General features: G+C 34.0%; 1 protein-coding gene across 1 annotated transcript; it reads left to right on the top strand.

Moving 5' to 3' along the window:
- The first annotated feature begins 5,818 nt into the window (after nt 1-5,818).
- On the top strand, nt 5,819-58,883 carry LOC118201706 (alcohol dehydrogenase class-3 chain L-like). The gene is made up of 11 exons (XM_085820172.1): nt 5,819-5,925; nt 12,763-12,796; nt 17,036-17,137; nt 20,768-20,909; nt 29,509-29,597; nt 30,664-30,786; nt 35,220-35,436; nt 39,310-39,437; nt 54,375-54,510; nt 57,229-57,367; nt 58,635-58,883. The coding sequence occupies exons 2-11, from the start codon at nt 12,779-12,781 to the stop codon at nt 58,669-58,671; spliced, it is 1,131 nt and encodes a 376-aa protein (XP_085676298.1). The 5' UTR covers nt 5,819-5,925; nt 12,763-12,778; the 3' UTR covers nt 58,672-58,883.
- The last annotated feature ends 7,666 nt before the right edge of the window (nt 58,884-66,549 follow it).

Below are 66,549 nucleotides of genomic sequence, written 5' to 3'. Positions count from 1 at the left end.
GTTTATGGTAGTAGCAATTTAATCTTTTCTCAAAGCAACATTCCTCTTCACTAAGTTTCATGTCATTAACTTTGCTTTCAACTACGCATATCTTACTTACCTTTCTCATTTATTTTCTAACTCATCGACATCTATATGCACTTTACTTCTGTAATAAAACTCTCTTTTTCTATTGCTTTTCCAAAAAAAGTTTGATAAAAGTGCTACCTTTCGGTATTTTAGGTTTACAGATGATTATGAGTTATAATGAAATTAATATCTTATTATTATAAACGGTTTTATTTATCGTATTTTCTTTGCTAGATTCATTGTTTGGGTCAAATCTTAAAACTCAGTTTCAAACCATTTCTGAAAAGCCGATTTTTATGACTTCAGTACACATACGTATTTGCGATAACAAAACAGTATCCCACATTTTCTTTTCCTTTCTTTTCTTTCTTCCTTTCTTTTTTTTTTTTTTTTTTTTTAATTTTTAATCTCGATGTTTTGAAAGAAGTGTTGATTTTTTCCCCAGGTATCTTTCCTTAGGTATCATACTTCACATCCCGAAATTTCAAGATTTGCACCATCGAACAGACCAGAAAACAATCTTCTAAATAAATCTGTTCATAATGTTTAACATAGTTTACCGAAATTTGGCATTCCTCCTTCCAACGAAAAAATTCATTTTCCCTATCGCACTGATGCTAACACCGACGAAGAAGATTCAATCCCACATTATTAGTAGCTCCAGAGCTTTAAGTAAACATGATTAAATTGTATTTTTTTATTGTGGCAAAACCCAATTGAGTTAACTACCTAAAGGGAGAAAAGAGCGAGCTTTCGTTGAGGACTTTTGTAAATAAAAGGTGATTGGCATTAACTTATTAATACACATTAAGAAAACTGCGAAAACGCCCTTGCTTTGCGGGCTTTTGCCCGGGATTTGAACCCAAGATGAATGAACGCAATGTTTAGTGATGTTATATATATATATATATTCTCGTGGAGAGAATTTTTAAGGTAAACTGGTTTGTATTCATGTTGCATAAGGGAAAACTATGAAAACTCCCATGCAGCCAGCCAATTAACTGGATTTTGAACTCTAGTGTTTAACGACTTTTAACACTCGTCTGCTGGCGGGCCTTTGTATGCTGCTTAAAAAGAATAATTTTCCTAAATTGATAGGTAACATTTTTCTTTCAGTTTGTAAATTAAAAAGTACACAGTAATGTATATATAAAAGCTTTCTTAGGCCGCCCTACCGTGTTAATGATTAGCGACGTTGACTGGCGTACCGAAGGCCCCGGTCTGAATCCCGGATAAGGCATGGATGTGTAGTGTCTGTGCGGCATGGGAACACTCTTAACACTTTCGCATTGAAGTCGCCCCAAACGCCTGAATAATTTTCTACCTAGTGCTTTCCCCCATCACTTTACTGCATTACTCATTGCTTTCAGGTATTGTTAAATGACATGTCAATCATTCTTTTGAAGCTACTAAAAGTAGTTCTATTATTATAATGCACCTTCTCTTTCCTTTGTTTACTGTCAGTGTTCAGCTTTTGACGCCGGAAGTTGCAATCTCATCACAAGGAGAACTTCACACAGGGTGAAAGCGTCCAAGAAAGAAGTTCTCGCTTTTAAGTAGGTTATTGTTAGCGTAGTATTCAATTTGTCACGGGGGAAGGAAAAGCATTCCAAGAGAAATTCTTAGATACGGGCGTTTTCGATGTTTGGGGAATAGAGATTTTGCCCTCTCTCGATGCGAAAGAGTTAAATATGCGGTAAACTGAAAGACTCTCGTGCGGTTTGTGGTAGGGGGAGAGGGGTGGGAGACCCTCGGATCTGTCCCCCTCCCCCGAGCTGCTCTCCATTAAAATTGGGGGCAGATCTGAGCAGTTGTCCTACTGTCACCTGTATGGTGCTCAAGGTTCTTGCCAGCGACAGCCGCTATTTTGCATTCCTTGCTACGATGAATTTCGTGAGCTTGTTCTGATGTTACTGTCAAACAAGTGAGATATGTCACAAATTCAACAACATGCGGTTTAGTTTAATGCGCTGAAAAGTTACGAACATTTATAAAATTTTCACAAAATCTTTGCTCACGTGTGACTAGAAATAAAATTGCAGGGTGCCCAAGTAAGATTTGTAACGAAATATTTTAGCAGAATTTTAGAAAACAATGGAAATAATTTTAATGAAATGATATATAATAACAATGATAACGTTCAATTCTTCTAATTCGCCTTTAACATTTTTGATTAAAAGTTTTTCATTATGAGCAGCCCCGAGAGTGCAGCAGAGCTGAATGTCAAGAACGCAGCAGAACTGAAATTTTTACTCACCTGGCACTAACAGGCTTAAAAGTGCAAATCGTAGGACGCCGTACATAGCATTGTGCTAAAATGACCTAGGAGATCGCAGTAAAACTTTGATTGTTATGGAAATCATATATAGAAAATGTGAGGCTTGTTTTGTAAGTCTAACAAACTGAGATATATAACCACGTTCAGTCGTATGTATTGCCGAATATGCAATACACGTGCTATCGTGCTTTGAAAGTGGATAACGTTAAATGCCACACTATGTATATTAAAAAAATCAAATTCCTTCAAAATGAATCAAATGTACGGAATATAATAGTATGGATTAATTATATATACGAATAAATATTAAAATAAGTGAACTGGCCACGCAAAAGTATCCGACTACTGTACAAAAATGCAGATTTCTGGATATAGTAAACACATACTATCAGCATGCAGACGCCAAATTTCGTAATTTTCCACATTCCTCGAACGGGCTGGCTGCATGGGCGTTTTCATGGCTTACCCCATGTGTAACGTTACACGAGCCAGTTTCCCTTAGAAAGTCCTCCACAAAGGCATTCCTTCCCTCAGCCCTCGAGGCTTTGTCGTAATCACATAAACCAAAAGTAATTTTTGCTTAAGTCATTTATTAATGGCAATTTTAAATTTGCATTCGAAAAAGTGGTTACTTTGAATTTCAAATTGCTGAAAACACGCGAGTTAAGTTTAAATTAAAAAAAAATAATAATTATCAGCATAAAAAAAATTATCACACACACACACATACACACACACACACACACACACAAAAAAAAAAAAAAAAAAAAAAAAAAAAAAAAAAAAAAAAACACTCCCTATTCAAGAGTGAAAAGTGTGCTGAAAACTTAACCCTAGAATTTGAAAATCAAAAATGTTATAGCAAGAAGGCACAGCGAATAAACTCAAAATTTGAAATAAAAAAAAAAAAAAAATTCGGAATCGTCTCGGAAAAAGATTCTAGTTTTTAGATGTGCCAAAGAAAGTTCAGCACAGTAAAATTTAGAGAATTAGAAGACTTTAGTCGGCTACAGCCAGAGAAAGTTTAGTTTTTTGAAGTTCTCATTTTCTAGTAAAGTTTTTAAACATTGAAAGAGTGAGTTAACAGCTAAGAAATAATAGAAATACAGCACAGAATAGCCAAAATGCTTGGTTTAGTTGATTATGGAAAAGTACACTAGGTTTCCCTGCCTCTGGAAGCGGTGCCTTCGAAGAGGACTTTCTAAGGGAAACTGGCTCGTATGTGTATGAGGAAATTAACGAAAACAACCGTGTAGCCAGGGAATTGAACCCAAGTCGAAACTACCATTGTTCAGCCATGTTATTGCTCGACCACTGGTGGGCCGGCAGCCAAAAGGAAGCAATAGAATATTAAGAGTAATCGGGGAAATAAATTTGATTTTTCATGTGGAATACAGTCAGGCAGTAGGCATATTTCATAGAAAACTGCATATTAAAAATTTCACATTAGAGAGATTTAAGTGGAAAAATTTAGACATACTTACCGTAATTTTCTGCAACGAAAACAATGAGCTAATTTGCATAAAAATTACAGAAAGTAGGAAAAATAGAAATACAAAATAGGTATACTTAATAAATTCCTTCTAAAATATGAAAGAAACTCGTACAAAATATAAAATAAACTTCTTTTTTAATTTTCATAGCTGTGTGAAAGAATAAATGAAGACGTTCCTGTCCAAAAGCTAGAAAACACATGCCGTATACTTTATAGTTCAACCAGCAAATGGCACAGCTATCTGTATGGCGGGAGAAAATATTAAGAAATAGAATGACAGGATCCGAGTTCAAAATGTGGATTAACTCCCCCTTTAATTTAAGGCAATTTAAGAGATATTATTTATTTTAGTGCTTATAAACAACTTGTTTTTTAAACGGAAAAAAAGTTAAAAATGAACTGTAAAAAATGGAGAAAAGTTAAAAAATTTTATTCGATCGGAAATTTTCTTACACTGTTTTTTGTCTATGTTACTTAATTTTTCGTCGGCAGTGCTGATTATAGACCGAAACTCATTACACTCACTTTCTTTTTGGTGTTTTTATTGAACAGTTTGGTAACACCATAACTAATGGTCATCAAAATTTTCTGCTTTTAATATTTTACATTGAATATTACTGAAAAAAAGAAACTTAGAGATAGCATTGAAATAGACGGACTCTATTAAAAAGAGTGAAAACATAATTCTTTTAATATTTATTCGAACGATGTATTTTCCGATTATTCGTCCCGGCTTTGACATGTGGTAAAACTACCATGTTTTTGGCATATTTTTTCCGAGTACACAAGCGATCCGTGCTTAGACTTCGTTGACACGATGGCTAAAATGCCCGTGTGGATTATATGCTTTACATTTAATCCTTGTTTCACTGAACAGTATTCAGGCTGTAAAAATGTAAATATGGGCAAGATAGACTTGTTTTTTCTCATAAAATTTCTTGTTCATAGAAAAACGCTTATTTTTATTATTATTTTTGAGACGAATACTACCTATATCGTAATTAAATTACCGAATTTAAATTTACAATTCTAAACACTTCGAGGAGGAGTTACGACTTCTAGCAAGTGATGAAACCCGGTTACTCTGTATACATTATCGTCACCAAAATGTAATGGTATAACTTATGGAGATAAAAAAAATTCATAAAAATATATAAATTCAAATCCTTTGTCTATGTAACATTTATTATTACTATTTATTCAGGGGGTTATGTATTTTTTAATTTTTCGTATTTTCCTATTAGTATCATTTTACATTCCAAAATAAAATTGCAGAGAAAAGAATTAAAATTGAAATTCTATTTGAGAGAAGTTTTAATTTTAATACAATAACCAATGTTTAGTTTCGTGATTTGGCAATATTACTTAAGAAGAAAAGCGAAATATTTGCATGATTCTTTTAGAATCTTTTTACAATTACTTTAATTTTTTTTTGACATATTTCTTCAGAGATCTTCAAATTTTTCACTTTCTGATTCAATGACAAAATTTTCGCTGAGGCCACAATCTACTTGATAGCTCTCGCGTGTTTTGCAGTAATATAAATATTAATAGTAACCCAACCCTTGGTCTTATTTGAAGTTTTCAGAAAGAAAATTAAAATTCCCTCCCCATCATTTTAATGCAATAAATGCATTTAAATATTAGTTGTTTTTTTACAAATATGCAACAGTTCTTTAAGAATTAAAAAAAAAAAAAGTTCCCCTAACGGGGCGTGAGACTGATTAAATGACTTTTTCACACCACGATATCTGAAAATACTCAAAAAGTCTGGACTCATGTGAACATGTTACCACAAAAAATTAGTCTGAAGAGATTTTTATCATATCAGTCTTTTGTACAAATTTGCTGCAAAATGATCTTATCAACTGATTGTCATTGTTTTAAATCCAAGATTACGTGCCAATTTAAATGCACTGTCCACTTATAAAAAACAATGCCCTTGGCGTGATTGCTTCTTAACAATTGACGTTGGATAAGGAAAAGAATTTTTCCACGATTAGATAAAAACAACTCAAAATTTTGAAAACCACCTTCAGATTACTTCTCTTCTGGGCGTTGGTAGACATAGTCAGGTTTTAAGGTAAGTGGCAAATATAATTTCACGCCTCTTTTAACACACTTTTCTAACATTAATATTTTATAACACTTATGATATATATATATATAATATATTATTACCATATTATAATCATAACACGCATATAACGAACGATATGCACAAGACAGAATTTTTAAATCTAGATTATTCTTTAAATGGAGATAGGCTAAAAGTATGCAAATAAATACGAAAATTATGCATTTACCTGAGGATATAGCAAGGGTGGATAGTCTTCATGCGCTAAGTGTTGCATGTTAGGTTTCAAGAATTTTCAAGAGTCAGAATATAACTTTTTTTAATGTTACTGTTATAGAGAAAGACACAAAATTAAAAAAAAAATTAACTATGGTAATATAGTCATATTTATATTAATTAAAATAAACTATAGTATTATTGGTGATATATAATTAGAATTAAAATCGTGGGGCTGTAAATAGCGATGGACTTTTAAATCACAATGGTTAAATAAGAAATTTAATTGGAACTAATGTGATTATTCTTATGTAGGCTATTTGTATGGTATCATGAAATTTTTATATGAACAACTCAAAATTTTATTTTTTTATTTTTAATGGTACATAATCAATACATGATAATAATGGTACAATTTTACTCTTTTTAATAGAGTCCGTGATGAACAGTGATAGCTGAAACTGTATTTTTAATTTTTTAAGCATTTAATTAAAATGGCATAATTTCAAAAAAAAATTATGTATTTACTTTTTAAAGTTTCATACCTTTTTTATACTTTGTAGTAAGGAATAAAAAGATAAACAAAAAATAATAAATTATTGCTTCTATAAGAAATTACTTCTTCCAATTCAGTGTGCTAACATGACAACTACATGATATCATATTTCTTCAAGCTCTTTCGATATCTCCGACGGCGAAAGATTAATATTCAATTCATTTAAAATTCTGTTTGATTCAGAAATCCAGTATAATCACCATTTAAAATCATACAGCTGCTAACAATGGAGAATACCCTACCATTTTTAATTATTACTAAATAACAAAAAAAAAAAAAAAAAAAAAAAAAAAAAAAAAAAAAATTAGAAAGGTTTTGAAAAATCGCCAAACTTTGATAAATTGAACCTAAAATTCCGTAGTCATTCAGAAGATAATTTCTTAATCTAAACTAATAGTGCTAACCTCTAAATTCTGCGATGATCAGTTAGTCGTTAATAAAAGGCATGTGATAACAATTCAGGATTAAATTTTTTTTTAAAAATCTATATTGGCTTTTGAAAAAATTGCCCCGAAATATTATATTGTCATCGAAATTACGTATACGTGCTATATTGCCCTCACAAATACGTAAATGTGTATAATATTGTATGCCATCATTGATATAAATTCATAGACTTGTGAAAAATTTGACTCGTTAAAAATTAATGTCGATATTTAACCCAAAAAAAAAAAATAAAGAAATGAAGAAGAGAAGCCTAGCAAATTAATTTCTGAATAGAATGAAGCGCTTTAAGTAAAGTAATAATCATTTCCCATATTTTAATTAATAATGGGGTTAATTATAAATATAAAAATATCGCTGTCCTTACTCTGTATTTGTGAGTGCATATTCGTACAAATTAAATCTTCTATAATACAGCGATTTATTTAAGCATATTGAAAATTAGGCATTATTTTCTGAAATTATCTAATACAAGTAAACCTAAGCCGAAAGAAGACGTACTGTCCTTTATAATATTATAGAAATCTTTTCGCTCGAAACCTGGAAAAGTAGGACCAAAGACTTTTCTTTAGTCTTAGCCGTTTGCTTCCCTTTAAAAAGCATAAAAAAGGGGGGGGGGGAAACTCTAGGGAAATTAAAATCGATATAAGAAAATTATTTCAAAATAAACTGACAACTTAGCATGTTTTCTACATAAATTTTGTCGTTCAGCGTGTTACATAGCACTGTAAGAATCCGTGTTAGTAAGATCGCAGTACAAATAAATTCATTAGATAATAAATGGGTAATGAGATGCAATCTTTAGCGCAAATTACAATTATGCGTGTTCGTATAATGTCTTTCATCGTTATACGGTTAAATGAATTATGTTACGGAAATACAGAGCTAGTCAGAAATATGGGTATGTTAGATTGCATCTTGTGAGAACAGTGCTAGGGAATATAAGATAATACAACTGGAAGTCTTCAAGTTGAAGTTGCAATAATGATAATCAGATGCGCAAGATTACCGCAACTTTATCTCCGTTTCAAATGCTTCTATAGTCCTGACTGATTACTTCTGCGTTTTTCTTACTTTCCATTTTTCCAGAGTTTAATCAATCATTTTGTTCACTTTTCCTACTCGACTGTAGCAAAATTGCATCCAAATCCTATCCATCCAGTTTCACAGGTACATAATCCTTCTTGTGCAATTATAATTTGACGTAGCATGTTCAACATCATCCTGGAGCTTAAACACCTTACTTTTATTTGAAACGAAAAAAGAAAAAAAAAAAAAAAAAATTAAATTTTGCTTTTTAAAAATAGCTCTTGACTTTTCTTTTATAATGTACACTAATATTATGTTTCCAAAATTCTAGGAAGTTAGGTACAATTTTTTTCATCAATTTTCATCAATATTGTAGTGCGTTTTTTCAGCAATCTTGCCAGTTAATTGACTACACTTATCCCAAAGAAAATAATTTTTTTTTTTTTTTTTAAGCTGGCCTTAAAAGAACTTTTCGCTGTCTTCTCAAACCACATATTTAGAGCAACTTTTAAATCGAATATCCCGTAAAGATTTTTTGAAATGTGGGAGCAGATGGGGGAACAGAATATTCCTCGAAGGCGTTGAACATTTTCTGAAGTTTCCCCATTCTCTTTTTACAGAAAGAAAAGGTTGCTCTTCGCATCTTCCATTAGTTGTCAAAACAGTACTACAAAAATACGCCTATATCAATTAGACCACTGAATCTATTGGTTTATTTAATTAAGCCTTCGTAGAGGACTTTCTAATGAAACCTAGCTCGTATCTACATTGCATATGAGGAAAACTACGAAAATGCTTATGTAGGCAATCCCGTTCCCTGGAATTTGAGGCTCGGACCAAACAACCAGTTTTCAGTGACTTTACTGCTCCGCCACTGATGGGCCTAGAACTTTATCAAACAGAGTCGTAGCCAGGGTTTTCAGCGCCAACTGAAGATTTCGCGCCCCCTACTGCTTGCCAAGGATGGAAAACATTTAATTCTAAAATGCCGTAACATCAGTTTGGCGCCCCTTGGATTCTGCGCCCGGGGACATATGCCCCCCTTGCCCCCCTTTAGCTACGCCCCTGTTATCAAAAGCCTGTATACTAACATAAAGCCACGTTTCTGACTCACACTGTGTCCATAATGTATATAGCAGCATAGTGTATAATGTATCAGTATAGTGTATAATGTAACAGTATAGTGTATAATATACCAGTATAATGTATAATGTATCAGTATAGTGTATGTAACGTATAGTGTATGCATAATTTACATGTCATAAGTTCTGATGTAAGACATACGAACCATTGCAACACGATATTGCCACATGTAAATCTTAATATAATTTCCTATATCTAAAATATTCCCATGCACATAATCAAATTAATGTAATTTAATATGCATATTTTAAATGTATTTGTCTTTGTATATGTAAGATTATGTACTGTGTACCTTATTTGTAATACGCCATCATACGTAATATGTACCTCATCTGTAACATGCTGTATGAACCAAAATATTATCGTATGGCAATGTACTATCTGCCAAGGCCCTTGTATGGCACTGTATTTTAAATCGGTGACTGGTGTCAGGGGTTCATGTGGCCCCTCACCCTTCCCCATATTTATATGTCTTTCTGTATTCTCTAACACCCCATATGTATCATGCAGTGTCATAGAATGTTATGCCAGTAGTTTTACGTAGTAACATATGGTACTCCAACAAAGTGTAATAAATATCATGATGCTAATATCGGACACATTATTGATTTGTATCTCTTTATGTATTCTCTATCACCCAATATGTATCATGTAGTATCATATAACGTTATGCCATTAGTTTTATGTAGGAACATGGTATCGTCCATACAATCCTGTTGTCACACAAAGTAATGCGTGGTAATGGAAGTATCCTGTATGTATCATGTGGTATTGTGTAATATCATTTAGTATTATGTGGTATTATGTTGCATTATTTTATGTAGTATTATGTTGTACTATGATATGTCTATTGTGTATTATGCTAGGTTATACTCTCTTCAGCGTATTTTTATGCAGTAATAAATGCATTATGTCTGTTAAGTAGTTTCAAATAGTAACATAGCCTCAACGGAATCACCTGTTATTTAGTACATATCATGTACTAAGTTATTCTATGTATGTGGCATCATATAATCATGTAATTATAAAGTATTTGTAGAATAATGTAGAATCATGCTGTATTATAGTATCACTAGTATTATCTACCATGTTGCATTATGCCTTGCGTGGTGTCATACAGCATATTATTTTTGGTATCATTCGCATCATATGGTATCAGGCATAATAAGTTATCCTGCATCATGTATATCACTCAAAGTTACTTTTCATATAGCTTTATATCTTTATACCATATATAATGCAGCAATATGTTATATCGTGCAAAATCATTATTATTTTAATTATTGCCATCTCTTAGTCTCTTATATCATGTAATATGTAGTCCTTTTGCAGTATGTAGCCTTTAACATCTATGTAGTATGTGGTCTGTAGTCCCTATGTAGGATATAGTCATGTCTTCAAGATTCATGTTATATATAGTTTTCATGTATCGTGTGGTAAGCAACAGTCTAAATGTTATACTTATACAACTAACCAATGTCAGTACCATTGAGTATCATCCAGTAATATTTCAAGTAATATCACATATCATGTATCATTGAATGTCTCATATAATACTATACTGCATATGTATGTCACTTAAAGCACTAATTCTGGCAAAGTACTTATCTGCCATGGCCCTTGTTTGGCATTTTTTTTTTAAATTTTAAATTTTAATTTTATCTTAATTCATTTTATTTATTTATTTATTTCTATTACATGACATTCAAAATATATGCTGGGTCTCGGCGACTGTTCTGGGGATTTCGTGCGGCCCCCTCCCTTCCCCATACCATCTTGGGTTACTTTAGATAAAGGGGGACGCGGTGCTATACCAATTAACCGCTATGGTAGAGAGATGGTGCTCGCGTCCTCCGTCACTAAACTAAACTAAACTAAACTCACACTATGTCCTCTGTCATACAATAACTCTTCTGTTGTCTAGCGTTCACACTGCTGTAATTGGTAGCGTCGGATAGTTATTAGTGGCTATCTTCGGTTGTAAAAATAGTATCACTCTGGTAGTCGCGTAACTAGGGAAGAGAAAGAGGGGACATCTATCTCCGGACGCAGCATCCAGGGGGCGTTAAACTAATGCTAAGAAATTTTAGACTTAAATGTTTTCTATTTTTGGTAAACAGGAGGGAGCACGAAATCTTCAGTTGTTCCCCGCCGCTAGAAACACAAGCTACGGTTCTGCACTCTAGCAGTAAGTCGCAAAAACTTAATGTACCTTTTTTTTTTTTTTTTTTTTTTTTTTTTTTTTGTTGCTGTTGTTTTGGCAATTAATGCATTGCGCACATTTTGAAATTTTTACTAAAATTATTACGTATGTTGTAACGTAAAAAAATTAAACTAGAATTGTCTAAAAATGTGTCGTTTCTAGATATTTCAGATTTAATAGGTCAAAAGGCTAACATTTGGTAATGCTTAACTTAAACTAAGTTATTTATTTATTTTTTATTTGTTGTTTCCTTTTGCTTGTTTAATTAAATATGACAAAGCACTTGGGAGGTACTTTCCTAAGGACAAAATTAAGTTAATTAATAAGGCACAGCACGCGACAGTTATCTGCATAAGCGGACGGATGCCTTCGTGGAGGTAAGGACGGATGTCTTTCTAAGAGAAATTGACTCGCATTAATTCTACAAGAAAAAGCCACGAGAACCCTTTATATAGCTAGTCCGTTTATCTCAATTTGAACCCGGGACGAACTACATGTGTTTTGCGGCCATAACCATTTGGCTTCCATGGCCCTCCAATTACTTTTAAAACCCTCTGACCGGCAATGCCCTATATATTTATATATATATATGGCCTATTATTCATATTCAAGAAAGTATATATGAGTGCATCTTGAAACACATCCAAGAAACTAAGGCAATATTAGAAAAGTGCATTAATCCAGGCATAAAAAGAACAATCTGCATTTTGGCCTTTTACTCAAGAAAATATCTTTTTCTCACTGGAGTTTGGAGAAATTTTGGCTTTCTCAGAGATATCCCGAGCTGGTCAGAAGGTTTACAACTTGTTTATGAGAGACGATGCATCCTGTCAGAGAATTTTCCACCGCAATTACATTCGTATCTGGATTCAAATTATGTCTTTAGTTGATGGTGTAAGAATTAAATGCTCGTTGTAATAAAATTGATGAATTCTCGAGAGGGAGGGAAGAAAAGTCATTTGCGGTTCAATTCAGATTTAATGAACACCCGAAATTGGAAGTAAATTCGTTAAATTAAGATTATTCGAGAAGCTAGGCTACATTAAAGTAGACATATAAATAACCAGCGAAACACAAAAATTATATACCGATATTCAGAATAGAGATGCCCATCAATGACCGAGTCTTTGGTTAGTTGTTGTCAGAACCCATTAGCCGGACTCTTATTAGTCTTTGTTAAAAAAGCTATATAATGTTCTTATTTGTACTATTTTTAACACTATGTATGATATTTCTTTTCTTTCTTTTGCAGATTAACACGAAACAAAATGTCCACAGCTGGAAAGGTATAGTATTTTAGTTCCTTCTGGAAGATATAGTAAATGAAAAATAAAATTAAATAAAATAAATATTTAATAAATAAAATAAATATAAAGATGAAACAAAAATTCCCTGGTAGGAGAAGAGAAAACTACTCTCTGCGGAAATATATAATACATGGGGTTAGAGAAACTTTTATAAAGTACAATAATACAGCAAACTGTTCATAAAACTTATCTGTTGGGTGCATTGTAAATTAAATGCATTATGAATAATATTAACAGTTAAAAATATTTATATATTATATCTGACAATTATTTACGTAAAAAATAAAGTTTTGATTTTTTAAGAAGCAAGTTTATTGCTTTCAAATCGGCCATATTGTTTTGCAAATACATTTATAATTTGAAACATAAATTAAAGATCTTGTCGCCCGGACGGTATAGTGGTTAGAGGAGCCTGATTGCGATAACGAAGGGCCCCGGTTCGAATCCCGGAGAATACATAGATGTAAATTGTCTGTCCCTTCATAGGAGGCAAAGGTAGGCCACCTATTAGGTGCTTCCATAATAAAGAGGCCATCACATCTAGCCTTAGAAGTGGCCAATGCTGGCATAGGCAAGCGCCCGCCATTGGAAATAAAAATTAAAGATCCTATGAAATGTTGAATGGGAGCAACACTGAGGGGTGACTATTAGCCAAGCTATATTTTTCAAATAAATGTACTTTATTTATTCAATTAAATAAAGTTTAATGTTTTTAACATTTTCAGACTATTATACAGAAATTCTACGGGTTTTTCGTAAGCCGAAGTCATCGATGATATCTTCAGGCTGTAATTTTTTCAGTAACATAATTTTTTTGACAGATATATTGCACTTTTTTGGGGGGGGGACAGATATAACTTCTTTTTTTTTTTTTTTTTTTTTTTTTTCAGAAGGGATTTGCTTTCCGGGTTTTCGTGAGTCGAAATATCATGGCATATTAATTTTTAAGCAACATCATTTTTGATAGAAATGCAACAGAATTATATTTTTCTGAATTTTAAATAAATTTTAACCATTTCAGCGTACAAAAATTTTCTCCGCTGCAGCTACTGATGCCAAAATTATCAAAAATTTCTTAAGGCGAACCAAATTTTAGAATGACTATGTTATAAAAAATAGCAAATATAGGAAATAACTTATTTTGGTGCTTTTGTCATGCATTTCAGAAACGAAATCTTGCAATTCTCTCGTCTTTTTACATTACTATCGCACTGATGGCTTCCTATTCAAGCCGAAGTTGTCGTTTAAAATATGTTGCAAATGTTTGCAGTTTTCCGCTGTTGAGCTCCTCTGTGTTTTTGAGATCATAAAAGCGTACGCTCACTGTGTGTAGCTAATGATATTGTTCCTTTATTAAAAAAAGTGCTTGATCTACAGGATGATCCAAAAGTCAAGTACACCAAATTTTCGAAAATTATAGAATATCAGAAATGGATATTAATGACAAATTGTTTCAATAAATGATACTCCTATACAATAATAAGTAATATATCGCTAGAAATTTCAGTAGTTACAGTTTATGCCGTTAGCTCTAAAAATCTTTTTTTTTTTTTTTTTTTTTCCCTTCTAGATAGCAATAAATTTTCCTCAAGAAGAACAAAGTTTTACGATTAAGCATTGCTTCACAAACATACTTACGGAAACATTATTGAAGCAAATTAAAGAGGTCTTTTGTGAATCCAACAAAACAATCTTATTCCGCTTAATAATCAGATTTCGAGAAATTAAAGCGTTCATCATAGGAAATGACGGGAGCCTTCCGTCTTTTCTGTGTTTGAACTAAATGGGGAAATCAGGTATTGAATACTACAAAGACGACGTTGCAATCAAATTAAAGCATTGAGAAATGATGCTGAACCATAAAAATTCGTTTTGCTTCTGAAAAACTTATCTCCATTTTTCACCAAGTAAACGGTTTTTAAAAGCTAACAGCATAAACTGCAACTGAAACTTCAAGTGACACATTGTTTCGCCATTAACAGCCATTATCAAATTTCTACAATTTTTGAAATTTTGATGTGCACTAATTTGAGATCCACCTGTACAATTTTAAACACAGATGGATTTACAAAGTTAGTGTAAGAGGCAATTACTGGGGGCATCACATTTCGAAAGATGAAAAAAATCATTGGCTTATTTTTAAAAACAAGTAAAGATACCTTGTATCTTAACACAAGGAGCCTACGCAATTTAGGTGATGCGCCGTTCTCCATTACATAAATCTGCACTTAAATAAAAAATACTTTTGAAACTGCTTTTATGGATGTATGATAATAAAGTCAGAATATTCATGATCTTAGCATTTAATGAGTACGGATTGATCTTAACAGTTAATAAGTATGGGTTGCAATACTAATGCAAAATAAGAAAAAAACAAAAGTCTGAAAGGTTTCAGATTTTAACGGTCGCCCAAAAAGGTTTGTTAAGGTTTTTGAGTTAAGGTTGAGTTCTCAGTCTACTTAGTCAGCTGTTACACTTACTCTTGCGAACCCATATGTTCTTCTTTTTTAGCTACATTATTAACCATCATTTTCTTCACACTTACGCCATATACAATTGAACAAAATTCAGAATTCCCAATGCAGTGTTAAGCGTTGGCAGACATTTTTGTAATGTTTTCACTCTTTTCCCAGTATCAGGTTCCGTTTTCTTAGTAAAAGGTCTAACAAAAGTGTCTTTTATGTTTTATTTTTAATTTTTTGTCTATTACCTTTATTTATTAAGTATCGCAATTTTCGCCCTTATGCCACATAAAATCCACACACAACAGCCACATAACAGCAATATCACAAAATATTTTAAAATAGCATATCTTTAGAATTTTCGACAGACGGTCTTGCGCGCTGGAGGTAAAAATGTTTCATTCCGTACAGTGTTGGCCCTTCTCGCTTTGCAATCATTGAATTTGTTAAGCGAAATTCATTAAAAAGTCTTACAAAATTTAAAATAGATAATAAAACAAATTTAAAATGCAGGCTTCTAGATGCATACGTTTGAGTAAAAATAGTACCCCCGAAACGGGGTGCAAAAAGGATTTAAAATGGATTCAGAAGAGATTTTTTTCATCACGTCTGTACGTACGTACTTATGTGTGTATGTATCTCGCATAACTTCTAAACATACATACATTTATCCAGATTCTTTATTATGATTTTAAATTACGTCCAAAGGGGCGTTTTTTTAACGTTTTGTGTGTTACCTTTTTTTTTTTTTTTTAATTATTAAATATCGTGTTCTTCGCACTTAAACCATAAACTTCAGTTCAACAGCAATATAGCAATATAATTTTAAAATGAGCCTATCTTTAGAATTTCCGATACACAGTTCCGCGCGCGGGAGATAAAAAGCTTTTTTTCTTCCTCGTAGAGTGTTGCCATTGCTATCTTTTAAATCGTTGAGTTTGTTAATCAAATATTCGTTAACGTTTTACAAAATATGAAATAGATAATAAAACAAACTCCAGATTTGGGCTTCCAGATGCCCATATTCAGGTGGAAACGTACGATATTTAAAATTGGATGGCTGCAGGTACCGATGTTTTATCACAATGCGAGAAACATACATACATTTATGCAGATTCTTGATTATTTAATTTCTTTAAATATAATACAGAGCGATAATATTTGTTGGCAACAATTTGAAAAGTGAAACAACGCTTATAGTGAATCAATGAAAAATACGAAACGAAACGAATAGTCCTTCTGGGCAAATTGCACCTTTGGTCTAATAAATAATAATAATAATAATAAGTTTTGTGTTGAAACTAACTTACGCCATCAAGAAAATGCTTAAAACTAAGTTATATTCAAAAATATAATTTGTAACATAACTGCACTCATTTATTTATTTACTTCCGTTCATTTCAAAGACACTAGATCTTACAGAAATACTTGTAACTTTGCTACAGTCTAATGAGTACTTATTTTCTTTTCCGCTCGAAAAATAAATAACTGGGTATTGCCACTTAAGAGGTGAATTAAACAGTTGGGAAATGACCCAGCAGCAACATAGCACTTTCAAAGTCGTGTGGATGACAAAAGCAATGTGGCGTAACGTAACATAATGTAACTTTTATAAAACTTTGCTAAAGACGTTTTTCAGTTTCAAACTAAATAAACAAATTAATAAATAAAAATAACGCATTTTTAATTTTAAAAATTTCTTTCTTACTATGATTGGGTAAATGGCAAAAAATGTTTTAGCTTTTTTTCATTGCAGCCAATCACGTGCCGTGCTGCGGTGGCATGGGAGAAAGCCAAGCCATTCAAGATTGAAACTGTGGAAGTCGCTCCGCCCAAGAAAGGTGAAGTGAGAGTCAGGGTAAGATTTCTTTGATTTTTCCTTTTTAGTTTGCTTTTTAACGGCGAATCCAGTTTTATGGCTTGTCATGCTTATGACGCTAACTTTATATTTTGATGTTTTTATGCTTATGACGTATGTGTGGCAAAAGCGGATAATATTTTGGCTGCGTATCAAAAATGCGCCAAACGAAATGCCTTAACCAAAAGCAACTGTTTTCCTTTCTTTTGTTAAACAACTTAACACGAGTTGGCAATTTATATACTAGCAAATGTAATAAAATTGTTTATGTAGTTAGAGCTTCAAATGCCAATAATATTTTTTTGTTTATGTCATTAACATTTGAAGCCACTTTTAAATTAACTGTTCGAATAATGTAAATGTGTATAAAAGTTGCGTTTAAAAATTTGTATCAATTAGACATGTTGTTAAAAAATATATTAAATGCCAGCAACTGGAAACCAATAATTCTGCAGCAAAGTGCCCTATGTATCGCGTTAGAAGTATCCTTTATTAATTGTACCCATGTTACAAATATTTAAAAAAAAAATCATCCTTTGGGTAAATTATAAATTAGATTACTTATATTTCTAAACTATATTATTAGAAAACTAAAAACTAAGATTTAAATTATTAAGAAGTATGTTTAATTTCTTTCTTACTCCTCAATTTGTTAAACAATTACAGACTGATTAAATTTGAATATAAATTAAAGAGACCAGACAGGCAGCAGTCTGATAACTGATTATTTTGCATAGCCGTGCGAGAGGTAAATTAAAAACCTTATGTTTCGCTCAGTGGTAACATTTGCCAAACAGTATACATACATCATTACATAATGTAACATAATTTAACGAACCGAAAATTTATTAATGCACTTGCCTCTAAAGATATATTTTAATGCCAGGTGAAATAAACATCGGTTTTTATATTTAAAATAAACTTATTTATGTTAATTAATTGATTATATTTTAACTTGATATAATTTTAGGTTAATTTCAAATTGGAATGTATTAGAGAAAAACTGATTCATATAAAAATTCATTCATTGACATTCATTCATAGACGTAGAATGTGAGATTTTTACAAAATGCTCAAGACAAGATAAGAGTACGGGAAAGTTTTTAAAAATAAAACAGTATTAATAAAGGGGAGACTAAGAAGCAAATTATTAAGAACTATACAGACTGTTTTTGACCGCTCAGTTGATCATGCTACAAGCAATGTACACTTTTTGTGATTTGAAACATAGCATAACGCTCTCTAAAGTTAACAACACCTCTCATAGTTATTAACAGTTTATCATTCCGAGTGGATGATTAAAATTTTAATAGCGTAGAATAATGGACAGCAACGCACTGCAAAAAATTTGAGGACTGTAGATATATTTAATATCAATTGTAATAAAGGTGTAATTGCATATTTTCTTCGCATTCAGTACATATAAAGAGAGCAGTTAGATTTAAATCTTAATGTATGTCGCAAATACTAAACCTTATTTCAGAAGCATTCTCTTTTAAGCTAGGTAGTGGGCTGCATATGTTCATTTATTCGAAATACAAAGAATCATCTGATGGCGACTACTTCCCTAAACGACTACTTCTGAAGATGAGAAGCATTTCAAAAAGAGCAAAAATTAACTTTGATGCTTTCAATACTTCTATGAAACTACTCTCTCCAGAGGAGACTAAAGTAACCTGCAATCGCGGGTAATAGAGAATTTCACAGTACAAACACCGTGTCCGCAAAAGTCCTTTCAAGACTTTTATTTCAGCCGTCATTGGTCGTAGATATATATTTCCAGTTACAAAAATATTTTAAATGATTAGGATATTCAAGTTTTCTTTTTTAAAGTTTAAATAACGTTATTTTGTATAAAATATGAAATGTAACTTTTTATACGGTTCCTATATTTATATTTAGGAAAAGTTTATGCTCCTTATAACTGTAAAAGTTTGACCACCGTGTGACAAAAACTGAACGAGATATTTCATTTTAAAATTTGCGGTTTTTGATATCATTTCCCGTGAGAGGTCGGTTAATAATAAATTCAATAATTCGAGATTAACTTTTGTCCCCTTAAATCTCATTCGGTGATATTATTTTGCAATTACTGCTGAAATATAAACATGCCATTCTTAATTTATAATTTTGCTACATTTGGTGCGCCGAAATAGTTTTTGCATAAAGAATCGACATGTTTTAAAATACTAGAAATGCATCATTAATATTATTACTCCAGAATCTTAATCTAAAAATCATGCAAAAAATTCATTTGCGTGGACTTTTTTTTTAAATTTATGCAAATAATGCTATAAGTTGGCAATAATATATAAGTGCTATAAGTGACAATATTAAAGCCTGACAATGTTTACAGAACGAGAATTCTGTAAGATTCTGTGAATAAGACTTCTTTTCTGGGGTGGGTGACAAAAGGGATGAGTCGTTTCACGATTTAATCTACTAACATAAGATTGTCTTTCTAAAATAATGTTTTATTGCTAGTGAAATACACATGCAAGCGGTTCGCCCTTAAAACTGTGTACGACACGTATACGATCTCAGATTTTAATATCAGATATCTTGGTTAATTTTTGTCGTACGAAACTGATACTTTTTGTATTGTACTTTCTATAATGAGTACAATATTTTCCTAAATATAACTGTAGGGATCGGAAATTAGGTAGGGATGTCAAATTTTGTAATTTTTACGCAATTAATTTTTTTTTTAATTTAAAAAGGCCAAAATATGAATATTTACGTCATTTAAAACATTTTTGTAATTGAAACTGTATGTCTACAACCAAGGTTTGTTTAAAGGCTGCAGAAGGACTTTTGTGAATATAGTATAAATATTTATTTCTCCATATAAATGTTCCTCCATGATTTAATAAATAATTATAAATGAAATTCAAAATGAGTTGCTAAATCCTTAAGATCCAGTCCTCGTCACTATCATAAAGTTCAAATGATCTTACTAGGAAACCTGGCGACTTCTCGCACAGGCGTGAATAATACCAGCACAGAAGAAGGGTGTTATAAACCCTTTATTATTTGTCATACTCTTAATACAAATGCACGTACTTCGTGCTTACAATAACACCGATGACTTGCGGTTGAACTTAACAATAAATTCAAAGGTTAATAATAGTGCTAGACCACACAATTTAGTTTAAAGCTAACCCCTATGTCTGACTCAACCTACCCGGCGATATGCTTATTAAATAGCCAAAAAGGCGTATCAGCAACTCAGGGTAACAACAGCAAGGACAAAATAGTAACGTGCGTTGGCTAGCGACATCACGTTCTGAATAAACTTCCTAGATTCGTCTGTATTTATACTCCCTACACTTTAAATTTGCGTCCTAGTGAGGTAGTGTGAGGAGAAATTGAGGAGTTCAGGAAAGATAAAAAATTTGAATAATTGGTTAATTGAACCAAGGGAAACCCTACAAATCATATTCTCACTGGCTGTGATGCCGGTTCCGAATCGGCATCACAGCCAGTGAGAATAACCAAACATCCCAATCGATAAGTTGTCCTCTCCTCCAGGATTTCTTTTCCCTTTATGTTTATTTTTGTTCTGTCGGACAGAGAACACAAGCATCGAATCTAGATAAGCTCAGTTTTATGCATTGTATTTCTTTGCAGGTGACTTCAACCGGTGTCTGCCACTCAGACCTCCATATTCTGGAAGGCATAGACAAATCCTGGTACTTTCCATGCATCTTGGGCCACGAAGGAGCAGGAATCGTCGAAAGCGTCGGCGAAGGGGTGACCAGCCTGGCGCCAGGTAAGTAATTAACCACCTGCAACAAACTGCTTATAAACTTGAGAGGACAGTTGATCACTTAATGAACATTTGAAATCTTATCAATGGGAACAAAGCTACGCGCCTGTTGTCGCGACAAGATTAATGCAATGGAAATAAGATTAGTAGAAAACCGCAGCAATGCAAGTTACAGTATTATGATGAAAGGAACAGTGCATATACATCAATGTTACTCTGACACGCATGCATATCCGGAATAAAGATACATAGCCAAAGATGTTACATTGTCAAGTATGCATGCGAAACAGACATTGAAATGTACAATATACAGTGCCGAACAGATAATATTCGAAATAGCACTTTATAGGGGAAAAGGGTACACTGCCGGATTAAGGTTAATCCCCCAATTCTTCCAGCTGGCCTTACACAAGATATGAACTGGGGCTCTATTTCTGTTAGATGCTGTTAATAAAATCCAGTGGCGGCTCGTGGCTAAAATTAGTGGGGGTGCTGTTCCAAAAAAAATTAACCTTTGTTTTAAAATTGTCTAAAAGAAAATAAACATGTATAAAAAGAAAATTTATTTTGAAACTTCATGAAATCTTACAAGAAAAAAATTAAACATTTCTTAATTACTTTAACCAAAATTGTTACAGTTCAATCTTTACCTATTCATTTAAAAATGAAATCCATTCTTCTTGTTTTAATTTGGGCTAAAAGATCAATAATTTTCTCCTTGATCTCTGGATGACAACTGAGGAAATTTTTCTTTATTGAAATCAATGCAAGCGCATTTAGTCTTTCCAAATTCCTAGTGCTTCTTAGAAAAGTTTTCATTCTTTTTAATGTTGAAAAGCAGCATTCTGCCTCTGATGTAGTCATGGGAACTCTCAAGAGAATTTTTATCTGTTTCGTAATTTCACTAAGAACATCATCTAGATTATTTGCAGTATTCATGGATATCAGACCTACAATAGAATACTTTTAGTTCAGTTTCAAGCTTTTCTTTGTCAATCATTAAATATGCTTCAGTGGTCAGTACTATTTCTTCTGTAGAATGGTCATTCCTAAAACTAGCGAAGCATTTCTTGTTTAACAATTTAGCAGCTGCTAAGTGATAGTGGAAGAATACCTGTGCATTATATCAATACATAGCATAAAGTCACATATTTCCTTACCTTCGGCCATCAGTGTCTTTGAAAAATTCTTACAGTACTTTGAGTTTCTTAATTCTAAAATAGCAGTTTTGAAATTTGTTATATATTCGTTAAATTTAAACAACACACTAATTTCTCTGGATTGCATTTAGTTGTATATTATTTCAACATGACGCATCTGATAAAAAAGCTCTAACCAAAAGTTGAAATTATCATCATATAGTTTTTTTTTTTAAATTCCTGTTGCTTTTGCAATAGTTTGATCTGCATTTGATGTTGATTAAATTTCATTAAGGCAATTTTTTAAAGGTTGCAAATTTTCATGAACTCTGTTTACGGTCCGTATGATAAAGTTCCACCTTGTGGAGGAATATGACACGCGCAGAGTAAAAAGAAGTCACGTTTCCAACAACATGCCATAATTTCGGCACTGCAAGAATGACAGTGCTCTTCTCGCTACCCGGCTCGCGTGCTGCTTTCTGTAAGCGCATGCGCAGAACAGCCAAGCACCACGTCGCTGGAACTGTGAAGAGCGCAGTTCCAAACAAAGAATTTCGTACCTTTTCACAAAGTAGGGGATGGCAACTGACATTAAGCTCAAGGATTTTGTACTGTAAAAGTATAAAGAAAGAATTAAAGACTAAAGGGTACACTATATTAAATATTCAAAATAATAATAAGTGGAAATAAGGGGTGCTGCAGTTCCACAGTGCTCCAATTCAAAGATTCCCAATCCTTTTCTTGCATCGACGTCTTTTAAAAGAATAATTCTCGTCATCACTCCCTTACGCAGCATACAACACAATCATAATACAATTAATTGTACGTAAATCACTTAAAGATAACAATTAAATTAGTAATAGGAAAAAAGTTCTAAAAATAGTTTATTAATTTTATGTTTTATTATTTTTTGTATTATTACTTTTAATTTAACAAATATAAGCAAATTTGCAGAAGCAAAATCACATATTCCAATTCCACAAAGTTCGATTTTAATTAAGGCGATGGCTGCGCCTAATGTACCGATGCAATTTTTTTCAAAATTCGGCACCCAGTCACTTAAATTGATTTTTAGATCATCTCGTTCAAAAATATTCAGCTTGTTTCTTCTCTTTGACAGTAAATTATTGACTTGATTAAAACTTGTCTCTGCTACATAAGAAGAAGGAAACGTCAATAATATTGGTTCGGTAACAACTTTTATTTTGGGATGTTTCTTTCGGATGGCTTTTAAATTCCAAAACGTCCTGTGCCCCCATATTTTGAATAAGACTTGTGCTTAAATATAGGAAAATTCTCCAATGCAGTCACCTCTTCTTGCATTTTGATACCTTGATACAAAATTAAATACAAAATTAAATATCTCTGCAACAAAGATCCATAGAATTATGCGGTAAACTGTACGTTTATTAGCAAAACTAAAAATGGTGTACAAAAGTTTAGAAAATTTAGTTACGAAAATCATTAACAGATGGCGCTATTCCTGTGCCAGTAAATTGCGGATAATCTAACGCAATTACTCTATTCCCAAAGTATTCATGAAGAAAGCGAAAAACTTTATCTGTTCGATGTGGTCGAGCCTCATCTTGCATAAACTAATCGATACCTGGTCGATCCTCCAACACTAGTTGAGTGCCGACAAACTGTTCCAAAATCGTAAGTAGTTATCGTTTCTCGTACGAAAAAGGGTCCGATAATGCCTCTGGCGCTTACCGAAGCCCATGCAGTAACTTTAGGCGAATGCAGTGCTTTCTCTTCACACAAATGAGGATTTCCTTCACACAAATCTGGAGATTTTCGGGTTTTCGGAACCCCAAAATCTCCAGATTTGTTTATTAACAATTTCATTCAAATGCAAATGAATCTCATCTGTGAACCAGATGCAGCTCACATTAAATCTGTCGTTGTCGATCATTGTTAGAATCTGATTCGCAAAGTCAACCCTTTGTTGCACACCTTTCATGATGACTTTGGATTTTGTATGGAAACATCCGTAGATATATATATATATATATATATATATATATATATATATATATATATAAACAATATATATATATATATATATATATATATATATATATTGTGTACTTCAAAACCTGTCTCTGATGCAATCCGTCGGATGCTTTTCCTAGGATTTTGCTGAACAATTCCAGAAACTTTGGCTGCATTTTCAGGAGTGACTACAGTTTGCCTAGGCCCAACATTTCCCTTTCGATCATTAGCCACGCTGCCAGTCCGTTCGAATTTCGCGAAGAGCATGCGAATGGTTTTCCCATCGGGTCCAACTGGAACATTGAATCGGTTTTGAAAACTGCCACGTGTTGCCGTAAGACTGTGTTCTAATCGGTAAAATTCCAGAACAGAAAAAAAAAAAAAAAAAAAAAAAAAGTTGTTTAATGGAATACATTATTTCACTTTCTACGTTATCCTCTTTTCACTAGCCAACAGTCGTACTGATCACTTTCAACGTGTCTCAAGAAACTTCAATAAACTATGGAGATTTAAAATTGACTCCTTAAGATAAATTAGGAAATGCAAGACTCTGTCGATTGTTTTTCTGTTCCTTTCATTTAAAATAATGACTAAATGGCCATAATACGTTCGAAATTGGCCCCTATAGCCCACGGGAAAAGGTTAAAGGCTATTGATAGGTCATTGCGATTACAGCGTCCTCTGTTGACGATTTTAGTAACTAAATTTTCTAAACTTTTGTACACCATTTTTACAGTTTAATAAACATACAGTTTACCGCATAATTCTATCGATCTTTGTTGTAGAGATATTTAATTTTGAAATCAGGGCTTATTCGCTGAACACCCTGTACTTCTTGCATGCGCCATAATACCATTTTGATACTATGAGCCTTTCAGATTCAAACTCGTATGGTATGACTGAATGTCTTGGAAGCGAACAGTAAAATCTCCTTTTAAACTTTGCAAGTGTATATATATATATATATATATATATATATATATATATAAGCGAAATACCACTGACTCATCACGAGATCTCCGAAACAATACACCCGATTGACTTGCAATTTTGCTTAGTTACTCATTTCACGATGTAGACGCGCACTAAGGGTGGATTTTACGTAAATCCTGTCCAAAAGGGATTTTTGTTATATAGTAGAAGTTTCTCATACATTTTTAAATCCAAGTTCAAAATTTTCTTATATTGTTGCCAAAACTAGATATGAAATACAATGTTGCTAAGGAATGCATTTTCCTTTAAAATTATTAAATTGGTAAATAACTTGCATCTATGCAATGAATACAAACAACATTTAAATGATAAGATTAATAAATAAACCTTAGTTTTATGCTGGGAATTTTTCGTGGTGTAGGCCTACTGGGGATCCCGCCACGTCAAATATTGGGGATGCATCCCAATACACAGTACCTCATGGGTGATGGGGAAATCTGTGTATGACAGATTCACCGACTGGGACTATATTTCCCAAATTTAAATTTAAGAAAATTATATTAATTATCAATCTGAAATTAGACGTTTCGTCCATATAAGAAGTCTAGGTTCTGTTCCCAGCAAAGCGAGCGGGTATCAGCTAGTAGTAATTATATACATATTTCTTTGCATCAGCGTATCTTCTGAGGAGGTTTCGCGTTCTCAGTTGTTAGATTGTGCTTTTTCGTATTTCTGCGTTTTGTGTATTTATAATGCTCTTCATCATAAAAAATTTATATGTTTTTCAAAAATATTATTGATTAAAAAAATGTATTAAATAAATTTTGTGTATATTTCCGTTATATGTATTTTACATGATTTCTTCCTTACTACGTTATGTAATGCTAAATCGATAAAAAATAATTACCAAATTCATTAATTATTATTTTTTGTAAGCAATGAGATATTGATTAAATAAACCGATTGCAAGTGCACTTTAGGCTATCAACCCCCAGTTGATTTCTTGATCATCATTAATCCTCTTTAAAGAGACTTCGAAAGAATTAATACCGATCTTATTGGGAACTCCTGTCCCGTGTATTGCCACTTTACGATTTTTATTAATAAGCAAATAATAAACACTAATAATAAAGTATCGTTTATGTAAACAAATATTTTGACAAATATTAAATTAAAAAAACAAAAAATAAATATTTATATAAACAAATATTTAGAATTCAGAATGTAACGGATAATTTTTTATTACTAGGTAAGTTTATTCTTTATTTTTTTTCTTGGGTTACCTGATTAATTATACTTGGATTATATTTCCATCTAATATGTTTATGTATAAGACGTGTTGTGAATAAAAGCATTAAGAAACTGCACACATGGTCTTCAAGCGAGAATCATGTTTATTCCTTAGTGTGATATAATGTTATTTTTTAGTCCAAATGGGCTTTGTTCCTTATGATTTTGCGTCGAATCATTCTGAATGTCCGTTTCCCTTTTCCAACTGTTGCCACCAAATATTATCGCCCTGTATCATATTTGAAGAAATTAAGTAGTGAAGAATCTGCATAAACGTATGTATGTTTCGCGCATTGTGATAAAACAACGGTACCCAGAGCCATTCAATTTTGAATAACGTCATCCTACTGAGAATATGGGCATTCGGAAGACCAAATTTGAAATTTGGAATTTGTTTTATTATCGATTTCATATTTTGTAAAACTTTAACGAATTTTTGATTAACAAACTCAAGGATTTCAAAACGAGCAATGGCAACGTTGTACAGAAAAAACATTTTTATCTCCAGAGAGTGAGACTGTGTATCGGAAATTCTAAAGATAGGCTCAATTTAAAATTATTTTGCGATATTGCTCTTGAACTGAATTTTATGATTTAAGTGCGAAGAACATGATATTTAATAAATAAAGGCAACACACAAAACGTTAAAGAAACGTTCCTTCGGGCGTAATGTAAAATCTTTTTTTTTTTTTTTTTTTTTTCCCGTACAAATTTGGGTCTCCTTGAATTACAAAACCAAAATACTGCTTTCCGTTTGGTTAATCAGGTTCTATGCATTGATATGCAGTATAAAGTAAATCATTTTCAAATAGAATGTTTTGCCCCTATAATTAGTTTAATTAATTAATTAATTTTAAAATATTTGAAATAATTTGGTAAAAGTAATAATAAACAAATTTTTTTGATTTCTTATGTCATTTGTTACAACAATGGACGTACATCTGAAACTTCTGAAATCTAAAAACACATGTCTGCCGTACGATCGTCGTACGATGCCCTGTAGATGCTTTGTTTTTGCCACGATGTTTTTGAAACATTATCCTCTCTGCCTGAATCTTTTCAGGGCATCAAAGAGGTGAAAGACCGTATGCTTGTGAATTTCAGTCTCAGGATTTTGATGATGTAGATGCTGCTAACAAATACATCGCTATATTGGCCCAGCTACAAATACGAAACTTTTCTGCCATAATTGACAAAAACCTCAATCACATTAAGCTTCGGCTACGCGGGACTTGACGTCGAAAGGGACAATTCTCAAAACCCGCACAATTCCAGGAAAACCACGTAGCTAGGTTACCATTTTCACTTACTACAAACACTTGAACGCCAGACACTAATCGATTATCTCTGAGACTAGAATCACATGATGCTTCAGAAGCAGAACTTTCGTCTGATTGGTTGTCTCTACCCGAGACAGAGGTCCAGCCAAGACATTTTCAGTGAGGTTTGAAAAAAATCCCGCGTAGCCGCAACACCGTTTCCGTAGCAAGGCGGGACTTCGCTTCAGGCGGGGCTCTTTTTCTCAGGAATCCCCCCGTTTAAAACAGTGCTATCAGATCGTCTTTTAATGAGCAAGATAGTTTGCGCTATAGTTGACTAACAGACAAAACACTTTTTTGACGTATTTGAGTAACAGTTACGGAATTTTTGTACAGTAATTGACTAATTAGTGAGAAAATAATATTGACCAACAAACTGACCTTTTTTAGTCTAGTTGACTAACAGTCACGGCATTTTCTGCAACAGTTTCAGGACTGCTGCGCAAGGATGCCGGCGTTTTAATGCAAATTAATCAGTGTTTTCCAAAGCAAAAGCTTCATAGGAATGCCTTAGCATGAAGATGCCGATATCTTTTTAAGTTGAGATACTTTCATGCAAGGACCTACGAAACGGACTTTGATGAAAAAGGTGTACTGAAACAGTCTGCATATTGAAAAGAATATCTGAAGTGTCTTGGAAAAAGTTAGCTTCTGCTGACAGAGTTAAAACGTGTAATTTCATTTCATTAAATATATGCTTTACCTATGTGTTAAACTTCTTGCAAACAAGAATACATCTACATTATTTTCCGATTCTTCCTTTGTTACACGCGGCTGTTAGCACCAATTTACAATGCATGCAGTCTTTCAAAATTTGTCGTCTTTCACAATTTAAGCTCTAGCTACAGCATTCAGAAATAATTATTTTTACCCATTTCACTTATTTTTATCAGAGAAGAATAGATGATCTCTGATGTCCCATAAAATCTTGAGCCCGAAGCCTGGGCCTTCTAGGCTTAGGCGATAATCAGGCATTGAGTGTTATCATCGCATTCTTTAACTTGATTTTAACTCTGCTTGGCAGATAATTAGTATCCAGATAGTTGCTTTTCGGTACATCGTAAAATATTTAATTTACGTATTTTTAAAAATCTAAGTTATTGTAATTTTAAATATACTTAATTTATCGTAAAATCTTTAATTTACGTATTTTTAAAAATCTAAGTTGATGTAATTTGAAATATACTTAATTTATATTATATCTAAGTGATAATATTTATGAGCATTTTTAATGTTATTATAATTAAAAAAGATGTTTTCAGCCCCATACATATTGCATCTAGATAGAGATTCCATCATTATCCTCATTCCGTAGTCTGGTAAAATAAAAGGTATTGCCCTTCCATTCGAGTGAAATTCTTCCTTGCCAACCTCATATGCAAGCGGTTTCATGAAAAAAAAAAAAAAAATCTTATGAGTACACGTATTCAGTAATCAATTTTTTTCTTCAATAAATGCACATAAAAGATACGGCATGACGATCATTTAGGATAGAGTCATAACATAGCAGATTTCTTTTTTCCTTCCTTATACCTCATCCTTTAGTATCGGTATTTTGAACAGCTGATTTTAAATTTGCGATTTAATATTTTCGCAATTCTGGGAATTTATTTTTAAAGCAACAAATACATTGTAGCTAATATTTAAAGTTGTTTAAGAGTTAAACTGGAACTTGAATCAAAGGATCAAGTTTTTCTTTTTCTAATTTTTGATATATATATATATATGTGTATGTCTAGTATGATCTTAAATTCACTTAGTGCGAAATCGAGTTATTCTACTACTTGCATATACATGTATATATTAATTTTTTTTTAATTTTAATACTAAACTTCTCTTTTAGATCTGAATTTGGATTTTGAATTTTTCAGCCTGCAATTTTTTCACTTTTAATTTTGTAATTTTATAAACCTAATTAATTTTCAGGGGATACCGTCGTATTTTGTTTTGAATCTCACTGCGGAGAATGTAACTACTGTAAAAATCCGAAAACGAATCTGTGTCAGAAACAGCCGGTAAGTGAAAGTTTTTTAAGCTAACTCTTACTCTGCCTTGTTTACGCTAAACTGCTTGAAGATGCTGAAGCAACTGCGTGCTTTCATTTTGCGCAATATATTTTTACAAAAAGATTTTTGCATATAATAAAGCAAATATTAAACATGCCCCCATTTCAACCTAAACATTGCACGTCTATAGTGGCGAACAAAGAACTTACAGGAAACAGTAATAAATCTATTTTACATTACCTAAAAAAGGGAAACAGCAGTAAATATGTTTTACATTTCATTCAAAAGGGAAGCAGTAACCTCCCCCTTCTATTAGTTGTTATTCGAAAAGGAATACTCACTCATTTATAATGCCTCAAGAAGAATTTTTTTTAAATTAACGCTTAAATTAAGATTATTCATTGTAACTTTATAATATTCTGAATGTTAAAAATACTGCTGATGCTTTTGATATTGAGGTGAGCACTTATCTTTAATTTTACTAAACTACAAAATGCTGAACACTACATACATCATTCATTCGACATTATCACTTCCTAAAGAGCCGATTATACAATGTTTACTACCCATTCTTCTAATTGTAATTTTATTGACTACGAACGCGACAAGCTAACATATTTTAGTTTTATAGCTTGAAATCATCCTTAAAGCATTAAATATCTCTATATTTCATCATTCGATACCATGAAGGGCTTCATTAAAAATCTGTTTAAAAAAATCTTGCTAATTATTTATCCAAGTTAAATTTTATTGCCTTACAGTGTGATACCCCTGTGTTGGACAGTAAGTACCCCTCCACTACTTTTCCGACACAGCGAGGTAACTTCTTTAAAAACATATTTTACAATCCATGCAGTCCTTTTTCTAAATTTAATTTTAATATCTTATCCAACGCGATAATACTGAATGCTAAATACCTTTTCTTTTCAATCCCCGATATTGCGATGTACTTCCCCAAAAGCCAATTTTAGAACTCCTGCTATCCACCCTTAAAAGTCTGGAAGATTTGTTAAGCTTTTTCCTGCATACCGGATCTTAAAAGATTTGAAAGTTACGTTTGCTTTAATTTTTGCAGAGAACCGGCTTTCAATTAGATGGCACCTCCAGAATCACGTGCAAAGGAACACCCCTAGGTCAGATGAGCTCTATAAGCACATTTTCTGAGTACACCGTCACCTGGGAGAACAATGTAACGAAGGTAAGACCAGTTAAGTGCGTTGTTCTTTTTTCTTCCTTTCTACCCCCTTCTTACAACTTAGTTCTAGCTTTACCATCTGAGTACTTCTAGCATCAAACTTTACCAATGAGTATTGGGATATGAGTTTGGCCTCAAATTTTATCATTCTGCCATCAGGTACCTAGAATTCCATTGGTGTATACTGATTGTTTTATTAAGATTCTAAGGGCATTAACTCCTATTCGGGCAACATTTCCTGGCAGCTTCTAGAGCACCTTAACATGATACAGAGGCCTTCCTCAGTTGACTGTGCTGGTGGGGCGCCAACCCACCGAACAGCCCGCAGGGACTTCACATTATCAATGTGTTCTCAATATATCGAGGAATATGAATTTCCTTTTGGCGAAACTGCCTAAGGACCTACTGTGCTTCAACTGACACAGATCGTCAAACAAGGCTCTTCCCAACAGAATTCAGTCCAAACCATGTGCAAAGAATTGCATAGTCGGCTGCCTGTGAGAAAAGCACTGATTTCTGCCCGACATGCAAGAGTTCGTTTGCAGTGGTGTCGTGAAAAAAGACATTTGATATCTGAGGATTGGGAATGGGTAATGTGGTCGAATGAATCATGCTACAATTTATTTTGCACTGATGGAAGACGTCAAATTTGGCGAGAACCCCATGAAGCCACGAATCCATCTTGCCTTACTTGCCCTGTGCAAGGATCTGGTAGAAGTATCATGATATGGGGCATGTTCTGCTAGCATGGAAGTCGTGCTCTAGTGTTTCTAGAAGGTAAACAAACAGCCATAGATACCTAGATTACTGGGAGATCAAGTGTACCCTTCATTGTTGCATTGTTGCATGACGACAGATATTTCATGGGCAGTAATGCAACTGTACATCGTGCCAGAAGTGTTCAAAATTGGTTCGCTGAACATCAGTCTGACTTCCAACACCTTCCCTGGCCACCGCATAGCCCGAATCTTAGCCCCATAGAAAATGTATGATATATGGTGAAAGGACGCATCCGACAGCACTCTCCTCTTTCATTTAATTTACAAGGTCTAAAAAGCTGCATAGCCAATGCATGGCATTCTCTGGACGTAAATGCACTCCAGAAGCATGTAGAATCGATGCCCAGATGAATCAGAGCAGTTACCCGTGCAAAACGTGGTCCAATAAAATTGATCTTGGATTTATAATTCATTGGCCAGTGTGTGTACTTACTATGAAAAAGTTTATAAGGCAAGATTCAGACGATGCAGCGCGGCTTATAGGAAATTTTGTATCTGATGTGGATTGGATTTTAATTGAACTGGCGATTTAATAACTAAATTAAATTAAAAATTCAAAACAAAAATCAGAATTTTCATGATTTAACCTGTTAATTTAATTTCAATCTGTATAAAGAACTCCATCTAAGGCTCGTAATAAGACTGTAAATGAATGATTTCGTCACTGGGTTTCTATATCACACTTAAATTAGGAAAGTTTGCTTCCTGCAAAATACACCATTTTGACTCTCTGAAAGAAATATAAGATTAAACTCTGGAAGAACTGTATAAACTCTGAAACAAATAACTGAACTAACTCTGAAAAGTAACTGTAAAACTCTGAAACTCTGAAAGAATAACTCTGAAAGAACTGATAATAACTCTGAAACAAATATATGATTGCATACATAAGAAATTTATAATATAATTTTGAATATATGTTTCGGCAATTTTTTATACTAAAATATCAATTAAATTAAAGAAGCATAGATTCACAAAAATCGGTTTTCAGTTATGTCCTTATTTTGGACGAAATACGCGCTTAAAGCAGTCTAAATCAGAAACTTTTATTTTGTAACATCTTTGAAACTTTCTCATAAAAAGGTATGGAGCATGCTGCATGTAATTTATTAAAGCATACTGAAAATATCATTAATTGTGCTTATTTATTTATGAAGCTCGTATAAAGAGTTAAATTTTGTTTCTTCCTCAGTGCTGAGAATGTTATCATAAAACCTCCTTATTCTGAGAAATTTTGTATTTGGAAATACATGTGTAGGATCAATATGTAAAAATTTTATAGCATCATTGCAGCTTCAGTTATGATTGCAAAGTTCAGCTCTACAGAAAATTTATGGTATTAGGTTTATTAGGTTTAAGAACAACTACACATAGCAATATTTTTATCTGCAAAATAATTTTATTGAAACATGCAGACAATAACGACTCAATGGCCTGAAAAAAATTAGTTAAATCTATTTCTCATATATTGGACTGTTCAGTATTTCAAAGCTTCCTTGCCGCACACAGAATTTCCTTTTAATTATCATCCAGAAACCTACATTATTTTGCTTCTAATAAATTTAAGTTTTCGTTTCAATCGAAAGAACTTGAGAATTTGGGTGTATTTTACCGTTGTATATTCATAGTTTAACAGATTTGATAATGATTGCGGAGAATATATTTAAGTTGCTCGTCAGGAAATTTATAGTTTTATTTCTATTTTTTGCATGAGAAAATTTTTGTTTGCAAATGTAAATGGAAAAAGTATCAGTGCAATATATAAAAATCCACCTAAATAAATTTTCTTTATATTGCATATTTGATTGCAACTCAGTACATTTCGTAAGAGTTGCAAGTCTGATATATCAGCTGATAAAGATTCAGTACAAATACACTAAAATGATTTTAATAACTTCTAAAATATTCAAGTCTTCTGGTAAAATGATAATTAACGCCTCATATTTTTCATTATGCCCAAAGTTCGAGAGTGAATTAAATTGTTATCTTTATTGTAAAACCACTACAGTTTAAGCGTAACTTCATGCACTATAATTCTTAAAATATCATTTATTAGTTGCTCCTGTGTTCAAAGTTAAGTTTTAGCTCATTGAAGTAAGCAGTCATACACCATTAAAAATCATCCTATGTGTTTTTTATTCTCAGATTCGGTATCGCGTGTTTTCACGCTTTCATTCATTTTTCCATTATGTGATGTGGGTTGCAGATGACGGGTTGGGCAGGCCTGACGTAAACTAAATGAATTTAGGTAACTGGGAAATAGCGCATTTAGGAATTAAAAAGGAAATCAAATTTTAATACATTTTAACGAATTTTTAAATCTTTTTCTTGACTCTGTAACAATCTTCAAATTAATTAAAAATTTGACAATAACATTCTATGAAAAATTTTCATTAATGAAAAATTTCATTTCATTTTTCCATTATGTGATGTGGGTTGCAGATGACGGGTTGGGCAGGCCAGACGTAAACTAAATGAATTTAGGTAACTGGGAAATAGCGCATTTAGGAATTAAAAAGGAAATCAAATTTTAATACATTTTAACGAATTTTTAAATCTTTTTCTTGACTCTGTAACAATCTTCAAATTAATTAAAAATTTGACAATAACATTCTATGAAAAATTTTCATAGAATAGTATATGTATTTTAGAATACTTTTGTAATTGAAAATAAGTTTATTTGGATGACTATTATTCGACAATTTTTATTTCACTATTGAATTATTCATATCGTCATGCCTAACTTAAAATGGGAGCATAAGTATTATAAATGATGCTCTACAAATTTAATAAGAGAGAGAGGAAAAAATTAAAACTCAAGCAATTAGTTATACATCTGATTTTTTCCCACAGAGGTTATATTTAGTTAATAATTACATTTTAAATCTCATTCAACCCAAAACAAGATTTACTGTTTTTATCAGGAAATATGGTCTGACAACATCCATAGGAAAAAATATATATATATATATAAATGCGTTCTACATAAAACTACTGACGGGTAAAAACGTGTTGTGTGTCGGAGACAACAACGTATCCAAGTTTGTAGTTAAAGGAAACTGTGCGAAATTAATTAATTCATTAACAATCACGTATTTTTACAGTTTTCAAACGGGAAATCTAACAGAAAATCTGGGTATGAAAAAAGTGCTCGAATATGTTCAGAGGCAGTCTATACATGCATTTATTTTTAGATAATATCTTCATTATGAGAGAAAAATCATGATTTTATAGGATAAATTTAGTATTTTAAAATTTAGTGCCCATTTTTGGATTTTTCAAAATATTCATGTATTCCGAACATTCTAAAATTTTTCTCAGTAAACAGCTTGTGAGTAGTTCATTTTTGTAAGGTATGAGTATTGTGAAAATAAAAGGAAAATTTATTAATTACTCGCACATGTCCGATAAGAATCAAAGAAAAACTGTCAAATGAGGCAAGACGGCAAAACGTACAAGTGCAAGCCTACCACGATTGTGCAGCAAAACATGCAAGAAATATTTGTCTAATAGAAGAGGTGCTTTCGTAAAGTATTTTCTATGGTTTGCTCTTGCTTAATCAATTTATTAAGGCAAAGCACAAGAAAGTTATTTGGCTAAGATAGACTACTGAATAAGCTTATGATTAATAAAACATGCAACTTGTTTGATTGACAGGTGAATCCCAAGGCAAACCCTAACACTCTCTGCTTAGCTGGATGCTGCATACCAACTGGATACGGAGCAGCAATGAAGGCTGCACAAGTAACTCCAGGCTCTACATGCGCCATCTGGGGCTTGGGAGGCGTCGGCATGTGCGTTGTCATGGGCTGCAGGGACAGTGGAGCATCCAAGATCATTGGTATCGACGTCAATCCAAAGAAATTCGAAAAGGGTAAGTTATCAACTTATATAGCAATAGTATCAACGCTTCGACAAGTGCCAGAATTTGGAACATGCGCTCTTTCATATCAAAAAGGAAACTTTTTCCAGACCACTTTAAGTATTCTTCACCCAACTACGATTTTCATATTATGATTATTGTACGTGTATTGTAATCAATATTATGTAAATCGATTTTCATATTATGATTATTGTACGTGTATTGTGTATTGTTATGTTACAGTACACTCGAAAATGGATAGAATTAATTAAGGTGAACCTTTAATAGGAAATTCAATTAAAGATCATACTAGTATAGCGTTCGTGACTGAACAAATCTATAATAAACTGATGTTAAAAATTTAGAGAATTTTCATATTTAGACAATTTACCTCCGAAAGTGGAGGATAGACTTTAATGAATTTTAGCATGGGTACATTGACGTAATACAATATATATACGTAATACAATTTATATATACTATCTATTTAAAGTAGTCTCTCTTTCTATATATATCTATACAATAAAGTTCCCCAAAGTCGACCTAACATGAACTGACAACTGACAGCGTGATGAGTTATCGACAATGTCAGTATCACGAATAAGAGTGGGCTATTCTCAACTGATATTATTTTACTGCGTATACTTCTAACAGAAGTTCCAGCATAGTACAGGCCACAGAGGAAGTGCAAAAACATTTATTAAAAGTTAGAAAACATTTACTTGCAAAACTGAAGAAATGTTGAGTAGTTCTCCAAAACAAAATCTCGCGATCCTAAATTCCATCTCACTCCCATTAAAATTAATTCTATGCATTCATTCTATGAATTATTCCTCTACTAAAGAGACATATCATAGAAGATATGCGTCTCATTAATGCATTGTTTTACTTTTTTAAACACCAGGAATTTTTCTATTTGTTTATAAGATCTAGTTAAAGCTTATGGCTACCTGCTACACTACTGCATGCCAAGAATGTAACAAACTTTACTTCTTATAAAGCATGGGGCCGTTTTATTAAACTGTGCGCTAACGTTTTCGAAGGCAGCATTTGAAAATTTGAACCATACACATCACAACTGTAAATCTGATCACCAGACAGAGCTTCTTTTTCAATTAATCTGTGGAAAGCTTCTATGAATTTGTTAACACTTTCCAACACAGCAGACACCCAGACAGAAGGTAGTTAACACACTTTTAAAACGATTTCGATGATCGAAATTTCGTGATTTACATCATAGAACGGTTTTTCATAAAATTCCCAGGGGTATTGATTTCCATTCCACTTCCACTGCTTTCCAATTCGGTCAATCGTAGTCGATTTGCCCTTAAGAACAGCTCTTTTCAAGAGACGAAAAGCCCATCAATCCATGGATGAAACGCCAGGGGGCTTTCCAGGAACACGTTGAAAAAGTCTGTATGAAATAACTGTATCAGCCTTCATTTTTTCAAGGAATGCAGCGGTACTTTTCGAAGTAGGACTTATTGCTTAGTCTTGATGCAGTTTCACTCTTTGAAAGTCACTGAGATAAATTTTTTCTGCAAATATTGGGTATCAAACTTTCCTTTGATAGTACGTTGAGTTGATTTTCCCCACTCCTCTTATTTTAAATTTCTCATTTCAAAAGAATCCTACGACAGTCATAAACACCTTTCTGATACTTTCTTTGCATTGATGAAACGAAGCCTGTACATATTCTTTTCTTCATTTTCGATAATAAATAGACCTTATACTACTGCAGTCATGCAGCTGAACCCATGTTTCTTGAAGGGTCACGGTGTATTTCGATTTATCTCCTGCTAGATAGTTTTCATACAGGGATCTACCAATGTTTTGCTTTCAGTCACATGACTCGGCAAAAGTTGTTGAATATTATGTTTTTAAGCTTTTAAAGTTGTAAATCTTGTGTTATTACTTTATTTATTGTTGCTGTTAATGTTCTGTTTAAAAAATTGGCGACTGATTTCCGCGTCGACAAGATTTCTCTTGTTACGCAACGTTAAGTGATAGCAAATCGAGTCCTAAAACTTTATGTGAGCTTAAAAAAGCCTGCTGATAAAATTAGTAGTTGATACATTTTATTTCGAATTGTTGTCCACTTCTCTGATTCAACATATAAATCAGCAAAAATTTCGCAGATGGTCCAAATATAGTTTCTGAACATCCCAATATTTAATTCAAAATTTACTGCAAGTCATCAATCCACTGATTCAGCGAAATGCTTTCTTTACTCATCCCAATAAATTTTATCCTTGCAGTGGTGTGGATGAAAGAAGCTATATTAGAAAATTATTAATTTCGCTTTGGCATTTTGATTCGTCCACTATAAAATAGGGTTTCGCTTTTTAAATTATTGTCACCAAATATTAGAGCCCTGTAGTATATTTAAAGAAATTAAATAATGAAGAATCTGCATGTCTGCATGAATGTACGTGTGTTTCTTGCATTGTGAAAAAACAACGGTATCTAGGGACATCAAATTTTGAATAATATAGTCCTCCACTCGAATATGGACATCTGGAAGCCCAAATTTGGAAATTTTTTTATTGGAAATTTTTTCATATAAAATTTAACGAATTTTGGATTAACAAACTCAACCATTTCAGAGAGAGCAATGACAACGCTGTACGAAAATAATAATAATAATAATAATAATAATAACTCTCAAAGTTTTTAGATTTTAAATCACGTCCAAAGAGACTTTTTTTAACCTTTTCTCTGTTATCTTTATTTATTAAATATCACGTTCTTCGCACTTAAACAATAAAATTCAGTCAAAGAGCAATATCGCAAAATAGTTCTAAACTGAGCATACCTTTAGAACTTCCAATACGCAGTCTTACACACTGGAGATAAAAATGTTTTCTTCTGTACAACGTTGCCATGGCTCGCTTTTGAAATCCTTGAGTTTGTTAACCAAAAATTACTTAAAGATTTACAAAATATGAAACTGATAATAAAACACATTCCAAATTTCAAACTTGGTCTTCCGCATGCCCATATTCGCAGTAAGATTACGCCATTAAAAATTGGATACCTCTAGGTACCGTTATTTTATCACAATGTGAGAAACATACATACATTTATGCAGATTCTTCATTATTTAGTTTTTTCAAATATAATGCAAGACTCTAACATTTGGTGGCAACAACAACAGTGAAACGAACATTTATAGTGAACCAACGCAAAATAGCAAAACGAAAACAATAGTCCTTCAGGGACAAAGCCCCTTTGGACTAAATTTTTTTTTTCCAACGCACAGTCTTCCAGTCTGTGTATCGGAAATTTTATAAAAATGCTGTTTTTAAATATTTTGTGATATTGCCGTTGAATTCAACTTGCAAATACCATGATATTTAATAAATAGAGGTAATACACAAAACGTTAAGTAAACGCCCCTTTGGGCGTAATATAAAGTCTGAAAGCTTACAGATTTTTCTTTTAAATTTTAATTCATGTTAATAATTTACAGTTATTCCAAGTGCTTATTATTAAATTCGCTTAGCGCTCATTAGCTGATAAAATAATTAATCGTATTAAATGAAATTTTCTTATTAAATTGTATTAAATGTCGTAATTATAATATAAATTAAATAATTATAAATTAAATCGTATTAATCGTATTGAAAGACATTTTGGACAATATTTTGTGTGTTGTATTTTGAATTTACATTTTCCTCACTTATGGGTCTCCACTCGTTTTAAAATATTGGAAGAACACCACATTCAACTTCGATTCCTTTCCAAAATGGCGGATATACTTTGGCATCTTGTACAATGCAAAATGTGAATGAAGAATCTTAAGTTACTGTATTTTTGTAGCATCTTCTCATTTACTGCTTATGTCTAGGATTGTTCTTTTATAACTTGGGTTCCTTCTTTCAGCCAAAGAGTTTGGTTGCACTGACTTTTTGAACCCGAAAGATGTCTCTGATGTTCCCCAGAAGTTGGAAGAGATGACAAATGGAGGTGTGGATTATTGTTTCGTGTCTGTAGGAATCATCCCTGTCATGGTAAGTTTCCTGCATACTGGGACTGTAATTTTGTTACAGGACCAATCATTGAGAAAATCATGAAATTTAAGGGAACTTGCGCGGAAGAAATCACGAAAATTTCATGGCAAAGGATGTAAGAGTAGGGTGCCATTTTCAAAAAAATTATTCCTACATTTTTTAAGAATAAGTTTTGTAATTAGATGAAAACAATTCTTTAACAAGTACGTATTGTGTAGTGTTCAAAACATAATTTTTTATTTAAAATAATGGCACAAATTTTTATATCTTCAAATGATAGAAAATTGATTAGAGATTATTAAAAAAAAAATTCTCGAGAATCGGAACATCGGAAAAGTTACATTGTTCTTTTAACACATAAATGATGGATTAAATTCCAATGAAACATTTACTTCAAATAATCAAAACACAACCAAACGACAAATCATAAATGCGCGCTTCTAACATTATATTTTCTAGGTGGCAGTATCACCAGGACTTTCTCATAGCCTTGTAGGCGCATATGCAGATGCGCATGTTTTTGCTAATTGCTATTCACTTGCAATCTGAACTGAAAGTGACTGTAAAGGCCTCTGGTCAGCACTCACCGTCTACCTGTAGGCAAATTTAGATGGATTATCGAAATCAAATTAAACCTATAGGTTAATGCCTATCGGTATCGTATGCATTAACTACCACAGACGGGATGTCATGCAGAAAATAATCAAGAAATGCCTTTATTGCATATCAACCGCTCAGGTTTTAAAACAGTTACTAATTCATGGAATTTAAAAATAAATTTTAAATCTTATACTTTTTCGAATAGCAATATCTGAGAACTGACTGCTTAAAAGGTTATGTGAAAAAAAAATATATTTCGCGGATTTTTTGATCAATGTCAACAGTTAGTTGCACAGAATGATAAATGCAAAATAAGATTATGGAACATTCCAAAACTTTTAGAAAAGCCTTTCTAACGTCTAAGAACTTTTCTAATGTCAGTACCTCATATTATATGTTTAAAAATAGACTCTCTTAAAAGTGAAAGAAGAGCCAATAAAAGCTCTCTATGCGTTTAAAAGTTAACAATTTTTAGGAGGTACTTCAAAAGAACAATATGTAATAAATTATTTAGGATATAACTAAATTAATAATAAAACCTAAATAAATTATTTAGCCTTACCTATAATAATAATAAAACATTAACAGATTTTTAGTTTTCTTTCCGACAAATGTGCTTTCATTCCTTTTTAGTATTGATTTATTTTTACATTTTTTCGGTCAATGCGGAGAGTACAGTTTAAAGCTATGACATGATTTAACTCGAATCTCAACCCAATGTTCAGTCCAATGATTAACCCAAAGTTCCACCATTACCTTTTCCTAGCTCTTTCCCTGGATCTGAGTCTTCTATCTCAATAAGCTAGAAATGTCTTTTTTTTTTTTTTTTTTTTTTTTTTTTTTTTTTTTTTTAGTCCAAAGGAGCTTTGTCCCTGAAGGACTATTGTTTTCGTTTTGCGATTTTGCGTCGGACTCATAAACGTCGGTTCACTTTTCAAACTGTTGCCACAAAATGTTAGAGTCCTGCATTATATTTGAAGAAATTAAATAATGAAAAATCTGCATAAATGATTGTCTATTTCTCGCATTGTGATAAAACAATGGTACATAGAGCCATCGAATTTTGAATGACGAAATCCTACTGCGAATATGGGCATCTGAAATCCCAAATTTGGAATTTGTTTTATTATAGATTTTATATTTTGTAAAACTTTAACGAATTTTTGATTTACAAACTCAATGCTTTAAAAGCGAGAAATGGCAACGTTATATAGAAAAAAAAAATACTTTTATCTCCAGCTCGCGAGATTGTGTATATCGGAAATTCTAAAGATATGCTTAATTTAACATTATTTTGCGATATTGCTCTTGAACTGAATTTTATGGTTTAAGTGCAAAAGAACATGATATTTAATAAATAAAGGTAACACTCAAAACGTTAAAAAAAACGCCCCTTTGGACGTAATTTAAAATCTGAAACAGTTCAGATTTTTTTTTTTTTTCCTCTAAGGCCACTCGCGATGGTTTTATATCACAGGGTGAAATCACATCACTCACCTGATTCCGAAAATATAGAAGGATGGCAAAGTCAAGGTAACTAAGACTTGTTGAACTGGCACTGCATCATTTTGCAATTCATTCTTAGTAGATTTATGTGTAAAGAACAACAGCAAACAAAAAGTTACGGACGCCTTTCAAATCACTCAAATGAACTACAAGTTCTCCAGATGAATGAAACAACTATTTATTCAGTAAAAATGCAGCCTTAAATTAGCATTGCCAACATAAACAACATCAAAATAAGCTGAGAACACTGCATTCTAAACGTTAGTCTAGTCTAGTCTAGTCTGTGCAACTATAGCCGAAATGTCGCGCGGCTGCACAACTTGTCCGGCTCATGAAAACAAGCCCAAAGGGCACATGACGTTGCAATTTCTTGACAAGTTTAGAGAGGTCAAAGGTGTATACAGGGGGCGACCATGCGTCGCAAAGCCAGTAAAGGCGCGCACAATGAGAAAATCACAAAGCAGGAGCCGTGAGGATCTGTGTGAAATGTTTGTGTTGTACAACAAAGAAACCCAGACAAAATCCAACAATTTTAGTCATGACATTTGAAATTATGACACATCATAAAAATAAACATAATATACTTTATGACATACATACTACTGAAACGTAAAAAGGAAATACATAAAATACATTTGAAAAATAAAATGAAAATAAAAATAATTACACTATATACAATATGTACAAGAGCAGTGCGTACCCATCATGAAAATTCTTACGTTGGGAAATTTAAGTCCCTGGCGAGGTGGGCCGCGAGTGGTCTTAATGAAGCGTCTTCATCAAGAATCACGTAATCCAAGACATTGAGATCATTCATGTGTGCACAATCCTGAGTCTTATTAAAGAAATTGTTGTTAGCATTATGCAAATACATCTCAACGGAGTCAATTTTCAAGTCACGGTGTAGAGTGTGATTTGACACGTAATAGTGTGTATTAGCTATCATTCGAAGAGCTTTATTTTGTAAAATTTGCAACTTCTCTATCTCCTTCTTCTGAACAGTTGCCCAGGCGGGAGAGGCATATGAGAAGATAGGACGTATGATAGATATATAAATGTGTCTTTTCCTTTTTAAGTCTAATCTGGAAGTCGCAGATAGAAGCGGCGTGAGACTTCGTAAGACTCCGATAGTTTTTCCTCTAATGCTGTTAATATGTTCTTTCCAGAGGAAATTTGAACAATATTTTAGTCCAAGGTAAGTAGCACTTTTGACAACAGGCACTACAGTGTCAAATAGTATCAGTTGCGTTGTCAAGGGATGATTCATCTTATTTTTCTTAAAGATTAGCAGTTTGGACTTATCAGCATTAATTGCTATTTTCCATTTGGCGCACCAATGTTCCAGCTTAGGCATAAATCTCTGCAGTTTCTTTAGTGCAAAATTCGGTGTCCCAGACTTTACAGTGAAAGCTGTATCATCTGCGTAGCACCCCATGAAGAAGTTCTGATCAATGTGTTCAGCAGGTAAGTCTGCTACGTAAAAAAAGATAGGGTATGGGCCCTAAAATAGATCCCTGTGGGACCCCGGCCTTTATTTCTTTTAAAATCGATTTACTTTCTCCAGTTTGAATGTGGAAAGTTCTGTTTGTCAGGAAAGAATAAATGATTTTAATCAACGCATCACTGAACTTTAAGCTGATTAATTTATAAATAAGCCCCTCATGCCAGACGCGGTCGAACGCCTTCGCCACGTCCAGCATGAGTAAGGCAACATATCTCTTGTTGTGCAGTGCACTGCCTATGAATTCGTTGAGCCGAACTAGCTGTTTTGTCGTGGAAAGTGCTTTTCTAAAACCAAATTGTTCTAGAGGTAGCTTATCCATGTGAGGCTGAATACGGCTAAGGATGATTCTTTCTAGAATTTTACCCATACTGGGTAACAGGCTAATGGGTCTATACCCTTCTGTTTTAGTAAGATTTTTTCCCGGTTTAGGGAGTACTATCATCTTAGCAGATTTCCAGATTTGTGGAAAATAACTGTTATAAAGGCAAGCGTTTAGAATGCCTGTGAACCTGTTGACCATGTTAATCAGCAGCCACTTAAGCGCCACATTATTTATATTGTCCTGCCCAGGGGCCTTCCTGTTCCTGAGTTTTTTGATGATGTTAAGTATTTCTTGAGGTGAAGTGAGCTCAAGATGACTCTGCAAATTAAGGTTATCCATCCAGTTAGAAACTGTGGAGTTTACTAAGGTAGAAAAATCCTGATTAGATGGTGATGTGTTCTGGGTAAACTGCTTTTCAAAATGTTCAGCAAGCGTGTTACATTTTTCACTATTAGTAAGTGCAATCCCATGCTCATGATAAATTGGCCTGTTTACCGTATTCTTATTTTTTAGTCGTCTTACAAAAGACCAAAAGGAATTACTTGGCTCATTAAAGCTTTCAATCTTCTCGTCCCATAGTTCCTTACGGTAAATACTTATCTGCTTTTTGATTTCTCTACTGAGCCTATTCATGTCTTTCTTAGTGTTCGGGTCATAGGTAAGGTGAAACTTCTTTCTGATTTTGTTCCTGTCTCTGATGAGATTTTTAATTCTAGTTGGTAGTTTATTAGTGATATGCTTTCTTGGAATCTTTCTGGTGGCAGCGTCATAAGCGTTTTGTATATCTGTCGTTAGCTGCCTCGCAGCACGCTCTATGTCATCGGGAGTGCGTAACATAAGATTTGTGCGACTTTCAGAGAGAATTTCATTATATTCCCTCCAGTTCGTCGTATTGATAAGCTCTTCCATGACTTCCTTAGTCATGCCAAGAGTCGCAATGACTGGGCAGTGATCCGAGTCCAGATCCTGTAAGACCTCTAGGCTAAAAGATAGTGAGATGGTAGAAAGGAAGATATCAAGAATATCACCTGAATTACCATTGTTGGGCAAATAAGTGTGCTCACTCGGCACATGTAAATAAACCGGATAATTATTAATGAACTCCGACAATTTAATACCGTTATTATTAGTCCTCCTGCAGTTCCATTCTTGGTTCTTTGCATTAAGGTCACCCGCCAAAATAACCTGTTTGTTAATATCCAATATCTTAGCTAAGTAATTGACATCGAGAATATTCCTCGGAGGATTATACAAGGAGTTAAAATACACATTTCCATAGTGCGGGAGATGGACAGATACCGTGACCAGCTCGTGTCCATTAAATCGCTCGTCATTGATAAGACAGGACTGTAGGGAGCTGCGGACAAAGATTGCGACCCCCCACCTCGGTGACTTAGTCGATCGCATCTATAGCAAACATAATTCGGGATTTTCATCTGGGTACTTGGCGTAGCAAAAGTCTCTGTTATCATCGCCACGTCAATATCATGATCCCTGAAAAAGGTATAAAGTTCCGTAGTTTTATAAGCAATGCCTCTAGCATTCCATGTCATGATCCTAATAGGAGCAAGCATAGGTCTAACTTGACCCATTAATGATTGTAGTGGAAGTTTTTATCTCCTGATTGTTTTCATGAATTCCTCTGACCTGCTGTGAAATTTGAAAACCAGCAGTTTTTATAACGGAAACGAGTTCCGCCAGGTCAGTGAAGACTTGCTTGGCTTCACTTAAAATGTCAGAGTAAAGTCCAGAGGACAACGCCTGTGAATAAGTTTTGTTTTCAATAACCCTCCTGGGGAAATTGATTGTTTTATCAGTTTTTCTTTTCGGGAATTTCTCACACCCCCTAAAACTGGAAGTGTGGGAACCCCCGTAATTTACGCAGACCGGAGGCTTTTCTCTATTATTTCTATCAGGACAGTCTTTCACATAGTGTTCTTTGCCGCATCTGACACATTTGGGTGCATAATTTTTAAACGTTACGTAAAAATATTTCCTTATAAACAATAATGATTGTTGCCATTCAGCAAATAAGAAAAGTAATAACAAAAACATAAGTTGAAAATCATAGGTAAAGTAGTAGTTAAGTTTAAATAACGGTATTAATTGTTGTACAATCTTTAACATTATGTGTATTCTTTAACAGTTGAGCACATTTTACGAATCATTATATTTCCCTTAATAATAATTTAAATTCAAATTTGAGCATTTCTTTCAGAATAACATTTAATTGCGAAACACTATTATTATTATCTTGCACACTTAGAGTAAGCCTGTTTTACGTGTGGTGAAAGGGCGAATAGCACCAATGTTTCTATATCACATGGTACAACTTAATGAATAGTGAATACGTAGTTTTACTCTGTGATAAGTATAGTGAATTTAGTAATTTTACAGTGCAATTTCACAAGTAGAAAAATTAATAATTTGGAAAGTATAAAATTCAATTAGCAGAGTGTAAAGCAGTGTTTACCAACCTTTTTTTGTGCTATGCCCCACCTCATCCTCTCTAAAATTCTTATACCCCCCTAGCAAATACAAAATTTATAGTATTCAAAAATTGAAATGTTCACGAAAGAAACTTGAATGATAGTTGAATGATTTTACAAAAAAATTTCTAAGCATTGTCTACAGCGAAAATTCTTTATAAAATATTTAAAATGCACCGCAATTTAAAACATTTTAAGTATACATCACTTACATTATTCTTTATTTTTGGGAGTTAAAAAATGAAATTTCAAAAAATTTCCACATCTTGAAGAAAATTTGGAAATTCGAACATCCCTTGTCCCCCTTAAACTCTCGAAGAATCCATTTTCGAATTGCCCCTTTTAACAATCTAATTGTCCCACGTTGGGAAACACTGGTCTATAGCCTGCTCTGCCAGCCAACAAAGTCTTTTCCGCTTTACCAGAAATATAACTAAATATATATAAACTAATATCAGTTTATCAAGCAGCAAAGTCTACTTTCCTTTGTTGATGAAAATATAATTATTCGCACAGCACAATTTATTCTGAGTAACTTTTTCTGTAAGGATGTAAGCTTTGGGTTTCAGTTACCATCATTTACATTAAAATGAGACTCTTTGGCAGCACTTCTTTAGATCCGCATTGGTCCTTAAAAGCCATAGTTTATGTTGGAGAAATTATCTATCTTTGCCATACCGATTTCTGTTTTTCTTATGATGTATTTAGATGATTTAAACATATCGGGAATTCTTTTGCTTTGGTTAGGTGGGTCTTTAGCCAATCGAAAAAGTTAGTTTCTTGCGGGGCAATCTTTTGTGGTTTTTCAAATCGAGTTTTTTTTTTTTTTTTTTTAATTTTATTTTCTTCTATTTTTGATCCTGGCAGGGAGAAGAGGTCTTCTTTGTTAAATTTCTTATTTCTTTTTTCTTGATATTGGGGTTTATAACTTTTCGAATTTTTCCAATTTTGGGGGTATTGCCGCATTTTTTATAGGATGAAACCCAACTCCCTTTGCATAAGGCACAGCTTGCCGGCAAATTTTTTTTCTGCTTACATAGGTAGGTTTCGTGTGATCTTGCATTGTTCTTTGTAGCGACACAAGTCTCTGGTATGACCGTACTTCTCATTATAAAGTTGTAGGGTTTATATTTATTTTAACTAACATTTATTTTAAGTTTCAACTACCTTTCCTGTCAAGCCTTACTTTCCCCTGGAACTGCCAATGCCAGAGTATGTAAATTTTAGTAGAACGCGCAAGGATTCAAATTATCAGCGGAAGTATCCTGAGTTAAATAGAAAGGAAACGAGTTCGAGGTGTGCTGTTCTTACTTCACGAGCGCGGAGGTAGTTAGCCAGAAATTGAAGAACCCCGCGTTTCGGCCTGTGTGCTTGCCTGGAAGTATTGTTAATCGTTCAACGTGATCTTCAAGTTTGCTGAATTAGCAGCGGTATTGTAAAACGCGGTGAGGTTAGTTACTTTTAGAGAGCCTCGTAGTTAGAGTCTTGTCTTTAGTTTCTTTTCAGGTTATTATTTTTATTTGACCGCCGAGTTGGCGTAGTTTGTGAGCGTCAAGAGCACGCACTTTTCATTTATTACGTTGAATAAAAAGGGACTTAAACCCTTAACAAGACTCTGTCTTTTATCCAGTTTCAACAGTCACCTCTTGGTTGCGTGCAAGTTGGAGGCGCGCAACGCTACATTGGCGCCCGAACACTTATCGAACTGAAATGGCCGAAAATCGGATGGAAGCCGCTGGACAACACCAAGAAATGACAAGCCAATTGGAAGGATTTGGATACCTGGTCCAGACTTTGAGAGCGTCAATCAAGCCAAACGTCAATTTCGACGGAAGAAATTCGGTGGCGATATTTCTAGAAGGCCTAGAAAATCACTTTCAGCTCTACCCTGTGCCTGAAAGACAAAAAGTTGCCATCGCCACATCCGCACTAAGAGGACAGGCCGCGCTATGGTGGAAAAATATAGGTAAATTTTTATTAGGGGAATTTGGAAGCCAGACATATACATTTGAAAATTTCAAAAAATCGTTAGTAAAGGCCTTCCCCATAGTGAAAGATCGAGCAAGGCTGGAAGCCGAACTATATAGTTTCTATCAACGGGATATAGAAGAGTTGACGGACTTTATTCTACGAAAAATTAAGCTGACGGATATGCTGTATGGGAAGAAACCCGATGCGGAGATTATTGAAATAATCTTACCAAGATTGTTACCCGCTGTTCAAGACTACTTCGAAATTAGAAACCCAAGAACATTGCAGGAGCTCTTCGAATTGGCGGTGAAGTTTCAAAATCGCAGAATAGCGGAAAAAGCTAGAGGGGCAACGTATTCTCAAAGTACCCGAAGGAAATCTTCAAATGAGGAAACCAGAAATGGAAATCGCTCTTATGGGGGAAAGAGCTATCAAGCTAACTCATCGAAACTCGAAGGTCAAGGCCCCAAAAGAAAATTCGAAAATAAACATCCGCGTACTCAGAAGGCACAGATTGAAAGGAAAGCTTTAAACGAGTAGAGGGGCCTGTGAAAGGGAGGGTCCAGACCCCGGAAGTTTTAAAAAAACCCTCAAAAAGACATTTAAATACGGTCATCGTAAAAAACTCACATCTACCACTTATAAAGTCCTGGTTGCCGATGTACCAGCAGAAACCCTCATTGATACAGGAGCAGAAGGGAATTTTATGAGCGAAAATTTCTTTAAAAAGAATTTTTATAGAGTACGATTATTTAAAACCAAAAATACGGAAATTATAGCGGCGCAAGGAAAAACATGTCACTGCATCGGGAAATTATCATTAAACATACAGGTAAAAGAGGAAAGCCTCAAAGTATTAATTTTTGTAGTGAAGAATCTGCAAAATCCTCTTATTTTAGGTATGGAGTTTTTAAGGGCCGCGAGGGCCAAATTGAATTTTCAAGACAGTTCCGTGGTGCTGGAGATGGACCAGAGAAAAACATAGTAAAAATAATTCGCAGTTACGGGAGCACACATCACAAGCGCTGGGATGGCTACATAAATGAATTAGCTTATGCTTTAAGAACGGCAAATCACGATGATACTACGGGAAAAACCCCAGCAGAATTATTTTTAGGCAGAAAGTTAATTACGCCTTTAGATAAATTATTCTTTGTGCAACAAAGAGAGCAAGAGTTTAAACAGAAAGATGTGCAAAAACTGATTGATCAGGCGCTTAAAAGCTCGGATACGGCAAGAAATATGCAAAAAGCATATTATGATTAGAAAACGCCGTGAAGCAGATTTTAAAGTCGGGGATAAAGTATTGAAGCGGAAATTTTCTTTATCAAGTGCCCCAGACAATTTTACGGCAAAGCTAGCTCCAAAATTTGAAGGCCCCTATGTAATTCAGGAAATCAAAGGAGTCTTATTATATCTTAAGAACGAGAGAGGGGAGATCTGTAAAGCAAGTCCCGACCAGGTGAAAAAATACTATAATCCAAATGATTTTGAAATCCTTAAAAGTTTCTTGCAGGACTCAAGTCTAAACGAAGTAGAAGGTCCAGAAATAACAACAACTGTTCCACCACCCAAGAAGCAGAGAACTGAAGAGAGACCTAGCCCTTCTACAACCTGGACGACGGTACCAAAAAGAAAAAATAAAAACTTTCAAACTCCAGCATTTAAGAAAAACAAGAATACAGATGCACCGCGTAAAGAAACCGTGGTAAAGAGCAAAACACCACCTACAACGGATCGCAGGAGAAATTATACATCAAGGAGAACGCGCCCAGGGCCAGAGAGTCAGGTGCCAGCAAGGCCGCCGTTCCGGAAACTGAAACGGCAACAGGAGGAACAAAAATACCAGGAACAACAGAAGAAATTCAAGAAGGACTCCAGGCCGGAGGACGTCAAGACCAGCCGTCCCATGGAAAAACGGAAACGACAACAGCCCGACGATTACTCCGCCAAGAGGCCAGCATGCAGAGGACGCAAAAGAAAAACTAATGTGGACGTCACTCGGAAGTCAGTAAGGAGAAGATTGACGTCCATGAAACCTATAACTTGGGAACAATATTGCCAGAAAAGAATGACGGAGTTTCAAGCATCGAAAACTCAAAGATAAGTTAAAATCTTCTATAAAATTTTTCTTTTGTTCCGAAATGTTATGCATAAGTACGAAGTTCTATGTTTTGACGAAAGTCAATATGTCTCGGTTGAGACTTAGTTTTGTTTTACTTTATTTAGCTAAGGCAAAAGTATTATATTCTTTAAGTATAAAAGCTAAGAACAAGCATTTTCTGTTGGTCTAAAGACTAATTCTGTTATGTTAAAGCCAAAATTTGGCCGCAGATAAAAATAACTTCGTATTCTTGTATTAATAAGAATTTTAGTTTCACTGCCGCCAGCTTGGCGAAGAATGAGTAAAGTAAAAATTTATTTCTCTTATTCATTTTATGGTAAATTGTAAAAATCATATGTATTAAAATTTTGTAAATGTACGTAAATACTTGAATGCTATGTAAAAGTAGAATTTAGTCTAGAAGCATAAAATTTTAGATGCTAAAAGTAAAATGCTCAAAAGGAATGAATTCAAAATTTAAGTATTAAACTGTAGATAAAGTCATGCTTTAGAGCGAAAGCCTGCATGTTTAAAGATGAATGAGGGGGAAGTTAGAATGAATGTGTTTTGTAGGGTTCTCCACCTACACTTGAATTTTTAAGAATGTTAAAGTAGCTCATTGAGTTGTAGAATGTCGAGTAAGGTGTGTCTATTTGGTCGTTGAATTCTAACAAATCATGGTGGTTAGGGGAAGTGTTGTAAGACTAAAACACGAATATTCCCGTTTGACACCACACATGGTGGAGAGCCAGGGTAAAGTTAAATTAATGCTTGAAAAATTGAATGAATGTGAATTAAGCAATAACTAAGGAAAACGAATCGTTTAAAAACAAAAATTTATTGTGTCAAGAAAGTGTAAATTATAATGTATTTAGAAAGATACTGATACTTATTCCTTCCAGATGTTAGAAGGAAAAGACCAAGATTGATTGATGAAGTCCAGGAAAAGTTGCTGTAAGAAGAGAGAGTTATAAGTATACACAGAAATTTAGTATACAATTTGTTACATAAGATTTTTTTTTTGTGTAAACGAGGTTCTCGAGAGTTAGTTCAGAATTATAGAAACTTACAACAGGTCGTTTGTAGGACCTGCTTCCAAGTTTTCCAAATTCTGGCAGCGGCAAATGTAGGGTTTATATTTATTTTAACTACCATTTATTTTAAGTTTAAACTATCTTTCCTGTCAAGCCTTACTTTCCCCTGGAATTGCCAATGCCAGAGTATGTAAATTTTAGTAGAACGCGCAAGGATTCAAATTATCAGCGGAAGTATTCTGAGTTAAATAGAAAGAAAACGAGTTCGAGGTGTGCTGTTCTTACTTCACGAGCGCGGAGGTAGTTAGCCAGAAATTGAAGAACCCCGCGTTTCGGCCGGTGTGCTTGCCTGGAAGTATTGTTAATCGTTCAACGTGATCTTCAAGTTTGCTGAATTAGCAGCGGTATTGTAAAACGCGGTGAGGTTAGTTACTTTTAGAGAGCCTCGTAGTTAGAGTCTTGTCTTTAGTTTCTTTTCAGGTTATTATTTTTATTTGACCGCCGAGTTGGCGTAGTTTGTGAGCGTCAAGAGCACGCACTTGTAATTTATTACGTTGAATAAAAAGGGACTTAAACCCTTAACAAGACTCTGTCTTTTATCCAGTTTCAACAGTCACCTCTTGGTTGCATGCAAGTTGGAGGCGCGCAACGCTACAAAGTTCTACAGTGACATCTAGGCTGCTTAAAGTTTCTATGTGGTAAATCCGCTTTTCTTCTGCGTTTCCCTTAACCTCTGCCAAAAAAGAGAGGCAAGGGGGATAACTTGTCCGTCTTTGTAGCTTGTAATTTGACGCATTATTAAGACAGGAATTTCTTGTTCCTCGATTTCTTTTAAAATTACTTCTATTTTAGGAGTTTTGTAACCGCTTTTATCGGTTTTTCAGAATTAACTAAATAAGTGTGAGAAGGCAGACATTTTTGTAAATTTTCAATAGTGTAAACACGCTTATTTAAAGTATCAACCCTTTCAGGTTTCCTTTGATCTTTTTTTTACACCGAATTTCTCAGTTCTCTCCTTTAAGGTTTCCGAATCGGCGCTGAATTCAGCAAAAACAATTGAGGGAATGTGGTCTGCCGTTTCCATCGGCTAAGTGAACTCTCCTTTTATACCACTTGCTTCCATTCTATCCTCAGAGTCTAAGTCCGCGAATTTATTTTTCTGAGTAGGTTCTTCTAAGTATTATAATGTGTTATGCTCTTTTCCTTTTTATTGGTATAAGAAAACTTTTAAATGAGTTTCCCGAAATTTCTGGACCAGTATACTGTAAGGAATTAAGGTGCAGGTATAATTTACTGTAAGGAGTTCTTGCTGAATGCTGTTTAGCACATCCATCCAGCAAACTGAGAGATCAGTAGTTCGACTCTCAGAGATAGGGGAGCTCATTTTTTGCGATTGCCGTCACTTTGAAGAAACATAGCAATTCGTTACTGATATCCGTAATGCTATACAATCATACATTTATTCTTTACGACTAGACAAGTATTACCATCACGCTAAATTCAAGCCATTTAATTTAGCTTTCGTGTGACTATAGATATAGCCAGTTTTTAGAGATTTGCCATTCAGTCAAATTTAAGATCTTTAACTAATCTTTCACATTTCTTCCATCTGTAATTACTTAGCAAATTGAATGCTTTGAAATTAATAAAGGCAGTCCGTAATAGTTGATAATTTATTTAATTTTTGATAATACATTTAAATGATAAAAAATGTACACTTGTAATATATACAACTGACAATTTTTATGAATATTTGTAGCATTATTGTAATTAAAAGGGTTGGCTGAAAAGTTTTTTAAGATTTCGCTATTTCTCTTGCCTTATATTCGACGGGGCAGCCCAAACCGTATAGTGGTTAGGGGAGCGTACTGCGGTACCGAAGGGCTCGGGTTCGAATCCCGGAGAAGGCATGGATATTTGTAAATGTATAGTGTCTTTGCGGCACGAGAGAACTCTAACTATATGGCCAGCCGAAAGTCCTCTCGTGTAGTTTGGTGGAAGGGGAGAGGATTGGAAGGCCCTCGGACCCTTTCCGGGGGTGCTTTCCCTTAAAATTGGGGTGAAAGTCCAACCTGTTTGAGACTCTGGCAACCATTCTTCCACAAAATTCATGAACAAAAGAACAACAACAGCCTTAATGGCTATGTATATCGACGTGTTTAATCTTGAAGACGACCAGCTAGCCAACTACAAGTTTATATATTTATCACAAACAATGGAAGTACCTGTAACATTTTGCATTTTGCAGAAGTTAAGGAAGGTGTCCATGATTATGTGGTAGAGCTGTGAATAATTTTATGCCAAATTTCGCAAGATCTTAAAGGAAACATTTGAAACGCTACTGCGTGTACGAGATCATGAAACATTTAACCGTGCTTCAGTACTTCATTGATGGAATACTTCAAGGCGGCAACACACGAGTGATTGATAGACCACATTCTGGCAGATTTACTCACTTTATTAACGATTGACGACGTTTTAACCTATGAACCGTCAATAATAGTAATACTCAGACGACATATAGTCGAAAACTATACGTATATTCTTCGGGGAAAGTCATATAATACTTTTATACAACCAAAATAGATGCATTTTGTGAACCATGCTTCCTGGCTATTACGTAAACTGCCTTGAAAACTATTTGCGTGGAACCACGGGTTTGCTCCAAGATAATTTCCGGTGACATACGGCTACTATGGCATTAGTCCCACTGCCTGAAATCGATTTGTTAACTCTTAGAATACTCTGCATATAGGTTAGACTTACTGACCTATGGTTTTTCTGAGCATTTTCAAGATTGAAAAGGCAATTGCACGTAAAGGCAGTTACGTACGAAAAGGTTCTCTTCAGATGGGGAAGAAAATATGCGACGCCTGCGTTGATAAAGAGAATGCCATAAAGTATGTTTATATTTTTTAATTATTTATAAAATGCTGTGACGTGTGTAATTCAATGAGAATGACTCAAATTTTGGAAAGAAAAAATAAAGGGCGTAGCATAATCTGATTCTGAGCAAGAGAATCCGTCTTAAAACTCTTATTCACTAACATATTAAGATATCTCTAATGTTGTATGACCCATAGTACCTATTCAGAAGTACCTATTACAGATGCAATTGGTCGGTACCTACAGAAGCATTTCGTTGTTCCCTTTACGACGTTTTAATGGTTAATACTGAGTCAAAATATTTTCATCTGATACAATCCCATAGCTTTTCAGAATTTTTCCTTTTTCCCAACCTCTAACTTTTCCATACTTGTTCAAGTACTTTTCTCAGTAATGTATCCCAAACAATTTCTATCGACGTATGGGATTTTGGGAACTGGATCCAATGAATCAATCTGTGACGTATCCTTCTACATTATACTCTGATTACTTATTTTCATTTCATTTCAAATTCCTTACAGGAGGAGGCCTTTAAGTCCAGTCATCATGCCTGGGGAAAGACGGTCATCATCGGCTTAAGCGATATTGGAGACACCATGAGAGCCGGCGTCTGGGAATTGTTATACGGAAGGAGCCTCATTGGAACCTTTTACGGATGTGAGTCTTTTTCTTTTCATTTTCCATTTTATTGGGCATTGCGTATCGTTATTAATTATAACTAGCGAGATCTGTGCATATAATTCGCATGGAAATTCTTCAACTTCCATGTATAATGCGTCTAGTCCATTTTATATTTTGATGTCATAAGAAATTATCGCATAACTCTGTGCGTCCCCTCATGGTGGAAGTGATATCTTTTCCAACTAGCAAATGGAATATCTGAGGTTAGAACCCAATCAAAAAGGACATTAATGATTCTTTGCATTCCATGGGAAAAAAATAAAAGAGCTAATTTCTCTGTAATGTAGTCATAGTACTATCTAGCAGAATAGCTCTGTATAGAATTCATTTGGACTGTTGAACAAACAGAATGGTAAAAGCTGAAATCTGGGGAAAATACTCTCGTATGATTTATTAATGCTTCTTACTTATTTATATTTGACTTTTTTCCAAACACAAAGAGCTAAAATTTAAGAATTTATCAATTTCTTGAAATAAGCAATGACAGTTGCAACACCATCATCCAACATTCCTTTTTTTTTTTTTTTTCCTAAATTATATTTGATATTAAACAGGAGTTGTTTTTACTTTTGTAAAGGTTACATTCAGATGGTAGTCTGTGATATAAAGCAAATTAAACAAAAAGTAAATAATAAAGAAATAATTCTTTGTTGTATGAATCGGCTCTCGAGTTGCTGAAGTACACTGAGTGGCAAATGAGAGTCGCCTTTGCGGTAGAAAGAGTAAAAATACTCCCTTAGTAGATCGATTTAGTTCATTCTGTTCTGGAATCCGTAACATGAGGCATTAAAAGCATTTTTTATTAATTGCAATAAGGATTAAAATATTTTATAAAATTTCTCAATTAAAGATATCATAAATTATATATACGTATATAAATTAGATAGTTTATTTATTACCGATATATCAGTCAAAAACAATAAAATTAAGGTTCAGCAAGAAATACGGATACTGCTATTAAATATCTTAGTTTATTAAGCAATTTATAATTTCAATTAGAAAGCTAAATTTCAACATTTTAAGAAATGCAAAATGGCATCATTTACCAAACCGCTCTCCGTTTAATAGTTAATTTACTCAGCTCAGAGTTTCCTCTTTTATTCCCACATTTAATTTTCAAGCCTTAATGAGAGACATTCCGATGACCTCAGAGATCACGTGACTTATGTATAGTTAATGTAAACAAACAATGTATATGACCTCGGAGATCACGTGTTTGTGCATAGCTAATATAAACAAATAAGGATGCTCTTCCTTTTCTTCTCTTGCGGAATTCGTCTCGTTCTAATAAAATAAGATGTTTTTGCGTAGTACAAATTGATATTCAACAGCAAACACTAAAACACCTCTCTAAGGACAACCCTTTTATCAGTTTTAATTGCGCAAACGAAGACAATAATATTTTTTTGCGGAAACACAATATATGTTGATTTTAATATTATGTTAAATAAATCATGATAACACTATAATATATATTATAATATACTCGTATTATTATTTTAATGAAATTTTTAATTTGGATGTTTATTTTATTAAATGATATTATAAATATTCCTGACTTTATTCATATTTACTGCTGCATCTTAAGAATTATTGCACTTCCGATTAATTAATTCTTAATAATAGGAAATTAGTGATAATTTATTCGCATTGAGATCTTTTTCGTAGTGAAAGTTTCTTCAGTTTCTTCAAAACTCATATCTCATTTCTAACAGTTTGAATCTCTAAAATCTTTCAACTCTTTTTAGGAAAAAGCTATGGCAATGAACAAAATTCTCGAAACACTTTCGATTGCTTTTTTTTTGAGAAATTGGTGAAGGTAAGAAAATTATAATAGTTTGTTTAGAAAGGGTGAAACACCAAGTGCGTTGGCTATGTATTATAACAAGAAAAATGAGCAGTTAATAGATGTTTGTGACGAGTTCTTTATGTTTTGACATTAGAAACATCTTTAGAGAAGTCTTTCAAAATCTAAGAGCCAGCCTGTCATGCCACATTAAGTTACCAGGGCATTTTTTATCCACACCTCCAGGAAAATGCTCTCAATGCACAAGCTATATTTCACGCGGCCTGTCAAATAACCAGTTTCCGCAGTGTTGTCAGCGTATGTGGCATACGATTTTGAATTTGCTTTACATTTTTGATTGTTTTTCATATTTTGATGTAAAAATGTCTTTAGTGAAAGCTTTTTAAAGTTTCTGGTTGCTATATTATGTTATATCATCTTTTAATATAATTTTATTTATCTGCCACCTGGTTAATAACTCCGTACGATCTTAATTAATTGTGAGTTTCCAGATTGTTGTAGTTCAGTGTTATGTAATATTTTTATTATCGAATTTAAAATTGCTTAATAAAAGTGTGTAATTTAAAAGCAATAAATACACATCTTAATAATTATAATTTTTATTTTGTTTCATTTTATTTTTCCATTCTTTCTATTTGCAATCATAATTTAATGTGTCAAAATTTTCTATATATTTGTTTAAATAAATAATGTAGTATCCTTTAACAAATAATTCACTTCAAACAGTAATATTATTTAAAATCTAAAAATCCATTATATTTCCATTCCTATTTTATTCTCACTTCCTAACCATAACCGAATTTAGATTGTATTTGCGTCAAATTCGTTAAAGTACGTTATCGTCGAAAAAAGACGTCTTTTCCTTATGCTTCCAATAATTGTTTCAGCTTACAAGGCCAAATTAGAGATCCCCGGTTTGGTGGATAAAGTGGTTAAAGGACAGATCCAACTTGACAAGCTCATCTCCCACATCATTCCGCTGGATGACATTAATAAAGGATACGATATGCTGAAAACGGGAGAATCGTAAGTATTTACATTGGCTTTAATATCGCATGTAAATTGAACAGAATTATGCAAAACTTGTGAGTTCCTAACTCTTCATTTTCTAAAATTTTGCCTGAAAAGTCAGTAAAAAGTCTACACGTACCTCGAGTGCGAGAGGTTATTTTACGAGAGAAACACATGAAATTTGTCTCAGCGATTTCATGCCTCCAGTTTCAAAAAACCAAATTCCTTAAAAGAGCAATAAACATCCTTGGGGTGCTGACCGAAGCACTCAGTACAATTCACTTTGAAAATCCTCAGCATATAAAATGAGGAAGTCCTCAAAATATCTGAGAATCAATATTCTTAAAAATTCCCTTACGTTTTGAGACAAGTGAGACTTAAGAAACATGCCTTCAGGATATGAAGTTAGCTATATCTACATCTATATGTATATACGTATATAAAATTTAAAAAGTAAATTCTTCAAGCTATTGCCTATGAGCTAAAGTGATATTTCGGTTCCTTTGCAAAATAGCATAAACACAAACTGGGAAATTGAGACTTCGTTTCAATTAATATTTAGATCTTTTTAATAAAAAAAATTATTGGCAATCAGTCTCAATGTCCTGTTTGACGAAACGCGTTCTGGAATTAACAAAGTTCGAAGCTCACCATGCATTTCCCTTGAAAAGTCCATGATGATATTCGAATTAGGTTAATTTACCTTTTACAGCTGCTGAGTTGTAGTTATTGTTTTTTAACATGATGTTTTTGCAGTATTTTTTCTAACATGTTTTGAGATAGTTTAAACTTTATTCTACATGCATATTAACTTTTAAGTTTGAATCAAGTTAAGCTTTCTCCTTTTCTAATTTTCTTAATTAATATTTCATACATTTTGTGTTTTTACATTTTGATTTACAATTTGATCTTTATTTTGTGTTTATATTACTTTGCAAAGGAACCGAAGTATCACTTTAGCTCATTATCCCTATATTATCGTTTGAAGAAACGCGCTTTAGGTATTAACTTGATTCGAGTTTTGAGCTGTTTTTCCCTTCATAAATCCGGCTCAAACTTCGAGTTGAGCTATTTACCATTTTTTGCAATTTTTTTGTACATATTTACTGTATTTTTGAAGCACATTTAATTTTTACAAGAGTCCTTTTAAAAAAAATTTTGCTATTTTATTAAAACTCAAAACAAGTGTTAAAAAGAAATATTTAGAAAATACAGAGGAGGGTAAATATACTTAGTCATTCATTTCATGTTTTCTCAATAGTAATATTTTTCTCCCTTATAGGTTGAGAGCTGTAATCGATATGAACAAGAAGGCCTGAGTTTAACTTGCCAAGAAAAGCAAATGAAGAAAGCGAAAAATATTAAAGTATAAGAAAATATGAAGCCTTTAATTGTATGAAGAGGAGTTTGAGATAAATCTGGTTGGGCTTCATTGTCATTTTTCATTGACGTGATGTAATGTGCAACGTATTATTGGTTTCTTAATGTTTTATATTATGATGAATTGAATAAAAGATGTAATATCAACAAAGCTGCTGACGTCACTTTCGTTAGTTTTTTATAACACTAATCTCTTCTGCGGAAAACTGCCTAAAACGGTTATTATCAGAAAGAAAAAAAAATATATAAAGATTTTAATGAATCCAGTTAGTGTAATTTCATTGTGTCCAGCTTGTATAATTTTCTAAAAATATTTAAAGATTTTCAATAAAAAACAAAGTATTGCTTTTTTTTTACATTAATTTAACCTATTGTTCCAGTCCAACAATCCTAGACTTAAGATATAACAGAAATTATACAATAGGATGCAGCGAATACTGCAACCCATTGCAGAACTTCTGTAACATGAAAACTACTTTAAATTACGCTCCAAGGTCCTGGAATGAAGTAAAAATGTTTTAAACCATTTTACTTTTCATTGCACAAAAGCATCTTAAGGTTTAACAATTAAATACGGAATAGGAAATATGGATCAGCTTATTTCTTGTTTTCAGAATACATGGCCAATTCGCTCAACTATCAATAATTGTTTAATCTAATTTTATTTTTTCTGTTTTTATTGAAGAATTTGATCATAAGGTGTAAACATAAGGTATTTTTTTGGAAGCAGGTAAGATGAAAAATTAACAAAGCCATCGCCGGGAATCGAACCGTGGACCTCTGGAATACCGACCCGGTGTGCAGACCACCACACCCCGAAGGCTCGCCGAAAATACCTTATATACTCCCCCCTTTAAAGGGCGCGTAGGGTTTTTAGGAGATCCAATCGCCAAACCCTGGGTGAGGAGAATCATCATCCAACAACCTTTTAGTTCGGGTGCCACTGTAGAGACGTTAGTTTAATTGGACAAGCCGGAGAGATGAAAAATGAGCAATCGCCTGCGCGGAGAATCGAACCACGGACCTCTGGAATACCAGCCCAGCGTGCAGAACCACTACACCATGAAGGCACGCTAGGAAGGAGGGAGAAATACATTATAAGGCGATAAGAGATAGTCATTCTGTAGAAATCACCATACCTATTATTTTTATAGTTTTTTTTTTTTTTTTTTTAATTATTATTATTATTATTATTTTTCTTTCTATGGAACAAAGGCTGGCGAAAGTTTCTCAAAGTACCCCGAGGAAAATCATGGAAAAGAGCTTATCGATAGATTTATATTTATAACATACTGAGATTTGGAACAGACTGGACAAGCTAATGACTGATGAAGAATTTCCATCCGAATTATTACTTCGAATCTGTCTAAGCAAGACAATTAAACGCATTTTTATCTAAATTAATCAGATAAAAAGGGGAAACATTATTAGCCCAAAAAAGAGACTGCTCAGAAGGGCTATTAAGTCTCGAAGCAGGATTTTGCGTTGAATCACTGTAAAAAGCTGAATCACTTTTCACACTATAGCCGCCAAATATTATCACCCTGTATTATTAAAAAAAAAATAAATGAAGGAGAATATGCATGAATGTAGGTATGTTTCTCGCATTGTGAAAAAACGAAGGTACCTAGAGCCATGAAATTTTAAACAACGTAATCCTCCACTCCAACATGGGCACCTGGAAGCCGAATTTGGAATTCGAAATTTGTTTTATTACCTATTTCACATTTTTTAAAACGTTAACAAATTTTTGATTAACAAACTAAACGATTTCAAAGCAAGCAATGGCTACATTGTACAGAAAATTAATAATAATAATAATAATAATAATCTCTAGCGCGCGAGACTGTCCCCCAGGATAATCGGGTTTTAAATATTTTGTCATATTGTTGCTGATCTGAATTTAATGTAGTTTAAATGCAAAGATCACAATACTTAATAAATAAAAGTAACACATAAAACGTTGAAACAAAGTCCCTTTGGGCGAAATATAAAATCTGAACGCTTTCAGATTTTTTTAAGAACTACGTTTATTGCTTTGACATCTCTTAGTTCGTTAATGGATGATGGAAAAATGAAATTTGAAATTTAAATATATAACTTTTCGTCGAAGAGCAATATACTGGCACGTAGAAGATAAAAGCGTTTTATTTCTGTTGCTTTTAAATAGCTGACTTTGTTGATTAAATTTGAAAGATAAATATTTTACATTTTGTCGAATAGCAACAGAATGGCGCTCGGAAGAAAAAATATTTTATTTCGTGCAATGGACATTAGAAACAAAATAGTAGCTTTTCAACAAATAATTCTGTACTCGAATCAGCTCTTAAATTCTGTTGATATATACACTAAACCTGAAATAGAAATTACCTAAAAAAATATAAGATAACCAAAACTAAACACTATATATAATTTTAATAATCTTGTGCATAATAATAAAATTTAGTATATAATCTACTAAGACGAAATGCTGAAAAAAAGTACACACTTAACTAACTGTCATGTAAATGAGAGGCGAAATAAGGCAAGTAATTTTTTGGTAGAAAGGGAAAAAGATGTAAGCATAATATTGTGGTTACCATGGAGGTTACCTTTCCTACCTCCATGGTGGTTGAGAGCGTGTCTATACGCAGAGATAAGAGGTCGTATGTATTTTGCTCCCACATTTTGCTTCACGGTGAACGGAATATTCAGCCTTACAAGAGATTTTTTTGTATCTGCAGTTACAGCAAAGCACTAGGACTTAGTGTAAGTTTCATCATTATTCAGTGATTATTTAATTAATTTTCTAAGTATTACTGTTCCGGCTTGTGTTCCTGACCGTTGTTACTTTAACACAGTAACGCGGTTACCCGACCCTCCTTCCTTCTACTGATAAGAAAAAGGAACTTTAGCATTCTCCCCTCCTCTCAGTCTCGGACACAGGCAGCGCAGGGGTGCGCTTGTAATCGAATACTACTCTAAATCCACCCCTTCCAAACAAGAAGGAAAAGATTGTCGACCGCCATCTTTGGCCACATAAGAGTAGTAATCATCTTACGACTGTCAGTGTATTTGATTTTTTTTTTTTATTAGTACTACACATCATTCGTGCCAAGTGCGTATTTGCATTCAGCTCAAGCAGTATTTTCCTCTATTAGTACTACAGTGAAATTCTTCATCAAGTTCATATCTGTGAAAGTGTGTGCATTGCTTAATGCAATTTCTCATCCAAGTTCATATCTGTGAAAGTGTGTGCATTGCTTATTTTGAAAGAGATTTTAACGCTTACGAAGTATTTACCTCTTACATACCCCAGTCCGAACTAGTGCTATAGCACATACTCAATATATGTAAAGAAGATTTTTGGAATTTCACCAAACATCTCCTTATTCATTATTAATACCGGAAGTTTGTGCATCGTGTTCTCGCAGTACGGTACATACTTTATCGGCAGTGTATGCGATTTGATTGTACATCTCCTCATTCAAGTTTAGTGCTACGAAGAGCTCCAGTATTAATCATATTATTCAGTGCTTTGATATAGTGCGTGTGAATATTATTCAGTATTTACTTAGTGCAGTGAAAAGTGCGTGTATTGTGCTCAAGTATTCATCTTTTCTTCATCAAGCGCGTAATTTTTATTCAGTGCTTACCGTGAGTGTGTGCATACGCTATTGCTCTTTCTTTTTCTTTTCTTTTTTTTTTTTAATCTTTTCTTTCATAGTGCTACAGCGCAAACTCAATATTTATGCAAGATAATTTATTTGTGAGATATCTTCATTCATCTCCTAATCAAATTTTCAGTGCTGTGAAAGTATAGTGTTTTTGCAGTTATCTCATCTTATAGTGCTATAGTGCATACTTTACTGTCAGTTTATGTGATTTGATTGCGCATCTTCTCCTTCGAGTTTAGTCCTAGAAAGTGTGTGCATCGTGTTCTAATAGTCATATCATTATTATTCAGTGCTGTGTAATAGTGTGCGTGATTATCAGTGTGTGCTTACTTAGAACTGTTTAGTATATAAGGTTAAAGTGTGTGCGTCACATTTTATATAAAACAAATATATATATTTTCCTCTTTTAGTGCTACAGCCCATACTCAATATACAAGAAAGTCTATTAGCTTATGAGGTTTCATTATACATCACCTCATCCTCTTTAGTGCCGTGAAAGTGCACACATTGTGTTCTCGCAACTATCTAATCTATTATTGCTACGGTAAATGCTTAGTACTCTAGCCCAAGTGCATGCGATCTGATCGTGCATCTTCTCATTCAAGTTTAGCGTCGTGAAGTGTGTTCATTGTGTTCCGCTACCTTTCCTTACAGTGCTATCGCGTAAACTGAGTATTCCTGGAATATTGCACGTGCACGTGTATCGATCATTCATCTCATCATTCGTTTTTTATGCTCTGAAAGCATCTTCATTGTGTCCTCTTACTTACTATGCCTTCGGATACTCCCTCATCACCAGCCGGCACGGAGCATAATATTCAACATTCTCCCCCTTCTGTTAAAGGGGCTGCTAGCACATCGACACCTAACTCCAGGTTGGAAGCAATTAACCACATCTGTAACCAACTCCAGTTATTCATCTTACAAGCAAAGGAATCTCGCAGACTAAACGCTTCTGAAAGAAAGCAATTTACATCTTTTGTGAACACCGTTCGCATAACGTTAACGGAACAAGAGGTTTATCTCGCCCAGCTACAGGGACAAGTCTTGGCTCTGCAACAACAGCAACTCGCATACAGTTTACAGCCATCTCACGAGAATCCTCAACATTCCGAGTCTTATCAAGCAGTGGAATCCTCAGCCCCAGAAGAACAGTCCACAAAAGAATATTCCTTCACTGAGGTGACACGAAAGAAGCGGAAAACTTCTCCACCTTCAAGATCTTCTCAGGTTCTATCGGAGCACGTTCTATTATTAAGGTCAAAGAACTCCACACGGACACCCGAAGGGATTAAAGCTCAACTTTCGGCAGATTTGAAACCCTCCCAGCTAGGAATCACTTTAGTGCAGATTCGGCCGACAAGGTCCAGAGAGCTTCTCATCCGGTGTCGAGAAAAAGCTCACCTGCTACGCCTGAAACAGGCAATCGAGGACAGGCCAGCACTACTAGAGACACTTGAATTTCGGGAGCCCAAGCCAAGAAGGGAAAGTGTAATTATTTTTGGAGTACCTGAGAATCTAGGAAAAGAAGATCTAACAGCAGCACTTGTAGACCAACTGCCCAATTTCAATCCCAGTGCTTTTCAAATACGAGCAAGCCGTTCCGGGCAAAGCGGAAGGAAAAACTGGGTGATAGACATAGACCCTAAGTCAGCAGAACACCTAGTTAAGCTAGGCCGTCTTTTAGTGGGTTTTGAGTCTTGTCCTCTCCGTCCGTACATTAGGATCATACGCTGTTACAACTGCCAGGAGTTCGGTCACTATAGCAGGAACTGTAAAAACGCTCCAGTTTGCGCGAAGTGTGGTAACAGCCACCCGACGCAGGAGTGTAGCTCGGAAAAAGTGAGTTGCACTAATTGCTGCAGTAGTAATTCTGAAAAGGGGACCTCTTTCAGCACAGATCACCCAGCTACTTCAAGTTCCTGCCCAGTGTATGGAGCCCATTTCGAGAGTCTGAGAAGGACCACTGCAAAGAACTAAACCAAGATGACACTAAACAAACATATAGCAGGTCTTCGATTTTTACAGTGTAACTTGCAGAAGTGCTGTGCAGCAACCATAAATACGCTGCAAGTAATGACACATACTGCTGCCAATGTCGGAATCTTCCTAGAGCCATACGTTCACAACGGAGTGATTCCTGGTGTTCCAACACACAGCAGAACGTTTCTCTCAAAGAATCAGCTAGCTGAGATTATTTACAGTGGCCCTCTCTCCCCTCTCCTAATGAAAATCACAGAGCATACAGTCTCCATCAGACTAGACACTAGTAATTGCAGCATTGATATTATTGCTGTGTATCTACCCCCGAGCGAAGATATTACCTCTCTATTAGAGGAACTTAATTCTAACCTTCTAACTGGGGCATCACACTGTATCATAGCAGGAGACTTTAACGCCACCAGTCAACTATGGGGTGCTGACTCGGAGAACCGAAGGGGAATTGCGGTACTCGAATTCTTGGACAGTAAGCATTTCATTGTCATCAACGCTCAGGACTCACCGCCTACCTTTGAAACATCTAGAGCTCGAGGGTGGCCAGATCTAACAATATCAACTCCCAATACAACTCCGTACATACAAGATTGGACAGTGAGTGACCTGCCGTCACTCAGTGATCACAAAATTATTACTTACAGGCTGGATACTCCTATAGACTACATAATAAAGAAAAGATTCAAAACGGCATTTGGAGGACATTCCGTTTTACGGGAACACATTCGAGCGCACGTAGAGAAATTTATCAAAGATTTCAACAACTGCCAGGACAGAAACTCCTTAGATAATCTCTACGACTTACTAGTTACAAAAATAGTGCAAGCCGCCCACAAAGCATATCGTTTGAAATCTGTAAAGGCAAAACACTCGATATCCTGGTGGTCACCAGAGCTTAACACAGAGAGGAGCAGAGTTCGAGCACTTCGCAGAAAAGCACAATCCACGGTAGATCCATATCTACGGCAACTCAAAATGATAACATACAATAAAGCCAGAGCTTTATATAAAAGAAAAATTAAAGAGGCCAAGTTAATCTCATGGAGAACTTACTGTAGTAATGTCACAAAAGCCTTTGAACCTACTCAAAAGATAACATGTAACAAGGTGTTTCGTCCTACGACCCTTTCGCCTATGGTGAATAGCACTGCCTCATCCAACATCGAAGTAATCAGTGAGATCATAAATGCAGTTTTTCCTGATGATGATGAAGAGGATTTCTTAGAGGAGCAAGAGGAAGCGAGAAAAACCTACAGTATGAAATTTCGCCAAGTTACCAGAAGAGACGAACTCCCTCCTACGCAAATGGAAGTGGATAACATCATACGTACTCTGGCACCCAAAAAAGCTCCAGGTCCGGATGGAATTGATAATATCATCATTAGAGAGATACACCGGGAATTCCCAAAACTATTCCTTGCGGTCATTTCAGCTTGCTGGAAACATCAGTACTTTCCTAAAAATATGAAGTTGGCAGAAGTGGCGTTATTCCTAAAATCAGGCAAAACTCCGGCAGAACCTACATCTTACAGGCCAGTCTGACTACTGCCAGCGCTCGGTAAGGTATTGGAAAGAGTAATTCTTTACAGATTGGACTTCTTCCTGCAAAGGAACAACGCCCTGCATCCCAACCAATATGGATTCCGAATGGGCAACTCAACTGAACATGCCATAAAAGACTTAATGGCCACTATCAAACAGAACAAGGATAACAATTTGCACTCACTGGCAATAGCCATTGACATCAAGGGAGCCTTTGACTCCCTTTGGTGGCCAGACGTAATAAATTTGCTGCACAACATGGCGTGCCCAACAGCCATTATTACCATCCTTCGCTCGTACCTTCAAGATCGAAGTGTACAAGTAACATCAGACAGCGGCATTTATGTCAAAAATGTCTTTAGAGGATGCCCACAGGGGTCATGCCTTGGACCAACACTGTGGAATATAGTAGCAAACTCGGCATTTCGTCAGTTTGAGAGCGTAGAATACGCTCGAATCATAGCCTATGCGGACGATTTTATGCTAGTTGTGGCAGGAAGGAGTAACCTCGAAATGAGATCTCAATACTGTCTTGATCTGTTCTCCCAATGGGCCAGAGCACATAAGCTTCAGATTTCGGCAGAGAAAACTAAAGCTTTGCTCATAGGACGCAGCAGGCAGCTA

The sequence above is a fragment of the Stegodyphus dumicola genome, chromosome 7, assembly GCF_044657685.1.
Source record: "Stegodyphus dumicola isolate Sdum_Otavi_A_Nest chromosome 7, ASM4465768v1".
Classification (NCBI taxonomy): Eukaryota; Metazoa; Arthropoda; class Arachnida; order Araneae; family Eresidae; genus Stegodyphus; species Stegodyphus dumicola.
This window is presented reverse-complemented; position numbering and strand designations above follow the sequence as displayed.

Excerpts from the sequence above, each read along its gene's own strand:
- LOC118201706 (XM_085820172.1), top strand. Across the intron at positions 30,787-35,219 it reads GGGAGAACAATGTAACGAAG|GTGAATCCCAAGGCAAACCC; the intron begins GTAAGACCAGTT and ends TTTGATTGACAG. Across the intron at positions 39,438-54,374 it reads TAGGAATCATCCCTGTCATG|GAGGAGGCCTTTAAGTCCAG; the intron begins GTAAGTTTCCTG and ends AATTCCTTACAG.